The following is a 72,089-nucleotide window of genomic DNA, read 5'->3' as shown; positions in this document are numbered from 1 at the left end:
TAAAAAAATATATTTAACATGTTGGCACCAGACTAAATAGTCTTAAAAAAAAATTAGACTACAGTGGCTATTATTGTCAACTCTCAGTAAATCACTATTGCCTAATGAGTGATAAACGATTTATGGATTTAGCTATGAAAGAACAAATACAGCAGAACATAGCCATAGTAAGGCTCTTGCACTTAACTCTAAGTTAGGAAGGAAGAGATTCAACACCATGTGGTGCTTAGGCCTTACTCCTAGCTCTGTGCTCATGGATCCCTTCTGGTGGTGCTCACACTGTCAGAGACTGAATCAGAGTTGGGCATGTAAAGCAAGCACCTTAATTCCTGTCTTATTTCTTCAGTCCTGACTTTGCATTTTATTTTATTTCACTTAAAAAACCTAAAAGGGAACAGCATTAATATAGGACTTTCTTTTGTAAAAAAATTTATTTTGTTCATTTTCTGTTCTTCAGTATTAAGAATAAAAATAAAGGTGAGACCCTAACAAATTTCCCTAACATAAACACAACTAAAAATGTAAAGTAAAAATAAAATCTTAAGGAAATAGAACCATTTTACATCTAACTTGCTACATATTCTAAATCTCCCACATTCTTTCTCAAAATCCATTGACATTTCAAGGCTAAATTTTAATCCATATTTCACATCTTATTAGACTTCTACAGATCAATTTTGTTTCAGAAATCATTTGTATGCCACCTTAATATGCTTCAATCAGAGATGAATTATCAAGTCTAATGATAATCTATTTTTTAAATAAATTAAGCTAAAGACATAGGAAATAATGTATTCTTTGTTTTCCAAAAGGGATCAATCTGAGGTTTATTAAAGTTGATAATGAGCCCTTTATATAAAAAGGGCAAAATCAATTCTGAGCAGAAAAGTTAAGGTAAGCAATATTATATGAAATTCAAAACAAAGACTCCTTTTTTGTTAGTTTAATAAATACCATATGTCAATGCAAATATGCTATTGTCTTTTAATGAAGATGGTTTATATTGATTAATAAACTTTTGAGTTATCTGGATTTATGAGAAATTTCAAACTTACTCTCATTTAAATTGATGAAGAATTGCTTAATTTAATCTCAGAATGAAATTTCCCTTTAGGCTGTGAATTTCATCCAGTTTGGTTCAAGATAATGACATACTTTAAGCAATTACCATTCATCATGGAAACCAGAAGTATTTAATAGAAGACTTAAAGAAATATAGAGATGCAAAACCTTAACATAAACTAAATGATAACATTTATTAATTCTCATCCTCTGCAAATTACCAATTTTTACTTAATTCTATTCAGTTTGACAATGTCATAATCAATGCACTCATTATAGTATGATCACTTTCCTAAATAATCTGAAGATTAATGCCGAAGGATGAATTGATGTTGTGCTCCTTGGAATGTTTTACTCTGCTGAAATTTGAACTTTAATCTCTTCTCCCTAAAACTAACGAATATCACCACTCCACACTACCCCCAACTTGTATGAACAATTGTCTTTAAATTAGTAGTAAATAATCAAAGAAAAGATTGAAAATATATAGTATTCAAAAATTATAGTGATTTATTCCATCACATCAAATAAAGTATATTTTTCAGGGAGGGTGCATATTCAAAAAGCATTCTTCAAACAAGTAAGTTTGTTTGAAGAATGTTTAATTCTTTAATCTAGAGGGTTCAAATTCATTTTATCTAAAGGATTCCAATATGACCTAAAGTAATCTGATCATCTGTTCAAAAGAAGTCAAGAACTGGATTGTCTAACAATTAGAACTAGTAGTAGATTCTAGCTCAATAATAATCTTGTCCTAAACTATCAGGCAAATATGCTTTATAATATTACATAGAACCTTTAGGGTCCATTAAAGTAGATGTCTTACTACAGTTACAAAGGGAACTTTCTTTTCAAAGAGTCTTTAGAGGATTCCTTACAGCTATATAAATAGCTTTTGATAAACAACCCTGTTCAAGCCCCCTCTTGTACATTTTCTCGATAATTGTCCTCTACTTAACCATGTTCCTTTTCTCTAGTTCCTATATCAGAAGAACTAGGACGAAATACAGATCTTTTAGTTTGTGTGGTCTCTAATAGTTTTAGCAAGCAGGAATCAAAGGTCTATTGGTTTGAGAGAGCCAGTAAAATTAGGTTTACTGAGCTTCAAAAACAAAGATTATAGCCAAGATCAAGGTGTTATCACTAAGATATATTGTCTCATGAACCATAGTAAGTCTTCAACTTTAGTCAAAGAAATGTGCTCAAAATCAGACAAAATCATTTAATACCAACTCTCTTCTTCTTGATAGAAAAATGAGCTCAGAATTAAAATGTTATAATTAGTTCTTCAAAATAATTGTCACTTATTAAAATACGTTGCTACTTATATATGACCTTGGTCTTCCATTTCCAACTAGTCAGTGAAATAGAAACTAAAGCTGTCACAATTACAGCTGAGACATAACCAATAAGAATCACAGGAGAAATACTCACTTGACTCAACTATAAAGTATAATTAATTATTTTGTTACATATTATTTTTGTATCTTATTTCATTCACATTAACATTTTAGAATACAACGTATTCTTCTAGAAATTTTATTACGTCCTTTCGCATACCATCCATATGTGTTAAGATTTTGAGATAAATTGATTTTTAATATTTAACAAAATTGATGAGATTTGAATTTCTAGTAACAAAATATTTTATATTTAAAGGAATGCATAACTCATGAAGCATAGCTCATTTAGTTCAGTACTGATAGCATGGTTAGGCTTCAAATATTACTATTTTACCAGACTATTTGTTAAACAATTCAAGCTAAAATTATCAATATGGGTATAATAATCTGTGCTAACATTCTTACGCAATTCAGGTAAGAGATTCTATTAAGGAATAGTTGTCATAATTTCACATCCTGGATGCCTTCTAATATTTCTTTAAATACCTGAAAACTGCATATTGATTTCTCAAACATTAAATGTGATGGAAAAAGTGAACACTAAAGATAAAACTAAAACACTGTTTGGGAATGATTTTCCATTTAGACTATTTCCCCTAACTTTCTGAATGCCTCTGGGCATAATTGAAAGACCCTGTTACTTTTCCTGTACCATGTGTTAAAGTTTAAGTGTGTTACATAATTGAATTGATTAACAATTTTTAGAAGATTAATTAGCATCCCAACAGAAATTTAAAAGAACTTTTCATTAATACCTTAATCTTGATAGTACCAATTTCCCTCTCAGAGCACTTTGAATTCCCAGAGATGGCTTCTAAATACGGAGCCTCTATTTACTTAATGGAGCTTTGCGCCACTGAGAGTAGCTCTGTGGGGTGCTGGGGAACTCTGAGGAAATGTGAAATGGGCTGCTTACGAATAAGAATGCAAAGTAGGCCCTCTCAGCCTTGCAGGTTTCAAGCACTATATATCCCTTACCCTGATTGCAACTTCAGCAGAGTGGAGTGGTTTGTTTGTTGAAATAATGAATAGTAGATGGCATCCATTTTAGTGGAAAGTTTTAATTTGTGATTCCCTGAGGCTGTGTGAAATGAAACACCCTTATTTATTCCCGTAAATGAAGCCAAAGTGCTTCTGGAATTTCTTCTGAGAAAGAGCATCTAAGAACACTGAGTTGACATATTAGTCGGTGAAATAAAACACTGAATGAATGTGCTATTGTAGTGAAAAACTAATAAACAGTATAGCACTATTTTATAAAGATTATTTCCAGAATAATGTTCTTGTCTGTTTCAATCTCTGCTTTTAGAAACTCATGCAAAGGTCCTTCACATTTGAATTTGATCCAGTATCTCAGAAAACAAAACTCTATCTGATTTTACACCAATTTTTGTTAATAATATCAATTATTTCTGAAAGCAATCATTAATGCCATAATAGTAACTTGCAGCTTATTATTAATTTTCAATAACCAAATTATTCAAATTGCAGTGCTTATTTGGAAAGAAGGGAAATAAGTCTTATTCCTGCGAAACCTCAAAAATGAAATATACTAAAAATAAATCTTTAAGTTGGAAACTTAAATTAACCAGGACAATATACTTTCTTCAAACTTCTTAGGGCCACTAGAGAGACAACACAGTGGGTAAAGTACTTCCCTTGCGTGCAGCAGACCTGGGTTTGATCTTGAGCACTATATATTTGGTCCCCCAAGCACCACCAGGATGATTCCTCAGCACAGAGCTATACCCCCAAGCTCCCCCCAAAGAAAAAATAAATCTTGATGTTAGTTGATATATTATTAATGTATCAGTTCTTCTATTGCTTAAATTTTCCCTCACTATGTTATAGAAAATATTAACCTATATTAGAAAATATTAACATATTGCTTACACTCCAAATAAATTTAACCCATTCCTTACAGTCCAAATAAAAATTAACCCACTGCTTACACTTCAAATAAATTAAAGTGTTCCTCCATTCCCTCTCAGAAAGCCCGGCAAGCTACCTAGATTATCTTGCCCGCACGGCAGAGCCTGGCAAGCTACTTGTGGTATATTTGATATGCCAAAAACAGTAACAACACGTCTCACAATGGAGGCATTACTGGTGCCCACTTGAGCAAATGGATGAAAAACAGGACAACAGTGCAACAGTGCGACTTAGCATTGTAGATACTTATTTTCTAAAATATTATTTAGGGGGGGGCGGCGCAAAAAAAATACATAAAATAAAATAAAATATTATTTAAGTATCTACATTTTAGGTCCTGTTGCAAATCCTGAGGAAATGAACACAACATTTACTATCCCTATCCCAATAATAGTCAGGGTTGGAGGAGAGCATTGTCGTCCCATTGTTCATCAATTTGCTTGAGTGGGCACCAGTAACGTCTCCATTGTGAGACTTGTTATTACTGTTTTTGGCATATCGAATACGCCATGGGGAGCTTTCCAGGCTCTGCCGTGCAGGCGGGATACTCTCGGTAGATTGCCAGGCTCTCTGAGAGGGACAGAAGAATCAAACCCTGGTCGGCCATGTATAAGGCAAATGCCCTACCCGTTGTGCTATTGCTCCAGTTCATCATGAAAATAGGAAGCCCTAATTTCAAATTTTAGTAATAGCTGGATATAATAGAAAGCGAATGAATGTAATCACTTCTGTTCCAGAAACTATTTTCAATGCTGAGCAACAATTTAAAAATCAGTAGTTTTCTGAAAGGCAGAAAATAAGCAGAGAAGCAGTAATTAAATAAGACCATGTCAAATAGGCAACACACTAGAAGTAAAACATAACAGACTGCAGGTTTCCACCACTATCTGCAAGAACATTACTATTAGATACGATTTGGTAAATTTAGGGGAAGGAGAAGGGACTTGGGGTTGCTATTACCATTCATTGATATGGAAAAAAATTTAATATTTCCAGACCTGAAAAATAGCCTACCAAATCATCTCAAATAGGAACATTCACCCTTGAATAGCAGAGAAAGCTTGAAATAGAAATGGAAGGGTGGGAGACCAGAAGAAAGCTATCATAACCTCTGGGGTGGAGATTGAGCTGAGACCTAAGTCATTGTTAATTGCTTCCAACCCAAGTAACAGAGTCAGACATGTGTGGGAAATATTGGCAATTTTGAATACAGATGGGAACACCCTTGGACCACTACTAATACTTCACTGTATCACTGTATCACTGTCATCGCATTGCTCATCGATTTGCTCGAGCGGGCACCAGTAACATCTCCATTGTGAGACTTGTTGTTACTGTTTTTGACATGTTAAATATGCCACTGGTAGCTTGGCAGGCTTGCCTTGCAGGTGAAATACTCTCAGTCGCTTGCCGGGCTCTCCGAGAGGGGCATAGGAATCAAACCCGGGTAGATCTTGTGCAAGGCAAACATCCTACCCGCTGTGCTATTGCTCCAGCCACTACTAATACTTAGTAGTAGAAATCTAACCTGCAAAAAAAAAGAAAGTAAAAGTTTTATCCTAACATTTTCGAGGGCAAGAATATAAAAGGAAACTCATCTATTATATGTATAAATATTTGTATATATTCTAACTCAAATACTTAACTGGTAAAAGGAAATACATTCCATCTTCTTACCTTAATGTTTCTTCACTAGAATATAGTGGAATAAGCAAAGCTGCCCTCCAATTCCTGAGCTTTCCTCCTAATCTTTCCTCAACTTTATGATGCAGGAATTTTACACATGTAAGGTTAATCTCACACAATACGTAAATCTGTCTCTCCAAATACACTCACGCCTGCTTCTTACAAGAGACACTTCTTAGCTAGTTCTCAGTAGACAAGGCCCAAGCTCAATGTGTACTGTGGAGTTTTTCTTATACTTTAATTCTATGAAATACTCAGTACCGAAATACACCTTTGTTTTGGCTTTCTGTAATATCATAAACGTTAGTTTTCACAGACTTCTCTGGCAGTTCCTCTAATTCTACCTTTCTACTTATTTTATTACTTATATCTCTGTCTTAACTCCTATTCTTTCTCTACACATCTTCCCCAGATGAACTCTTATTACCATGGCAAATAAATTAACATCAGTAGGTCCAGATGTTCTTCTCTATCCTTATTTTTTGTCCCTAAGATTGCCAACATGCTAATTACAATTGGAAGATTCTCAAGTAGCTTTAGCTTAACATGTCTAAAACCAGTTTCTTTTTTATTTCCCCAACTTAATTCTAGTGTTCATTGCTCTAGTAAATGGTCCGATTTCTATGCTAAATTGCAGATGTAAGAAATCTTTCATATTACTCTTTTCTCAATCCCTCCCCTCTCCACATCTGGTCAATAACTAATCCTCCTATAGTATTTCTTTAATATCATTCAAATCTACTCAGTCATCTCTAACTCCTATGGCCACATCAAAGCAAAAAAGTAATATTGTATGATATTCTGCACATGGGACTGGAGCCATAGCACAGCGGTTGGGCATTCGCCTTTCACGCAGCAGACCTGAGTTCGATTCCTCCGCCCCTCTCGGAGAGCCCGGCAAGCTACCGAGAGTATGGAGCCTGCATGGCAGAGCCTGGCAAGCTACCCGTGTGTATTGGATATGCCAAAAACAGTAACAATAAGTATCCCAATGAGAGACGTTACTGGTGCCCACTCGAACAAATCTATGAGCAACGGGATGACAGTGACTTTATTCTGCACATGTAAAAATAGCAATATTATAAGAGAAGAATGAATAGAAAAGGAATTGAAGGTATCTGTTTGGGCTTAATTTTTTTATATCATTATGCTTTTTCATATTATGTAAGTTTGAAAAATAAATATGAAGTATTAGAAGCAATGCCTTTTTTAACTGACAAAAGATATTTGATTTCTGTTTGTCATTATGTCCTTGATTTAAAAGTTTTGTTCTCTCGGGCTGGAGCAATAGACAGCGGGTAGAGTATTTGCTTTGCATGTAGCAGACCCGGGTTCAATGCCCAGCATCCCATATGGTCCCCTGAGCACCACCAAGGGTAATTCCTGAGTGCAGAGCCAGGAATAACCCCTGTGCATTGCCAGGTGTTACCCAAAAAGAAAAAAACTGTTTTGTTCTCTTAGACAATGTTAGGCATTAAATTTGAATAATACAGTTTATCAAACATATGTATATAAACTAATATATTTTCTATATATACATAAAAATCACATCAAAAATAGTTTAAATAGAAATTCAATAATCTTTCTTTTCAAAACATCACTTTTTAATGGAACATTTTATACATTAAAATTCCTGTTCCTTGAAATTTCTATCATCAATTCCTGATCAAAACTTTTAAAATATGATCTCTTCAATTTTTTTAAAAAAATTATGTATTATTGGATATGCACATACAGTGGTGGTCAGGGAACCATGTGATGCCCAGTAACCGAGTGGTGCCAGGGATGGGAACTGATACTCCCACATGCAACATGTGTTTGTTTTTTTTTTTTTTTTACTTTTTGGGTCACACCTAGTGATGCACAGGGGTTAGTCCTGGCTCTGCACGTAGGAATTACTCCTGGCGGTGCTCAATGGACCACATGGGATGCTGGGAATCAAACCCGGGTTGGTTGAATGCAAGACAAACGCTCTACCCACTGTGCTATCGCTCCAGCCCCTATTCAACTCCTTAAAGCCATCTCTCTAGTCCCAGATCTCTTCAAATCATTGACAACCACCATTGAGGTGGCTTGATTCACCCAAGAAAAGGAAAAGAAGGGTCAAAATTTTTTATAAACATTCTAAAATTTATTAAGACTCTGTAGCTTTTTCTTTTTTAGTGTCAAATATCTTTTCTTTTTAATATTTTATTGATTTATCACTGGGATTAACAATAACTTTAGGGTTAGCTTCATACTTCTATATCTATAAAATACTCAGCACTCTTGCCACCAAAGTTGCAGGGCAGTTTCACCACAGAAATGTTCTCTCGAGTCATTCCTTCTGCCTACACTTGCCTTCCCCACTTACAAGCATCAGCGTTTTCACCAAATTGAGAAGATAATTTTTGCCTATAATGTTCAAATTTCTTGAGACAATATGGATTGTGAGACCAGTTGAAAATTTTCATATCAAGTATTTCAGGAATAATGGAGGGATGTACATGCAACACAACACAAAAACCAATTTGCACAACTGAGTTGATGAACAGGGTTTGGAACTGAGGGGCACTGGGACTCCTGGGAAATAAAGTGGGTAAGTGGTGATGGGTGTGGTATTGGAATTGTGCTCATGAGAAACCATTATTAACAGTATTGTAAACCACATAATTTCACTCAAGAGAAATTATGATTTTATCCGCAGTACACACCAAAGCCACTATTTTGCACCTGGCTTCATTGGGGAAAGGTAAGAAGACTAGCTACAAACAGAAAGTCAATTTATGTGATGTCAGAGAATGCCAGAAAATTCTATTCAACTTTTACACACACGCACATTAACAGCTACATTGGAACACACCTGAAACTATCCTTTTAGCACCTCTATGGGAAGCAAATGGTATGGAAAGAGCTTGTGGGGAGTACAAAGTATGGAAAAAAATTCAAATATTAAAGAAAAACATTAATTTAGAGCAGCATATTCTTGAGAATCTCTAGATTGCTAAGGGAGTGGCCGGCCATCTTCAGCATACTGCAGATTTGAATACAGTAGAGCAGAAAATTGTTTCTTAACTTCTTGGGGAAAGTAGTATTTGAATTATTTGAACTGAACTAGTTCAGCTCTGGAGACAGATAGTGAAGATAGATTTCTAGGTCTTTCTAGGTCTAAAGTTGAACCTCAATACACATATGAACATGAATATTTGTTGGTTTCATTCCCTGGTTTGTCTCTCTATGAGTTTTCAGACTTTCAGTTAGCAGAAAGTCTACTTCTTAAAGTTCCTGCTTTCCTAAGTACTAGACCTAAGTTAGACAAAAAAGTTTTCAACCTTAAGCCTCCTGTTCTCCATTCCTTAAGAGTAAATTGCCTGGGGGGTTGATAAAAGCTCCCTGCTCTGCCAAAATAACTATTAAAAAGTCTTGCTATGGTTCACTTTGTTATATGTCATATGGGAAAAGAAATTGCCAGAACATACATTCCCAGTAGGTGATATCCTCTAAGGAGGTGAAAATTCAAAGAAAAACGTATATATTTCTTTTCATGTGCATAAGGCATAGATATCCATACAGCTTTAGTATCATAAATCTCCTTTGAAAAATTATTAATAAAGTTTCCTTGGGGGGGGCAATAAATACTAAAAGGGCTAAGAAACTCAGTTCTAGTGGCAAAGAAAACTAACATGATGTGTACATCATCTCATCAAACATCTTATAGTGGGGCCAGAGTGATAGCACAGCAGGTAGGGCGTTTGCCTGGCACGTGACCGACCTGGGTTCGATTCCTCTTTCCTTCTCAGAGAGCCTGGCAAGCTACCGAGAGTATCCCTGCCATACAGCAGAGCCTGGAAAGCTACCCATGGCGTATACAATATGCCAAAAACAGTAACAAGTCTAACAATGGAGATGTTGTCTCTTAAATGGTGCCCGCTCAAGCAAATCAATGAACAAGGGGACGACAGACAGTGAAGTGGGGCCAGAGAGATAGTACAGTGGGTAAAGTGTTTGACGATGTAGTGGACACGGGTTTGATCCCCAGCATGCTATATGGTCCCCTGAGTTCATGAGTTAATTCCTGGATAAAGAGGCAGGAGTAAGCCCTGAGCACTGCCAGGTATGGTTGGAAAACAAAAATAACAACAAAAATCATCTAGTTTGAGTATAAATTTTTCCTGGAAATTTCTGGAAACCCACTGATGACTAAAATGACTTGACAGTGTAAGAATCAGGCTTTTGTCCTTAATATAAGAAAATTAAAGAAGTTAAAATACAAAGCGAAAACTGAGGTGAACTGTGGTTCAGCTCCTCCCTTTTTCCTTTGGGATTACATCTGTATACCTCAGAATTCTTTGGAGGTAAGAGAGAGAAAACTTAAAATGGCTTAAACGAAAAGGGAAATTTCAAATTCTTATTCACTGTTAGTAGGAATACAAATTAGTTGATATTCTGAAAAACAATATTAAGATTTATCAAACAATTAAAAATAGAACTACCAAATGATCCAGAAATTCCACTCACATTTACTCAAAGCACACAAAACACTATGTGCATACCTATGTTCATTGTAGTATTATTTACAATGATCAAGATCTGAAAACAAAGTGACCCATGACAGATCAGTGGAAAAAGATGAGGTAAATATACACAAAGAAATACTAAGTCATTAGAAAAGATGAAATCTTGCCTTTTACTCCAACCTGGATAGAACTGTTGGGTACTATGCCAAACAAAATAAGCCAAAAAAAGGTAAATACTGCGTGCTCTCACACATAAGAAGTATATAAAGAGTATGTACTTTATATGAGCCTATAAAGTAACAGTAAAGGAATAGACAGTGAAAACAAACATGATGACTGACTATAGAACTGAGGTTACAAATGGTGTTGAGAGAAGAGGGCAACTGGACTGAAAAATTCTGTCAACTGTGGCAAAAGGATATTGACTTTTGGTGATGTGGTGTGGGAACACTGTGCTCCTAAAAATATGAACAAATATTTACACGTTTGTAAATTAATGTTATCTCAATAAAAAACTCATATACATGGGGTTGAGAATATGACTCAAGCAGCAGAGCACATGTCTAGTATGTGTTAGGTTCTGGGTTCCTTGCACCTCATGACTAGAGTAACCTCTACCTCCCCCCACAAATGGTCTTCAAGCAAATACAACAAAAACATTTTCTAATAAAATTAATATCATAAGTTCAAATAAGTAGATAAAATAAGTACTTGGATAGATAATGTTCTAAAACATGTATAAAATTCACTTTGAATGACAGATATGTATGCATACATGGATACATGGATAGACATAATGTGAAGCAAAATGTTAACAGTAAATAAAACTTTTCTGTGTTTGAACAGTTTCTTAATTCAGCAGAATCTCATGACACTTAGTTGCTGAATTCAGGAACCAAGATCAAGTTCTTAAAGAGAAATCAGATACACACCTGCAGTGGTGACTATTTGGCTTTGGGAATAAAGAAGGTAAACATGGTAATTCCCTAAGCGTTGTTTACATGTTGAAAGGCTCCTAATTTCTGACTGAACAGAGGAGAGGGTGATGGAATCATTCATAAAGACAAAAAAAAAAAAAGCACACGGAAGAATCTATTTGTGGTGAGCAAAAACTTTCAAATTTCGTTCTGGAAATTTATGGTTTGTAGATTTATGGAAATCTTTGAAATTTAAAGATTTATGTCACATTTAAATAAAAGATCCAAAAGTTCCAGAAATTAGGAAAAGTCTGAGCACTGGGCAAGACTGGGTTATCTCACTCTAAGAATGTTTTATGTTGTGGAGACCCAGGTAAATTCATCTGGAGCCTGCCAAGAAGAAATGATTTAGAAGAAATTACTCCTTTCATTAGATTTTCTTTCTATTCACCAATCATTAAGCCTCACCAGAACCACAAATTTTAAAAGGACAGAATTCAAGAATTCATAACAATTTTTTAATTAACAATCCAACAACCAATTTGCAAACGTGTTTATTAACGTTTCTGTACAGCATTTGGTTTACTACTGCTTAACTGGAAATTTTGCCTCTGGACCACATTACTTTTTACTTTGCCCTTTATGACAGATTTTTCTTTCCTGAAATGCAATTTGACATTGAAATTGACCATTTGCTGAGTTCCGTTCCTAGTCCTTAAATCTTAATATTTTGTTATTTGGTGCCACACTGCTGGTATATGTGTGCTTGGGATGGAACCTTGGTCAGCCATTAGCAAGGCAAGTTGTATTATCTCACGGCTGTATTCTCTCTCCAACTCAAATCTTCATCTCAAACTCCACTTTTCCTCAGCAAGTATAAGCCAACCTGCCTAAACTCTATAGCAGCTCTCACTGTGTTGACGGTTCACGTGGGTAGCACTACCCTCCTTTGAGACCTAGAGGGCTGTCGTTTACATAGCTGTTTCATCTCTGAATGAGTCCCGAAAACGATAGCAAAAATATGTTTTGTTTGCAAGGCTGTTGCTGAAGATCAAATGAAAGATGTTTAGTATCTGGCGTCAAGTGTCTGCTCTGCATTTGCTCTGTGTACTAACAAATGCCGCAACTTGAGGGGGGGAAAAGAAGAAAAAAAAAAAAAACCGGGGAGAATGAAGTCCTCTGACAAACGATTCTGCAAGGTTACGTCAAAATAGTCATTACTCTTCACAGACATCGGCCGACAGAGGGTCGCTCCCTCCCGGCGCTGACTGGCTCTACCATCGTCTTCGAATCTGTCCGGCTGTTAGGCTCAGAGGAACGGCGGCAACGTCCCTAAACGCACTTCCTGGCTCCTGAGACCGTCCGGCCGGGCTGAGGCGGAGACGGAAAGGTGACAGAAATTCAGTTCCGCCCTCCCGCCGTCGTCTTCCAGTCTCTTAGAGACAGAGGAGCGCGGCCGGGAAGGACGCAGTCCGCCCAACCGAGGTGGACACCCAAGCGTTTATCTTTCCCGCCGCCGCCTCAAGAACCAACCGCAACGGATATTCCGTCAAGCTCCGCGCCGCTTCCGCTCGCTTTTTAATCACGTCAGCGCCCAGCTATCGCGGGATCCTCCGGCTGCGGCAGCGCTTCGCACAAAGATCTCGCGAAAGTTGTTCCAACATTTCCAACCCAGCCTCTTACCTTCCCTCACCCCGCCCCCAAATCCGTCCTTCCTTTCTCTGTCTCAGTTCCAAAAATTATCCCCTACCCAGTAACGCACCCCCCACCCCACCTCTTCCTAGGCGCTGCCACCGCCCGCCTCCGGGTTCCGAGTCCTGCCCGGAACCGGAAGCGCGGTGGGCGGGGCCCGGCGGCGGAAAACGCAGCGGAGCCGGAGCCGGGGACTCGGCTGTGGCCGCAGCCTCGGTCCCTTCCGCCGATCGCCGTGGCTCCAGGTTGAAGGTCGGTGCGGAGGCGGGTGGGCGCGGGTCTCCCCGGGAGCGTCGGGGCGGCAGCCTCCCCGGGCCTCCCGGGCTCCGCGAGAGATCATGTCTACAGCCTCCGCCGCCTCCTCTTCCTCCTCCTCTTCTGCGGGTGAGATGATCGAAGCCCCCTCCCAAGTGCTCAACTTTGAAGAGATCGACTACAAGGAGATCGAGGTGGAAGAGGTGAGAGCGACAGTCCCCGACTGTTTGCCGCCTCAGTGACTGACGGGGAATGTGTGTGTGTGTGTGTGTGTGTGTGTGTGTGTGTGTGTGTGTGTGTGTGTGTGTGTGTGTGTGTGTGTGTGTGTGTGTGTGTGTGTGTGGTGGTGGTGGTGGGGGTTCCCGGGGATCTCTTTTCCCCCACCCCCACCCCTCATACCCCCCACCTAGGTGTATCCCCCGCCACAGCGGCGCGGGAGACTCCCGACTCTGGAGTTTTGTCTCAAGTCGGGTGTCTGGGCTTGGCTCCCCAGCTCGCGCCGGAGGATGAGCCCGTGAGCCGGGGCGGTTCTCCCGCTTCTCACAGCGGCGGGCGGCAAAGTCATCCCCAGAGCCCTGGGCCGTCTCGGCGTTTCGGGCTCCCCGGGACTCCCGGTGTTGTGGTTCAGTGGCAGGTGTGGTGTTGGCTCCGGTCGCTGCTCCTCCTCCCCCCGCGAGTGCCTGGGGCTGGTCAAGTCCATCACTGGGTCGAACCGAGTCAGAGCGCTCCCCCCTGCCTCACCCCCGGCCCGGGTGGCATCGATCGCTGCCTGTGGTAGTGAGTGGGGCGTACCTGCGGTCGGGCAGGTTGAGGTGAATGAATGACACGCTTGGTGACCCACTGGGGTCTGTTAAGGAAAGGAGTTTCGGGTAGCATCTTCCCTGGAGATATGGTTAAGGATTTCGCTGAGAACCAGAGTATCATTTTAGAGCCAAATAAGCAAGGCTTCTTTTCCAAGTGTTACCAAGTAAGCTGACTCTAAGAATCCTAACAGTTTAAAAAGTAAAAAATTGTGTGTGTGTGTGTGTGTATGTGTATACATCTGTGTGTGTGCTTAACACTTGAGAAAGTGTTAAAGAAAGAATTTGGTTGAAAATGGCATTTTTGTTAACCATTTACCTGTTACCAATGGTGTATCATTTAAAAAAAAAGAAATAATAGCACTTGGCATATGTCAGTCTCTAATATGATCTATATTCTAGACTCAAAGAGATGTCTCTATAGAAACCCAAAATTGTTCTTAGTGGCAAGCTAAAAGTAGAGAACATTATCGATCGATAGATAAACTTTGGAAGAAAAACGGATTATCAGTTTATTTTTTACTGCATAAAATAATCTCTGAAGGCACTGAGAACCACCTCATTTTTTTCACCAGAGATTTAAGTGGGAAGAAGACCTTTGGTAATCCAAGGGTTCATCACATCAGCTGTGCCACTTCCAGGTGACTTCAAAGCACGTTTCCTTACCCCTTTGAACTGAGCTTCCCATAACTGCAATGGGGATATTCATTTTATTTCATCTTATCAGTATGATAGATCCTGTTAGACTCTACCTCGGTGCCTACACGTATTACTTGGAAACAGAGTTCCAGAGAGGAACAGTGACCTGCTCTAAGGTCACATGGTTAAAAGAAGTTCCAGAGTTTTGAAAAGGGGGGTGAAGGAGAAAGCAGAGAGATTGTGTGTTATGTTTTTTTCTATGTTAAATTCTCTTTGCAGAAGTGGGTAGTTGGTCCAACTTTCATGGGTAATTTTCTTATTTAAGAATAAAATTTCAGTGAGTCAGTTAGAAAGAATTGCAGTTTTTAAATAAATGTTTACGTCTACTTTGTGGAGAACTGCTATGCTTGTAGACTACAAATTGTTATATAGTGATAACTCGTATTCATGATCTACCAAATGTTTTTACCGACTTACATAATTTCATTCTTACCACTTGAGTTTCACATACTACTTTCTAAAACTTTCTGTAATTCTTGTAATTTCAGAGAACTGAAAGTTAGGCAGGAAACCTTTAATAGAGCTGCTCTTCTTCCACATCAATTTAATTTTTTTTAATTAGGTTATTGTTTCCAAAGATCTTTCCATTTATAGTGTTTCGTTCTTACTATATTTAAACTAGGTTTTGAATACAGTAAGTGTCATAGATGGGAAAAGGGCACTTAGATGATTTATCTTTGCAGTTGTATCTCTGCTTGAAGGCTCTTCTCACAGAACGTAACCTGGCTGGTACCTTTTTGCTCTTCAAGTACCACTTCAAGTGTCACTTTTATAGAGCTACTTCTGAGCAACCTTGATCTTGTCACTGCTATGAGCCCTTCAAGATACTTAGCAATAACTAAAATTGTATAGCCCCAGCAAAATTTGCTTTCTGCTCACCTGTAACTCCAGTACCTGGCACCTATTACTATTTAAAGCATTCTAGAAATATTTGCTCTCTGCATAAATGAAGTTATTATAGCATAAAATTGAGGATTTATTACCTGTCTGAGCCACTTATATTACATGTGATAATACTAGAGGTTAAAGTAATTTAGCTAAAGCAGTTACATTAGAAATAAATTATCTGCTTTCCAAAAGTTGTTAACCAGTAGACTCCAAGTACTTAACTAGCAAGTAGTTTTGTTCAGCAAAGGTGAAAGATTCTGTGAATCACATTTTTTTAACTTTTATATAACTGCAGCAAAACAAAAACCCCTTTCACACGGTTGCTTTTAATTTTTGAATTTACATAAACAATGGCAGTATCACTAGAGACAAAATGATTTTGTCTTAAAGAGAAAAATAGAAAAAATAGGCAGCTGTCCATATTTTATAGTTTAGGCTATACATTTATAAGCAGGTGGTAATAAAGAAAAACTAATTTGTGATGGTTTGAATAAACAGAAGTTACAGATTTTTTAGCCAGTAATTATGGAAACCCAAAACGATTAATGAGGTCTTCTCTGTGAAACTTAATGGCCATTGACTTTAGTAGAAATTTGGAATGGTTCTCACAATGAAGAGGTGAGATAACACCATAGAGATAACTTTATATTGTGTGTATGTGGCTTAAAAGGTGACATGGGCATATTATTTTAAAAAACATAGTTATTGGGACAGATGTCTTATGACGGCTTTAAAGGACTGCATGAAAATAATTTTTTCGAGTTTGAATAATCAAAACTTTACTTTCACGTCCTGAAGTCTGTCTTGTCAGCAGATGGCAGTTCTTCTCGGCCATAGTTTATTAATAGATACTGAAGTTCTGAAATAGTTGGAGGCTCAAAGTCATAACTAATAAATGTAAGATCTGTGCTTGTTTTGTCATGTTCCAATTTTTTTAGCAAGGGCTTTGGTAGCATAGCTAGGGTCCATTCACATGCTTCACGGAACAGGATCAAACCAAACTGACAGTTATAGCACCAAATTAAAAATAACACAAATTGGGGACGATTATGAATTTTGGGACTGGAAAGGGAACTTACTAGGCTGTGAGAGGATCTGGTTTGGTCCCTAGTTCCCTAGTGATCCCCCCAAAGCACAGAGCCTTTGAGCAGGGCTGGTGTGGTCCCCAAAACAAAACAACAACAAAAATTATTTCATAGTAAGCCAAAGCACATATGAGTATATCCTTTTCATTTCCATTTAACTATGTGTTTTCTTTTTTAAAGTAACTTGACATGGATGAAGAAATAGGAGTCTTTAATCCAAAGGAAATTCGTGTTTAAAGGAATTGCTTTCTTTAAAACACATCAAATTCTGGTTTTGGTTTTTGTGCCTTTCAACAGTAAACTCTGAAAATATTCTGTACACCATCTCATACTCTTGTTTTACATGTAATCGAGAAGCTAAATCTTTTACTATATAAAATTAAATTTATAGACCAAAAACTAAGAAGCCTAACCCATTGGGAAGGGAATGCATATCATAATAGAATTAATCTGGGAACATTTTAATTTAGAAAGCATTCACAAATTTAGATGTCAATATTTCTAAATTAACTTCCTTTTTAAAACCAAAGTCCTCTTTGCATTCCTCTCTTCTATTTTTATAGATAAGAGATTGTGAAAAATATCTGAAATATTTACTTCTAGTTTCCCATTTCGGTGGATATATGAGATGCTTATAATTTTGATACATAGTTTTGAATATGCTTTTGGTGAAAATGAACATGGGTAAAGCAGCCATTCCAAATAATTAGGATAATACTGTGTCAAAGAAACTTAACCCTATTCAGACATAAATGCAAGCCAAAAAGCATATTTCCTGTATGAACTTAGAAATTGATATAAGCAAATAGTGGCTTTCTTACAGTGATTCAGAGTTGGAACACTAGGTTTTTCGTTGTTTTCCTCAATTATTGGCATATCTAAGCTTGCCCTTTATGATGTTCTTTCCTACTGGCTTAGCCACATGTCAAGAAAAACATTGGCTAGCTCATAAGGATTATCCTTTCTCCTTGTCCTAGATGGTGCTCCGGAAAACTTCCACTAGTGTTAGTCACAGGGGAGGGCTCTTTGGTCAGAGGAAGGGCTGCTTAAACTTTTTCCACTCATGATCCCTTTTGCCAGAGAAATGCTCTCAGACAAGTAATGTCAAAAACACCTTAGTTTTATCACATGTTTGATTTTGAATCATTTTTGTTCGGTACACATTCAGAAACTTTGCTATTGCCAGATTTGTCGCCACCCACAGTTTAAGAAACTGGTCTTAAGTTTCCCTTAAGATAGGATTTCCTCTGAAAATACTATCTTACTATTTACTGTGTGTCTTTAATATTACCTAATACTGTCATTCTTAAACATCAAGAATCATTTGAAGATCTGTCTTGTTGAAACATTGCTATGCTCTCTGCTTTATTCTTGAAGTCTCTTCTTGGCTTCTAGTTTGTTTGCTACCTTACTGACTGTTCCCTGTCAGTTTTTGCCAGTTCCTTCTCTACTGCTAGCGTTCTGGGTGTTGAAGAGACTCACATTCCCTCCTGTATAAATAATCTTTGGTGGTCTCATCCAACTGATTGATTAGAAATACCAGTTAAATACTGTGACTCTCCCAAGTTTTTATCTCCTGCCTGACTTTCCCAGCCTCTCGTTTGGACTTAAAAAAATAAAAAACACTGCACTTAGATATCTATTTAGCATCTTGAACTTTGTATGACTAAAGTAGAATTTTTTGTTATTTATTAGGTGAGGGGTGTTGGTCTACACTTTCAGCCGTGCTCAGGGCTGTTGCTCTGTGCTCAGGAATAACCCCTGGTGATACTCAGGGTAACCCTAGCCATTTGTAGGTAAAGCAAGGGCCATAAGCCTGTATTGCAATCCAAGTCTTTATTATTTTTTTAACTGCTTGCTCCATTTTTTAATCTCTCATTATGCTGTTGTTCAATATAGACTTCATCTTTGATTCATATCTTTTCTTACCTTATTGTGACAGCATGCAGAACTTTAGTAGACTCTTTTAACTCTGAAACATATTAGATGTGCCCATTTGTCTATCCCACTATCAACCTTGTCCTCACCACTGTTTGCTCTATTTTGCTTGGGCTATTGTTAGAGTCAATGACATGTTTTCTCTATGTACTCTTAACTTCCCTACAATACATTCTTCACATAAGAGCTAGAATAATTTTTTATGTAAAGCATATCACATCTTTCTGCAAATGTCTCTGACTGCTTTTCACTGTACTTAGACTGAAATCTAAACTCCTTATGGTGCAGGGAGCCATTCAAGATTCAGTCTGTGCCTGTCTCTCTTCCCTTATCTTGCACTATTTTTCTATTCTCCCACTATGTACTGCCCACAGAACACTCTTAAGTATTTCTCTAGGTCACTGAAATGTCACCGTTCTGAACAATGCCTTTGCAGAACTATCCTATTTAAAATTTGGGAGAGGAGGTATGCATACATATTTGCAAACACACACAATACATGTCTTGACACACTTAAGTACTTAGTAAAATACGGTATCCTTTGTAAATTTATATTGCTTCTTTTTGTTTAAGATAATAGAGAACATACAGAGATATGTATTCCTAAAAAAATATTAGCAGTAAAAGGGTTTGGGCTTGATTGATTCATGATGTTATGATTGCCTAGGATGGTGCTATAGCCAAATATTAAATACCGAGTTCAAATATTGTTGTATTGGAGAGTCCTTTTTCCCCTCAGAGTGCCTTATTTAGTTGGTTCCTGTGTCATTCATATATCAGATTAGTAACTTTCTCAAATGCCCTTCTCATTTAATTTAGCTAGACTTGTCTACCAGAGTCTCTGTCATCTAATCTTAACTATTTTTCATGTGACTTTCATGTGTTATTATGGTGCTTGGGATTGAACCCATGGATTCACACTTGCAGGGCATGAGCTCTGCTGCTGAGTCATATCTCCAACCCTGCACATGGTTTTCTTTTAACATGTTTGTCTCCATTATCTTCTTTGCTCCCACCTGCCCCCTCACTAGAAAGTAGTTTTTATGTCAACCAAGGCTTTTGTCTTATTTATTGCTACAGCTCTCGTATCCCAAACAGTAGCTAAATATAGTAGACATTTGAGAAATACTCCTTTAAGGTGTAAACAAGTGGACGTCATTGTTTTCTTGGCATAAACCTCACTCTCATGTCTTGAAAGCAGGACACCTTCCCTGTTTCTCTCTGCTTCTGACTAGCTGTCCCCCCCCTTTGAGTGTCCTTGATCATCTGAAACTCAGATGGGCTCTGTTAGATCCCTCTATTGGATCTTCAACATAGGCTATAGCACTGCTCTTTAAAATGTTTTAATTCTTGAATTTTTTGTTTTCATTTCTGTTGGTGTTTGTATTACCATTTTCATGTCCCATTGGGGCTGTGGAAACCTCCAACTATCTCCGCTATCTCCAGTGCCACTATTTGTATTCGTTTATAGCTCCCTCTGTTTTATGAGCTGCCTCCTCAGCAGGGATCTCAGTGAAGAGTTCTTTCTGTGCTCAAGCCTATTCTTAAGCCTATCCTGGAAGGGAGAGATTTTGTGTCTTTAATTACTATTCCGAATTCTCATCTTTGGCCCTCTTCAGCTTATATATAAAAATTTGTTCAGGTATTGTTCAGTTTATTTTCTACCTCACTTTCATTTCAAGAAGACAAAGGAAAAATGTTTTGTCCTTTTTTTTTTTTGGTACCCTTAATTGCTCTAAATTTATACCATTTGAAAAAATTGATTACTTTTGGTTTTTTTTCGGGGGCCACATCCAGAGGTGTTAGGGCTTAGTTCTGGCTCTGTTCTCAGGAATTAAACCTGATCGGCCACATGCAAGATGAGCATCCTATCCATTGTACTATCATTATAGCCCCTGGGAATTCGGGTTTTGTTTGTTTGTTTGTAGTTTTGATACACAGAACTTTGTCCTTTAAACACTGATTCTGTTCTCATCCTTTTTTTTTTAAATTCATAGCAAGTATCCTATACATGTGTTTATTTATGTAACCATGGGCTCTTGGACTTTATTTGCATTTTAGACCCCTTGCTTTGTCATACATATGAGATGCCTAATAGCCCTAATTAGGTGTGGAAGCTTCTTAAGGCCATGAACTCCCATCTTACTAGAATGCATCTGTTTCATATTTCAGAATCTTCAACAAAACTTACTTTCTCAAGCAAAAGGAAAGTTTTTTTATATCCTCATTTGCCCATTATTTTGTTTCCCATGTTTTAAGTAAAAAAACTCAGAGTCAAGCATCATCTCATCACTAGGTGGCACTTGTGCATCACAATTAGTCATGTGCACCTAATACATTTTTTGTGGCAATGCATAATCCACAGAACAGATGTTTGGAATATCTATATGGATATTCCTTAAGATGAGAAAGTGAAACAAGAACACCATCTAAGTGCCAGTGCTTTTATGTATTTGTAAATACATGGTTACAAATAAATTACTTTGTTATTTATAGTAATTTCAATACGTAGGCTACTGTCCATCCATACTTAGCCTATAGTTGCCATAAAGTTGAAATTTGTTTTAGGGCCTGTTTGTTGTTCTTCATGGTTTTATGGTTGTATGAGGTGGGGGGGATGGGGGTGGGGAAAAGGGGGGCGGGAATAAATAGCACAGTTCCTTCTGCTGATTCATTACCAACTCCAGCCACTTACTCTTTTTATATTTAAGGAATGCCTGATTTTGACCTAAGAGCACATAGAGATGATTCACTGAAAAAATAGAAATATCTCCCTTTTACTATTGAGAGGACAAACTCAAAGGCATTAAGTTGCCCAGCATTGGTAGCTAATATCTAGACAGAAACTATACTCAAGGCTATTCAGAGCCTCATAGTGCTCCTATTATTTAATGGTGCTGGGTTTAGTTAGTGCTCTGTTCGTGGTAAACTAACTGGATGACAAAAAGCAAATGACTGATTATGGTTCTTTTCTTCCATAAGAGGTGTAAAGAAAAGTAAGAGCTTACACCACAGAAGGGTTCTGAGCACTCAGGACTAGGCAAGGCAAAAGGGAAAGTCACCAAAGGAATGATTAGCTATTAGAGCTGTTGACCTGCTGTTTGGCTAAGGGCATCTATTTCCCTTGAGATAATATTAGAAGCTGAATGTAGAGTGAATTGGTCATAATTCTAGGTTTCAAATCTTCCCTCTTTACTGACAGTGTGGTCTTGGTCGAGTTACTACCATGTGACTCAGTTTACTTAAAATGAAGGAAGATAACGTGTGAATGTTAATCATTTGGATAGTTTTATAAATTAAGCAACTTGAGAAATGTTCATACTGTTTTGCTTGATGTGTGTAGTAGAATTTGGCCTAAGGTTAAAATGGCTATATGTCCCAGTTTATAACTTCTGTCACAGTAGTTATTATTAGCACCCACTTTTGAGTCTACAGTGAAGATTATAAATTATTTGATTATCCTAGTTGTAGTCAACATTTATAGAGCTTTGTGCTCAGAAATTTGTTGATACAAGTTTGTCTAAAATAAAAACTTCTCTTCCAAAGTAAGATGTAACTGCTACTTTCTTGTATCGGTAGGGTTTATCGCTATATCACTGCATCACTGTCATCCCGTTGCTCATCAGTTTGCTCAAGTGGGCACCAGTAAACGTATTCATTGTGAGACTTGTTGTTACTGTTTTTGGCATATCAAATATGCCACAGATAGCTTTTCAGGCTTTCCTGTGCAGGGGAGATATTCTCGGTAGCTTGCTGGGCTCTCCGAGACAGACGGAGGAATCGAACCCGGGTCCAGTCCAGGCAAGCTTCCTGTTTTGTTCAAGTCTTTTAGGGGATCTGGAGATGCACCTAGTGGTGTTCCTAGCTTACTCTTGACTCTTTGCTGAGAAATCACTTTTGGCAGGGGGTACAACCCAGGGTGGCCTGTTCAAAGCAAGTACTAGTGCTTCAGCCCTACTGTTTATTGGTTTTTAAAGTATCAAACACTAGTCTTTGTTTTCTTTTTTTTTTCTTTTTTTCTTGTAAATTTCAAACATAAAAACACTATTGCGTGAGAGCAGTGAATCTTTTTTTTTTCTTCTTTTTGGGTCACACCTGGCTCTGCACAGGGGTTACTCCTGGCTCTGCACTCAGGAATTATCCCTGGCGGTGCTCAGGGGACCATATGGGATGCTGGGAATTGAACCCAGGTGGGTCAAGTGCAAGGCGAACGCCCTACCCACTATGCTATCGCTCCAGCCCCGAGAGCAGTGAATCTTTTGGTACTCATTAGTTAGCTTCAGCAATAACAGAATGTGGTTAGTCTTTTATTTTAAATAACTTGACAAAATTAGATCTGTTTTACACATAAATTTCACTCTTACCCAACTGTGCATCTGTCACTATAAGCCAGTTTTTCATCATGTTTATCACTTCTTTCATCATTCCTATTTACAGTCAGCTCCAGTTTTCACTCTCAGCCACAGGTAACTAATGATCAACCTTCTCTGTACATATTTGCATTTTCTGGACATACTAATATAAATGAATGATATAATATGTGGTTTCTGTGTCTGACTTCTTTTACTTAGCACACTTACTTGAGGTTCATCTATTCTGTAGCATCTATTACTAGATAAGTAATAATTCCCTTGTTTAAATAATGCCACACTTTGTTAATTTCACAGTAATCAGTATTTTCTCATCTATTTTTTATCCTTTCTATTCTCTATCCCTGATGAATTATAGGCAAAACCCTGTTTAATTGTGCTCCTTTTTATTGCTCTTAACAAATAATGCTTTTTTAAATAACTATAACAAACCTTCAAACAACTATTACGCAGGCCAGTTTTCTAACAACAGCATGTGCTCTCTTTGTTTTTTGCTAATTAGCAGTAAATTACTTTTTAAATTATGGTATTTCATTGCTTTCTAGATAATACTGTAGCACATTTAATAAAGTTAACTATATTGTAAATGTAACTCTGTTAGGTAATGTTCATAAGCTATGCTTTAGGGAAACAATTTTACAATTTTTCAAACTTTGTTACCATACCATACAACGCCCCCACCCCCACCTCTGCCCAAGAACCACTTGCTGTCCACCACAGTTCATTGACTATCTTAGCCTTTGCCCTTCTAGTCATCTCCTTTCTGAGTAGTTCTTAGGCTTGGGTAAACACTTAGATGTAATGAGAAACCAAAAATAATCATGACTTCATTTTGGGGAGGGCAGAAGGTGGGGGGCCACATCTTGTGGTGCTCAGTGACTGTTTCTGGCTCTGCTCTCAGGAGTGACTCCTGAGTGGTGCTCCAGGGGCTATATGTAGTTCTGGGATTTAAACCAGGGCTAGCTGCATGCGAGTCTTATGTCCTCTAGCCCCATGTATGGTTCATTTATTGAGTTACTCAGTTTATAAGTACATTCTGAAACTGAACCTGCATTATCTCTGAGGTATACTTTGATTCCAGTGTTTCCCCAAAATAGACAATACCTATGCATACCCTTCCACTCCCTGCCCCATCCAAGTTACTGGAATGACCCAGGGAGGCCATAGTATTTCAAGTTACTATTACCTTAGTGGGTACTTTGTATATGTTTGCTTAAGGAAGGTAGGTTTCTAGGGGAGCACTGAGCAGAGAGCAAGGCCAAATGAATTTGGAAACATCTGCTCCATTCAAAAAACCTATTTTTAATTTTATAACTAAGATAGCTTAATATATTTGTTAGCTATTCCTGCTTTTTGTTTTTCCAAACCTTTATTCATCTTGCTTGTTTTTACTTTCTGTTTCCAGAAGTCTTGATTTTGTTTTTGGTTTCATTTCAGAAAATTAAGTGTCTAAACCACCAATTTCTTTTTGTTGTTGTTGGGTCACACCTGGTGGTGCTAGAGTTTACTCCTGGCTCTTGCACTTATGATCAGTCCTGTGGACTTGAGAATATACAGGGTGCTGGGGATCAAACCCAATTCAACTGCGTGTAGAACAAGCACTCTACCGGCTCTACTGTCACTCTGTCCCATAAACCATAAATTTTGTAAGAAAGAGAAGAATGTTTTATTATCTGTTTACTATTTCTGCTTTGGGGCAGCACCTGGCTACTTAGTGATCACTGCTGGAGGGGCTATGGGAACCCTATGTGTGCCAGGGATGAAACTGAGGTTGGCCAGAGGTCACAAACCAAGTGCTTTACCCACTTTAATATATCTGCAGCCTAGTTTTCATCTCCTTTAATGAAAATATATACTTCTCAGGGGCAAGTGAAAATCCAAATAGTGATTTTTTTTTTAAATCTTTCAGATTGACTAATTGCTGTATGTACAGCTGGATCTAATTGTTTTATTTTTTTTTTTCTGCTTTTAACATAGGTTGTTGGAAGAGGAGCCTTTGGAGTTGTTTGCAAAGCTAAGTGGAGAGCAAAAGATGTTGCAATTAAGCAGATAGAAAGTGAATCTGAGAGGAAAGCTTTCATTGTAGAGGTAAGTTGTAATGTCATTTCTCACTTCAAGTGTTCTGTGAGTTGGGGGTAAGCGGGGGTTCCTGAATGTCATTCTTTATATACCTGAACACCAACAATCTTTTAAAACCAAATTTAATGACAGAAGAACAGTTTTCATTCACGCTCTTAAGAATTATGAAAAATTAGGATGGATGAGACTTAGCTATATAAAGGAATTCATTTCTGAATTAAAATGTAGTCTCATTCATAGTAATTCAGATCTATTTCAAGGCATAGAATTTAAAGTTTAAAATAGAAAAGAAATGGTATTCTCTTACAGTATCTAAAATTACAAGGGAGGATTTTATGCTTTGGTTTCTGACTTTTAAAACGATTGTTTAAATGAAGACTTTGTTGTTGTTTTATTTCCCCTGTTTTCGTTATTGTAGCTGTAGTGGAACACTGCCTGCATATTTGATCACATGGTGACCTGGCTCTTAGGTGAGCCAGGAGGTACTTGACAGTATGAAGTGGTGCTGGGGATCACACATACAGGGCAGATACTCTACCACAAAGCCACATTGTCAAGCTCCAAATGTGGTTATTTTAAAGAAAAATTATTTGTTTTTCTCTTTCAGTTTGAGCTTCTTCACTTGTTTTTTCACTCATTTAATAAAGAATTCAGTTACTACCAAGTTACTGTAGTTTTAGATTTATTTTAAATACCTTTATGCTGGCTTGTATATTAGATCACAGTATTTCATTAAATTAAAAAAAAATTGAGTCACATGTTAACCTCACTGACCAGTGAGTAAGAAAACTCTTTAAGTGTTCTGAATTTATTTCTGACTTTTTAAAATCACAATTTCAAAATATATACCATGATACCTTAAAATATCACTGTATCACTGTCATCCATTTGCTCATCGATTTACTCGAGCAGGCACCAGTAATGTCTCCATTGTGAGACTTGTTGTTACCGTTTTTGGCATATCCAATACGCCATAGGTAGCTTTCCAGGCTTTGCTGTGAGGGCGGGATACTCTCAGTAGCTTGCCAGGATCTCCGAGAGGGACAGAGGAATCGAACCCGGGTCGGCCACGTGTGTAACATGGAAAAATAGCTTAATTGTGATATGTAGATTTTGTGATTAAGTGGGTGGATTTAGAAGTCTGAGCAGTGTCTTGATATCATCATGAAGAAAGATAACTAGTAATATATATATATACATCTATATGAATATATACATACATACTTTAGTAATCTGACCTCCTTATTGCCTTACTCATGATTTTTGTACATAGATTTGATGTAGTCATATTCCTTTATAATGGTAGTTTTAAAAAAAATTCAAAAATATGTGTTAAATGTTAGGAATAAAAGAGCTCCAAAAAGATTAGAGAGGAAAAAAAATAACCAGTTTTATCCATACATGTAATTTAAAGAGCTTCCTATCAAATTTTTGTTTCCCAGAGATAACTGCTTTTATCTCATCTCTAAGTTGTATCTGGTATTCTCCAGTCCTGAGACTGTTTACCTTCCTTATAGAGTCAGCCTCTAATTTTTGGGATGAAAAAGAGATAGTTACTGAACTGTTTGAAGTCAGGGAAGGGATCTTTGTTCTTAACTTTAATCCATACTCAGTCTTTTTTAGCTTCCTTGCATAGGTTCTACCACTACTTCCCAGTCTTCTGGAGCTTCTGTAAGATAAACCAGGTTGCTCTTCCATTTTTGTCATTTCCACTTTAGGAATTGGCTTTTTTCAATCTGTTGTGTCAGGTTTTTGCTTTCTTTTAATATACTGTTTTCTCATTTTATATTCTCTTCATCCTTTCTAAAATTCCCCTACTCTATTAGTGAGGTTTTTGGAGGGAGCAGGAAGAATACTTCAGTAATATGCTCCCTGAAGTTTTATTTGATAAAAGTTATAATAAGATGAAATATAATAAAAACTTATATGTAATACATGAGTATAATAGCAATGTCCTTTTGTTAAGAGCAAGATTTCAAATGTTGAGTGCAGAGAGACAAAGCTTTCTGGTAGCCGTAGATAATATGAGCTGGCAATACAGCTTAAGTAATAGAAAAAAGTGAGGAAGGAGGTGGGGGTAGAGGGCAGAAAAGAAAGGAGTGGGTTGAGCAGAAAGAAAGCAAAGAGCAGTTTGGGGCAGGAAAGGGGGGTACCTTAACAGATGTTTGAGATATTGTGTAAGAGAAAACCCAGTTCCTTCACAAAACTCAGTACAAATCATTAGATGAAGAACAATTGAAGTTGGAAGTGGAGAAACCATTGAAGAGAAGGCTATTCTATTCTTAGAACAGTGACTTTGGTCAGACTTACCAAATTCAAGAGATGGAAGTAGGGAGTAGGGAAGAGAGTACAAGTGAATAGGAAATGTGCCGACAGTAAGTCAGACAGGCCACAATTCAGACCCTGGCTGCAGCATGTATCTTCTAAGTGCCAGGACCTAATACAGAATAAATAGATTAAACCATCATTATGCAGATGATGATGGCAACAAATAGCTTCTTTGGGCATGATACAGCTCAGTCCACCCCTGGTACAGTTTGAACTTGACTAGCAAAGTTAATTTATTTTTTGTGTTTTCTATTGTGTGTTGTTCATAAATCCTGTTCTAGCTCTCTGCCCATGGTTTTATTTATTTGCTGATGTTTCTGTCACCCAACTAAACTATGAGAACTGGAAGTCAAGTTGCTGTTTTGGCTAGCGCTTAAGGCAAAAGAGCCTATCTGATAGTAAACTAGGGATTCTTTGTTGAATATCAAACTAATGCTTGGTACAACCTAAAGATTTTAATATGCTGTGAAATCAGTTCCTTGAAAATTAGCTTTTTTTCAAAGAAACCTTCATTTGTTACAGCTCCGGCAGTTATCCCGTGTGAACCATCCTAATATTGTAAAGCTATATGGAGCCTGCTTGAATCCAGTAAGTTTGTTGTTTTTTTTCATTGTCATCTTTCAATAAAAAATGACATAAAAGGTGTATGGTTTATGATGCTGTCTTGATCTGTTATTTAATATATATTGCTAAAAAAAACATAGTACTTTGCATAAAGTTAACATAATGTTTAAGGTATGGGTCTTCTAGCAATACTATATAAAAGAGTTATTAGGGTTCTTTTTTTTTGTGTGTGTGGGGGGGTGTTTGGACCACACCTGGTAGCATGCAAGGCAAGCACTTGACACAACCCTCTATTATCTCTCTGGCACTTCTCTGGAGGTATTTGATATCATGTGACTATGCCTACTCTTGTGCCTATAGAAAGAAAGTCCCCAAAACATGTGGATCTTGTTTTTTCTGTGCCTTTACTCTATGGGAGAAGTTACATTCTCTAAGAGAATTTTCTTAGTGAACTCCCAATAAACAGGTTGTAGATCGAGAGATATCCTTTTTCCCTATATTTCATTTCACATAATAGATGTTCAAATTATTTTTAGTGCATTTAATACATCAGCGGTTGATTTTATAAAATCAAAGGTTGAACTTGGTCTCCCCTAAGATCCTATATCACTGTGGTTAATTATTCTGTCATATATTTCCTTTAGGTGTGCCTTGTGATGGAATATGCAGAAGGAGGCTCTTTGTATAATGGTGAGTGTCATTAGACCTGTCTTTAGTAGAGTAAAATAATTGAGAAGCTTTTAATATAAACTCTAGGTTACTTAATGTTCTCCACAATTCACCCTTAGAATCCCAGTGGAGCTAATTAAAAAGAGATAACTGTTAAAGATCAAAAGTGAAAAGATAAGAATGCTGCATTAGGATGTAAAACTTAGAAATCTAAATATATCGGCCTTTTAAATTGATGAAGCGTCTCATAATATTAAATGCATTTAAGTAAATTTGCTTTTCAAATAGATTCTTAAACCTCTTCAGAGTTCTAATTTTTTTGTCCACTTTTAGCTGAGCCTTCTTACCTCAAAACTCTTAACCTTATCGGGGCTGGAGCAATAGCACAGTGCGTAGGGCATTCGCCTTGCATGCGGCCAACCAGGGTTCGATTCCCAGCATCCCATATGGTCCCCCAAGCACCGCCAAGAGTAATTCCTGAGTGCAGAGCCAGGAGTAACCCCTGAGTATCACCGGGTGTGACCCAAAATGATGAAAACTTACTTTAAACATTTTTTGTAATAATGAAAGAAACTGATCACTTAGTTAATTTTTATAGAACAAAGAGCAAAGCTAACTCCCTAACAAACACCAGCCCTACATGCAAATGTGTTCTGTTGCACCAATTTTATTTACAATTTTTATTGCTGCTCATAATTGTTAATGGGTATCTAATACTCATGTTTTGACTGAACTATTTCCAGTTTTTAGCTAATAAAGTATAATTAAAAGCATCTTGATGCACATGGGTATGTTTCCTTTTGTACTGTTGCTCTTGCTCCTGATATTGTACCATCTCCTTTGTAACTTACATTGTATAAAAAACTATCAATCTGAAAAGGTGCTGTCATCTACATAAATTTAACTTTAAGTATAATATTTAAGGCCTACTATTAAATGTTAAATATGAGACAGTTATCCACTTGAGACTTTCAGATCTTTTTATTTAGAAAAGAATACAGGGCACATTGATAAAGCGTATGTGTAGACGTGAGCCCAGCCGTGTGCTCTGATCGTGTTGCAGTCACCTTGTGTCTCCTTTTGTTATAAGCAATAAAGTTCTTTTTAGTTTGTGCCTTTCTTTTGCAGTGCTGCATGGTGCTGAACCATTGCCATACTACACTGCTGCGCACGCAATGAGTTGGTGTTTACAGTGTTCCCAAGGAGTGGCTTATCTTCACAGCATGCAACCCAAAGCTCTAATTCACAGGGACCTGAAGCCACCAAAGTGAGTCCTAAATAATATGATACCCACCTCTCTCTTCACTTTCCCTCATTCACTCCCACTCCCTCTTTCTTGCACTGTCTTCATTCCCTCCCTTAACACCCCACTTGCCATTTAAGCTGAAAGTTGCAAATACGTTTCCCGTTTGGCTTGGGCCAAGCATGGTAGGGTTGGAAAGGGAGCATTGGGGGACGTGTTTAATTTTGGCAGGAAATGGTTGGTTGTTGATTTTTAATTTTTTTTTAACTTTTGTGGTACTAGCTACTAAGCCCAGCCCTCATATATACAAGGCAGGAACTCTATTTCTCAGCGTCATCTCTGGTCCCAGGAGCTTGTTTTTGTTTCAGCCTTCATTTTTTTTTTTAGTCAGTTATCTAATCTTACATTTTAAAGTGTTCTCTTTAAATATTTATTAATCATAGATAATCATAATTTTATATATAACCATAATTTATGTTTTTGTATAATTTATTTGTAATAATTCCCTAGATTGACTTCTGGTCACTGTTAGCTTATAATCTTATTTTGAGCTGCATTATATGTATTGCTACTCCTAGACCATTCTATCAGGATAGAGACAAATCTGTCTTGTTCCCTGCAGTGTTCCTCACAGCTAACATAATATCCGCACATAGTAGACATTCTACAGGAATTTACCGAGTGGTTATTATTTGCTCCTTCAGAGAAAGGCAAAAGGCATTTCTGGCATCTTGATAGGAATTGAAACTATTCTGGATTTTTCCATATTGAGAATTCTAGGACTTTGAAAGAATCCAAATTCCCTAAATAAGTACTTTAAGTGACAGAAACTTTGGGATAGGGGTTTGTTCTTATGGACAGTCGAAAAAGGAAACACGTGGTACTTATTGTACTTATTCTCTCATTTTTTCCCATTTGTGACAATTTTTTTTTTTAAGTCCTCCCTCCATCCACTACATCAATCCTCACAAAAGAGCTTTGCCCCTAGGAAATCAGTCCCAGTATAGATTCAGGTACTCCATTTTCTTAGTACTAGTTTAAAACATTAAAGTATTCCTCTTGGTTATAACTTCTCACTTTCCTGTTTAATCTGATACACTCTTGTAATCAGTGTTCTCACTCATGTGCCTTATTTCTACTCCCAGATTGAGACCTTTATACCTCTTACTAACACAGAGTTATCAGAACAAATCAGAACAGACTCCTAAGAACTGCAAAAAACAAACTCCTAAGAACTCAGGAACAAATTGATTTATAATTCAGAGGATACTGGTGAGTGTCAGGCACCAGTATCCTTTTCTCCCAAGGAGCCAGCAGCCCATAGAAGCAGCTCCCCAGAATATCTTTTCAGCATTGGATACATACATGGGAAAAAGAAAAGGAGTGTCATATGGGAGATTGTTATGGGTCAGGCTTAGGATTGGCTCCCACCCATAAGTCATTGGTCAGACAGTGATATAGCCACATCTAATTGTTCGGAAGCTGAGAAATACACAATCTCCTAAGCCAGGAGGAGAGGAAATAGGGCATTGACCAGTTCATGTACTAGGCTAAAGACTCATGTTTTTGGTTTACTACAAGAACAGTAAGACCAAAGCAGGTTTGTAAACCTTAAAGTGGAGTATTTTACAATCTAGGATATGTATGCATATTCATGCACATAGAACTACAACATTTTTTTCTATCATTTTTTTATATTGTCATTTGTGATTTAAGTTTCTAGATCAGTGATCTTGATTTTGTGGTCTAAATTTAATGACTAGGTTTTTGCATTCAATTTGTCAGACCTTGATCAGTAGACTAAATACAGGGGATAATTTGGGAAGGTATTTGGTATTTGATGTCCATCCACTCTCAGGACACCATAAAATCAGTCTGTAGAGATTGTATAAACCTGTGTTTATTTTAGTCCAAAAAGATAAAAGCATTTATGAAAGTTTGGAGAGAGAGTACAGTGCATAAGGCCTTGCAGTGACTGACCTGGATTAGATCCCTTGCATTCCATCTGGTCCCCTGAGCACCAACAGGAGATGGTCCCAGCATGATCCCTTAGTGAAGAGCCAGGAGTAAGAACTAAGTACTGCTAGATTTGACCCAAAAAACCAAAAATAAATAAGGTAAATACATTTAGGAAAAATTTAGGAATTTGTAGCAGGAGACAGAAACCTTAGAATCAGGTAAAAGTTTCAAGAAAGTTGCATAGAAACTTTGCTCAAGTGTTTCTATTCCTTTGTATATCTTTGATTATGAATATGATAATGCTCTTAAAGTCCTTTTTTTTCTTCTTTTTTTTAAACAGCTTACTGCTTGTTGCAGGGGGTACAGTTTTAAAAATCTGTGATTTTGGTACAGCCTGTGATATTCAGACACACATGACCAATAACAAAGGAAGCGCTGCTTGGATGGCTCCAGAAGTATTTGAAGGTAAATGGCACAAGCGTCGCTGATAATCTGCCTTGCCTCCATGGAAACCCATTATATATTTGTGATGTTGCCATATTGTCAAGCTTTCCTATCTGTAAAGTACTAAATTTAGATCTTAATTTGAGCACAAAATTTAAGTTGTCTACTACATTCTGTGCAAGTTCAAGCATATGTTACAGTTGAGCTTTGTATCTCTTACATTTACCTTAATTGCAGTCACATTTTTATAACATCTAAATCAATACCTGTGGAGTTCTCATGATTGTTTGCAGGCATTTATACAGATTGGGGGGGGGGGCAGAGTGGGAGTGGAACACAACTCTTGAATCAGCCATCATACATGTCCCACTGTTCTGAATTCTTATGTCAACTCTCCTATAATGTACTTTTGTCATCATTTAATTCTACATTTTTCACATTTTTGTTGGCTACTTCATTGCTTAAAATTACTTTCAAATATAGTATTGAAGTGCCTTCTAGAAAGTATTACTAAGAATAAGAAGATTTAATGATGTTTCTTAGAGAAAATATATGCTACTTTATGTTCATTGAGGTATAAGTTACAGTTGCCCATGAATTTAATATTAGTGAGTCAAGACTATGTTTTATACAGAAATGCATAAATTTTGGTTATTGGTCAGTTGACAAAAATGTTAATGAAGATACTCAAGGCAGACTAGCTGTGAATTTTTGCTAGGAGCAAATGATTCAGTATTCACAGTCAGCATTCACAAAATTAGAGATTAACTGCCAGGAATAACAAGAATCAGTTTTGCTTTTTTTATTGGTTTCCCAGTGATTAAAATTGATATTCTAACATTTAAATGAGAATGCATTAGTATAAATACAAGTGATTGGGCAGAGTTTGTTACTAAGAAGAACAAATAAATGAAAAGCTGATATTTACTTTCTTTTCCAGTTCCATATGTCTGATGTTCTAAAAAATACAAATTTTCATACTACATATTTATATAAATGAACCAGGTTATCTTTGAAATGAGAAAAATTGAAGATGTGTGATATACATACATATATATATGCATATATATATATATATGTTAGTAAGAATACCCATAACATTCAGATGTGTTCAATAATCAGATTCTGGTTATAGCAATTTCTTTCATTTTTTGATGAATTAAAAATTTTTTGTTTCTTTGCTTTTAGCCACCCCAGAGAGAGAGAAATTTGCTATGCATCTGGTCACTTGAATGGAGCTTTTTGCAATAAAATTTATTTATAAAGTTAGTGGACAAGTGAGTGTTAAATTATACAAAATTGGAAAATGCTTTCAAGTATACATAGAACATATATAGTGGCATTGTTTTAAAATTATTTCTATGCCTTTATGTGAGTTGAAATGACACAGTATTACAATAGAATGGAAAGAGTAAAAGATTTTTTTATTTAAAAGAAGCCAGAAATAAGAGTTACTGTTACTTATTCATAACAACAAGGCTTTCACAATTAGGTGGCATACCAAATATCTGCACCTGTAGTCCAGTTTAGATGTGAGGTGACTATAATGCTACGTTATAATACACTGCTGAATGCACTTTTAGTACTCTGACTAATAATACATCAGGATCAGACACTATAATAAGTGTTCATTCTTATAGAGGGTTATTTAAGGAGAGTATGTATTGTGCCTATTACCTGCTGTTTTACTAATCATAGATCTTATTATTTCATCTGTATGCTGTAAATTTTTCCCCCACAATTTTTATTGCTTACAGCTTATTTTTAAGTTTGCAAATTAAGAATTTTAATTCACCAGATACTGAAAAATCTTTGTACTAAATCAGAAATTTCTTGTGCTTTGATAGAGTAGTGCTATTTATCAAGAAAATGAGGGGAGTAAAAGTAAGAAATTACAGAAAGAGCTATACTAGTTTTTGATATTCTGCCCACAGGAAAAGTATTAAAAAGGTAAAAAATGTCTGGCTAATGGGCTGCAGAGTTAGCGCAACAGCTGGAGCAAATGCTTTACATTGCAGGAGGCTTAGGTTCCCTGATTCCTGGCTCTACAGAAACAATCTAGAGCACTGAGCTTGAAGTAGCTCCTGAGTACCATTAAGTGTAGCCCAAAGACCAACTTTCTAAAATAGATTCTTAGTACTTAATTAACACTGCATTCTTTTTAGATTTTACTTAAAAACTTAATAGTAATATAGAGATAGTAATTATCCAGCTACATATATTTTGTACAAGATAATTGTTTTTAAAATTTATGAAGCTGTTTCTATAAATCACACAAAAGTATAAATCTTAACATTGTGCCTCTTTTTCTTTAGGTAGCAATTATAGTGAAAAATGTGATGTCTTCAGCTGGGGTATTATCCTTTGGGAAGTAATAACACGACGGAAACCCTTTGATGAGATTGGTGGCCCAGCCTTCCGTATCATGTGGGCCGTTCATAATGGTTTGTGAAAGTTTTTCATACATTTTGTGTATTTTCTATTTGAAAAAATTATATTTATCCCTAATATTAACCCCTCTTGAAATTAGGAACCTTCCTACTAATGTCACCATCTGAGTAATTGCATAAAACTGACAGTTCTTGGGTGGTGAATGTTTGGTTTATGGATACCAAAGATCTGCTTCTCATAAGAAGTGGTGCATCTACGGACATTTGTCGTGAAGCATTGGAGATAGGCTGTTGGCATGATTGCAGCTGTGGGATGTGGGTGCAGTTGCTGGGACTACAGCAGGCCAGGGACTCTGCCCACCCACCCCCCATTCCAGAGTTTTTAGCTGGGAGAACAGTGTAACTGTGAAATTAGTCAAGAATCTGGAAGGCTGGGCCTATGAGATGACATGGCAGAGGCTGTGAAATCCCATCACTCACATTCTTCTTAATAAGAATGTGAGTGAGGTTAATAACCATTAAGCCCTTATTGTTAAAATGGTACAGCAAATGAATTAATCTCAGCCTGTCACCATACTACAATTAGAATTGTAAGTTGATATTTAAAAGTTAATATTTAACAACCCAAGTTCCCGAGAACAGATGACTGGTTAAAGAAGCTTTGGTACATCTACACAATGGAATACTATGCAGCTGTTAGGATTGATGAAGTCATGAAATTTGCTTTTAAGTTGATGGTCATGGACAGTTTCATGCCAAGTGAAATGAGTCAGAAAGAGAGGGACAGACAGAGTGACTGTACTCATTTGTGGAATAGGAAGTAATATGAGACGAACACCCATGGACAGTAGACACAAGGGACAGGAATATTGCTCCATAGTTGGAAGCCTGCCTCATGAGCTGGGGGAGAAGGCAGCTGGGAGAGAAAGGGAACACTAAGTCAATGACGGAGAGATCGTTCTGGATGGGAGATGTGTTCTGAAAGTAGATAAAGGACCAAATCTAATAGCCTCTCAGTATCTATCTATCTATAGTGCAAACCATAATGCCCCAAAGCAGAGAGAGAGTATAGGGGAAATTGTCTGCCATAGAGGCAGGGGGAGGGTTGGGAAGGGGGCAGATATTGGGGACATTGGTGGTGGAAAATGTGCACTGGTGGAGGGATGTGTTTGATCATTGTATGACTGAAACTTAAACATGAAAGCTTTGTAACTGTATCTCACGGTGATTCAATTTAAGAAAAAAAAAAGTAATGTGGATTGGATGTGAGGAATTCAGCACCAAAGAAAAACTGCACTTGCAGAAGTCAAAAAATAGATAAAGGGGCTGGAGTGATAGCACAGCCGGTAGGGCATTTGCCTTGCATGCGGCTGATCCGGATGTAATTCCCAGCATCCCATATGGTCCCCTGAGCACCGCAAGGGGTAATTCCTGAGTGCAGAGCCAGGAGTGACCCCTGTGCATTGCCAGGTGTGATCCAAAAAGCAAAAAAATAAATAAAATAAAGTAAAATAAAAAATAATATTTATAAAGCATTTCCTTTATGGGAAGGTAATATACCTAGTTAACATCATAGATGATGTCATAAAGGATGAAATATGTTGTTTTTTATTGCTCTTCAAAATCTTAAATTACATTATTTATAAAATAGACCCATTTTTTGAAATATTGATGTTAAAAGAACACAAATTTGTGGGACCATTGAGATGGCTCAAAGAGCTGGGATACATATCCTTTCTTTTATCCCTGGCACCACAAGGTTTCACCACCACTACCAGCACTCTGGGTGTGGCCCAGAAATCAAACCAAACAAAAAGTATACACTATCTTTAGATTACATTCTGCCCTCCCTCTCTAATTTCCAATTATAGGTACTCGACCACCATTGATCAGAAATCTACCTAAACCCATCGAGAGCCTAATGACTCGTTGTTGGTCCAAAGATCCTTCTCAGCGTCCTTCAATGGAGGAAATTGTGAAAATAATGACTCATTTAATGCGGGTATAATCCTTCTTTTGAGGGGTTTGGGATTAATGGGAATTTGTTTTAGGTTATGTTTTAATGAGGTATCAAAGCAATAGGGATATTTTCCTATTTTCTACTGAAGATTTTTTGGTATTTTCTGAATTAGAATGGTGTTTATTATTCATATGATCAGAGAAAAAAAATTTCAGAAGAAAAATCTGGTTTTCTGAACTGGAAAGCCCCCCTCCCCCCAGACACCACCAATATCCTTTACATAGTGAACATGTATTTGTTTCTTGGCTAATGCCTCATGTGCAGTGTGGGAAAAGTTAAATTATCATCGCTAATGTGACTGTCATGCTTGCTAATATTTTTTTCCTTTAGCACTTGAAGTAGTCATGTATGTAGGGTAATAGAGAAGTTGTATTCTTGAGCATATTTAAATGATTTTTATCTTTTGCTTTTCCTTGAATATGTTAACCTTTTAATTTGCTAATTAAACCGTTAAAACTTTGTCCTAGGACTTAAGGTTTTTTAAATTTAGAAGAACCTTTTTTAAATGATTATTAAAATAAGTCGAACACTTTTAGAATTATATGATAAATTTGGGGCATCTAACTTTTACCAAACTACAGACTTATCAATTAATACCTTGTTTTATATTGGAAGGTGCCTGAATTTCAAAATCATTCGCTCACTAGAAAAATCTTTAAACTTCTTAGGTATAGACTAAGTAGTTTCTTAGATCGCCAAAGATTTAGTTTATTCATTCTATTCATAATAGCTTATACAAACCAGCTTGAATTAATCTGGCTAAAGTTTGCCAGCAAAGTTTGGGTACCAGCTATTGTAGAGTCTTAGGTCCTGAAAATAACTACTGAGTGTTGGAAGATAGTTTTGCATTGGGTTCTATAAATTGTTCAAATTATAATTGTGCTATTATATGCTCTAATTTGAGAAAAGCAGCTCTTTGCTTTTCCTTCCTTATTTTCTTTGTCCAGCAGTTATTTTCAAAATTATGTCTCCCAAGTTAGAGGGAAAGCCATGTCAGTCCTCTTAATACTTAAAATATTAGAGCTGGGATTATCTCAGAGATACCTGATTAGTTTTTCCAAATCATTATTTCAACAATATAGAAATTGACACCACTGCTAGGAGAACATAAGTAAGTTTAATGTAATGATAATGTATTATACCATTTCATCCACATTCTGTAGAAAAATATTTGCTTCAAAACTCTCCAGGCCCTGTGTAAACAGGATATTGAATTTGCATAACATACATTAGTCATAGTTGAAATTCTGAAGAGAGCACATTTTTGTCATCTGAGTAAAATTTTTAAAATGAGGTTTTTATTAATGTAGTATCCCTTAGGGAAAATAAAGCAGCAGTTTCTAATGTCCTTTGCAAGTTAATTTTCACATAATTTTTGTGTATCAAATAAATTTTAAATTATGATTTTTTTTATATATATAGTACTTTCCAGGAGCAGATGAGCCATTACAATATCCTTGTCAGTTTTCAGATGAAGGCCAGAGCAACTCTGCCACCAGTACAGGTAAATAATTTGAAAGATTTTTATTTTGTTGTTGTCGTTCTCTCCAGTCCTATAAAATTGCAATCAAGAAGCAATGAATGATAACCTCATTTGCATTTTAATTTCTTCATTTCATATGATTGACTGCAATTTTAGTTTCCAGGTGCATCATTCTCCATGACGGTACTCAGATTAAGGAGTTAGTGAGGACATGTTTCTAGGTCTTTGAATTTCTGCATTGTTGGATATTAAAACATTGTATATAATAAGAGTGTCATTCTTTATTTGAAAAATAACTTTACACAGATAATGCTTGATCTAAATTTATTCAAAATTGGTATATTATATATGTATTTCATAAACTTACCATGAATACCCTGTTTGGGGGAGTTTATAGAAAAATCTACAGAGTCTTATGTAAGTAGCTCTCAGAGTTCTTAGTTTCGGAAGTAAATGGTAATGAGATTTGTAATTTCCACCATTAAAAAAAGATTATAGAAATAATACTTAGAAAAAGGTGTACTTCTTAAAAATACATTGTATTTTATTCTAAGAAATTGAAAAGGTATATGTGTGCATACACATATACTCTTTGCTTAAAAGGAATTACATTATTAGCTGTTTTACTGTTCAGTTATGTGGTCCCAATTTCAAACTTAAATTAAAAATATAAAGACTTCCTCTGAAATTTAGAAATTAAATTTCTAAAGTACATTTCTGTAAAATTTTTATTACTTGCTTCTAATCATCTTTAAAATCTTTAATCATCTTTAAAATCTCTCTTCATACTGTGACCTCTGTTGTTTTATTCTTGCTGCCTTTTCATTCAGCTTGAGTTCTTAGATTCTTCCCTCATCCTCCCATGCTCTACTGGTCTCAGCAGTTTTCCCTCTATCTCTTGAAACATCAGGTTGATTTTTGTTTCATTTGGGTTTGGGGGCCACACCCTGCAGTGCTCAGGGCTTACTCCTCCTTGCTATGCAGTCAGGGGTAATTCCTGGCAGGGTTTGTAGGACTCCATGGCGTGCTGGAGATCAAATTGAGGTTGGGTATTTGAAAGGCAAATGTTTTACCTGCTATACTATCTCTCTGGCCCCTTGAATCATCAATTTTATTCTAGCTTCTCCCTTTTGGCATCATCCCCAGAGCATATGTAGTCAATATCTGCATTCTTTAGCTTTTCTCATTCCATTCTCTTGTGCCAGTCCACTGTGACTTTTACCACAATTCTAGCATTGCTCTATTTTAAAAAGAGAGAAAGAGGTGGATGGGAGTGTGGGGGAGGTGGAGGCAGTTGACACTCAGGACATGATTTCCCGAGGGGTGTTATGAGCCACCAGGATACATCCTGGTACTTGAGGGTTGTGTGCTGCTGGGATCCAACGCAGGGCCTTTGACAAGCAAAGCAGTGCTCCACCACCTTGAGGTATTTTCCCAGACTCAGAATTGCTCTATCGAGGTCACCAAGACCTCCTCTTTACTAAATAAATAAAAACAAGTGGTTGTTCAGTTCCCCTCTGTTCTGGCTCTCAGTAGCCTTTGACAAATTTGTTACCCTCTCAACAGTGCTTTTGTATAATGTATCCTAAGAAATAATCATTTTTGACTCTTAGAAGAGTACTTAGACATTTTGGTTCCTTGGGGGCAGCGAAGGGGACTCTTTAATTTAAAATGCATTTATTTGAATAAGTTAATTTAAAGTCAAATCTATTCTTGTCTTGCTAGATTATAAAATGTATAATGTATAATGTATAAATGTATAATGTATAATGTATAAAATGTAAAATGTATAAGTTGCATGTTTTTGGTTAAATTAATTCTAAGTTTATAGACATAAATATTTTTACTTTCTAGGTTCATTCATGGACATCACGTCTACAAATACCAGTAATAAAAGTGACACTAATATGGAACAAGTTCCTGCGACAAATGATACTATCAAACGCTTAGAATCAAAATTATTAAAAAACCAGGCAAAGCAACAGGTTTGTTTTGTTATTTAAATGAAAAGTTGTATGTCCTCAGTGCTCATAATATTAGTAACTGAAATTATTACCCTCTTTTATATACAAATTTTGAATCTTCTCCCTGAAGCATACAGAAAAATTTTAATAAATGCAATAAGATGTCTCTTGCCTTTGATACCAGATTGTTTTCTCTTCCAATGATTGTTGGCTTTGATGTTAAACTTATGCAAAGTTGGTGGTTTTTTAACCATACTACCCAGTTAAAGGGCTTTTCCTAAATATGTTATTTTATGCAGTTCAGTTTATTATATTTTCTCTATTATTGGTTTAAAAGTATCCTGTGGAGTGTTTCATTCACTTGGCCAGAGTTAATAAAAAATCACTATTAATTTGGACATATAACTCCTAACTCCAGTAATCAACCTTCCCTAAAAACCATTCCCTAAAAAAGATATGAAACTTGCTCTACCATCCCGCTCTGAATGAAAGTTCCCTCATGCAGCATAGAACAGAATCAGTAAGAATCCCAGTTGGTATTTCCCTCGTAAGCTACTCAGGACTTTTCAATTTAAGGAAATTCAGTAATTCAGATTGACCTGTAATTTTAACAGAGTGAATCTGGACGTTTAAGCTTGGGAGCTTCCCGTGGGAGCAGCATAGAGAGTTTGCCCCCAACCTCCGAGGGCAAGAGGATGAGTGCTGACATGTCTGAAATAGAAGCCAGGATCGCTGCGACAGCAGGTAAAGAGGAACTGAAAATCTAAGAGAGTGAAAATGGTAATATCAGAATTTGGGTTTTGGGTTTTTTTTGTTGTTGTTTCAATTTTGTTGCCAGGCTTGGCAGTACTCAGGGCTTACTCCTGGCTTTGTGCTCAAGGATTGTTCTGGGCGCATATGAGGTGCAGGAATCGAAATGGGGTCAGCCACATACAGGCAAATTCCTTAAGCCCTGTTCTCTTTGGCCCCTCTGTATTAAGACTTTTTAAGGGGCAAAGTAGACTTAAGACATATTTTTCATGTTTTAAGAATTGGTAAATTTCAAATGCCATATAAGGAAAATATGTCATAAAAAGTTTTGGATTGGGACCAGAGCTATAGATAGTTCAAAGGATTGGAGCACATGTTTTACATGCAGGAGCTTCAGGATTGATCCCTGGTACCACATGTCTCATGAGGACTACCAGATTTGGTCCAAAGAGAAAACATGAAAAATTATTTAGATCAGAAAATATACTTTTCTAATTACAGATCTTATCAAATAGAATTTTATTAAGCAAGAACTGGAAATCCAAGTGAGAAATTAAAATTTGGCAAACCTGGAATGTTTTGGAGGATTTTGAATGACTCTCCTAGAATCTTTAGCTAGACTCAAATATTAGCAAATATTTTTTTTTTGAGGTTAGCAGAAAAGTGTTTATACCCAAATATGATTAGACCTTACTCTATTTCTTCCTTTCAACAGCAAAAGTAACTGAGTTGATTGTAGTTAATTCTTTAAAACATAAGATAAAAGAGCATAGGTATGTTATTCCGTCTTGGAAAAGGCTAGCATTTAAATTTAGTTTGTCACTTCATTGAATGTTCATTATGTAGGAACAGATTAGCACAAGAGTTGCATACTTTATTACTTGAGCAAAGTGACAACCTTTCCTAACTAGATTTTATTGTTATAATGCTAGTTTAATTTTTTTTTATGGTTTCTCCAGAAGTGGAAGGAGCTGATTATAAAAATAAATGTGTTTCTGTGTTTAAAAATTGGGAATATAAATAGACCTCTGGAAAACAGTCTCCTGTAATTACCCCACTCAGAGATACACAGTTAACATGTTATGTGTGTGGTCTTTAATTATATGTGTGTACACTTGTATATTTCCGTTTATATTTTTTTTAACTTAGCTAACCAATTGTCTTAAAGAGACTTTTTTTGTTATTTATGTTTTCTCCTAAATAGAACATTCTCTTTTGTGTGAAGTTCTTTTCAGGAACACATTGTCCAAAGGATAGGACTTCATACTGTACTTGGTTCCAACTAGTCATAATCACTGATATTTACCAGTTGGCATTAGAACCAGTTAAATACAACAGGATCCCAGTTTATAACACATAAATTTTATTCTTTACTCAAACAGATCTCGAGGCTTAGACGTGTGCTCCAACTTGGTTTTTATAAGTCTTCATCATCATATTCACAGTTGGGCAGCCAGAGGGAAGAATTAGGATATATATATTCAAGCTCTTTTGACAAGCTCTCCCAGGTGTCACTCCTAACAACAGTGCTTTGATGTCGTTGACCATTATAGTATTATGGTCATATGACTCTTAAGATGAGGAAGAATCTCTTGTCTTTTTATCTGGGAGGACTGCTTTTCCCAGTAAAAGAGGAAGAATCAAGATTGGCAAGGTTCTAGCAGTCTTTGCCAGATAGATTTTTAGGAACGATCAATTTAAACTGTCACCCACCTTCAAGCTCTTCTTATCAGTGGTCTTTCATGCTTCTGTGCATTGAGGGTATCTCAGTGAACTTTCAGATGAATAATGCATAAAAGACAATCCTTTACCCTTTTAAATTTAGGGATATTATTCAGAATAATCCTGCCATACACTGAATGCTCCTCTAAAACAGAAAGTAGTATAATTTTGTCTTTGCTGGTATTGATTTTCTAATCAAGCAGTGATCCATGATTATTTAGAGAAATATTTCCTTAGGTTAAAGAAACGAAACACATTAAATTATCCTATTTTTATGTTTATATGTAGGACAAATGTTTTTTAACACCCTTTGAACTCTACACAATTCACATATTTAGTGAACTGTCTCACTTAAAAGGTTCATATTATGCATGTTTAGTACTATTCACGGTTAACAGAATATATCCTAAGCTTTGGAAGTTATAGTAAATAAAGTCTACTGGAACTATGTATAAATATAATTGTATGCATTGCATATTTTGATTCATTATTAATCAATGAATTTTACTTTATAGCACACTTCAGGAAACATCTAATTTGAACACGTTACACTATGTTTGTGTAATTTTTTAAAATTACGGCAGCTTTTTTCTTATTAACTCATCATCCTTGCCACTTTTACCACCCCCATTGCACATCACTGGTTACACTTACATAGATGGTTTCTATGAAGATGTTTGAACTTTACTTTCTTCATCACTCTGCAGCTTTGTGTGTGTCTGTCTGATTTTCTTTCCTGCTAATTAAAGCCAGTATGTGAAACATTGTGTGTTGGTAGTTTGCTCTTTAATCATGCCTGTCCTAAGCATGGATGAAAAGTTAGATTGTTCTGCATGTCATTCTGCATGAAGTGTTATTAACATAACTATTTGAAAATTATTCTGTTTTCATAATCGTTTTCTGTGTTACTATTTGTGGTTGTTTGCATGTATACTGTATATATGTGTTTTTGCAGCCTATTCCAAGCCTAAACGGGGCCACCGTAAAACCGCTTCATTTGGCAACATTCTGGATGTCCCTGAGATCGTCATATCAGGTATCATAGACCACCTGAGTTGGTCTAGTAGCTGCGGAACCGGAGTAATGATCCCTGGTACTTGCAAAATGCTTCTTGCTCCAATTTTTTAGGATATGAAAATAGATACCTTGCATGCAGTAACATGGGAGACAGATTACGTTTCAGGTCTCCAGTGAAAATAAAGTAGAAGGCAAAATAAACCTTTCCACAGAACAAACATCAAACGTCATCCCAGAAATCTGATAGAACCTCCTCTCATCTTTAAGTGAGCAGGATACAGATTTTTTTTTCTATCCAGCAGAAAGAGGAAACACTATTAAAACTGTATGTTGTCTTTGGTTCTTTTCCTTCCTTGTTAATACTTTCTGGGCTCTGTCTAGGCTTTCAGCCCAGCCTCTTTCTGTTGGTAGCAAGTAAAATACAAACCTGAAAAGAGTTGCTTAATACACTTGGCTTCACCTAGAAAATAGAACAGTGAAACTGGTAATATTCAGTATTTGCTGTTTTGCATGGTATCTTGTCAAGAAAATATAGTCAATTCTGATTCTTCTGTAAATATGAGATCGTCTGTAAATATAAGTCTTTTTATACCTCACAGTATTTAGTATCTCAAATTGGCAAATTGCTTATATTTCTTATGGTGATCATTTTATAGGTGACTCTAAGTTACCACTATTTGATCAGAACTGAATGTCATATGTGACCTTCAGATATTTATCAAAATGATCATTTATTCCTTTCTCCCAAATTTTGACATGGAAGTACACTATTTTTCCCACATAAATTAATTGGTATGGTTTGTGACTTCTTCAGCACTCTGTATTCTGCGTACAGTTGTGCTTTTGGCAGAATATTGTTTGTAGTTAAATACCTAATGGTTCTCTTAGTAAAATGAAAACTGCAGATAAAAACCAAACATATTTTTGTTAATAGGGATTTTATCAGCAGTGTTTGAGTGCTTTACACATAGTATTTAATAAATCTGCTTTATATTAAATGAATAAAGTGGTAATTGAGGTGTAGTAACCAGGATATAAAATAAAAAAATATAATATACACTATACTAGTCTTAGGATCTATTGTATTGATCAATTTATTTTATATTAGTAATTTTTGTCCCTCATCAGAGTAGTTTACTTTATGGCATTGTCATTATTGCTACTCAGTACAGTTGATCTATTTCTCACATAATTATTTATTTTATTGAATTATAGCAATTATTGTAATTTTTTAAAGTCTGTGATCATTCTACCACTAAGGTTGAATGGTACAGAGTTTAAAGGAACAATAAAAGTAAAGAAGTAGTAACATTAAGTTTATACTGTTGAGGGTCAGAAAGAGTACAGCAAGTAGGTTGCTTGCCTTACATGCAGCCGACCTGGGTTTGATCTCTGTCACCCCTGACATGTTCCCCCAAGCCCTACCAGGAATGATCCCTGAATTTGGAGCCAGGAGTAAGCCCTAAATACTTCTCAGTGTGGCCATAAAGAACAAAACAAAGGTAGCATTGTAGCACTGTAGTACTGTTGTCCCGTTGTTCATCAGTGTGCCCCAGGAGGCACTAGTAACGTCTCCATTGTGAGATTTGTTACTGTTTTTGCGATATCAAATATGCCACGGGTAGCTTGCCAGGCTCTGCCGTGTGGATGGGATACTCTCGGTAGCTTGCTGGGCTCTCTGAGAGGGAAGGAGGAATTGAACCCAGGTCGGCTGCGTGCAAGGCAAACAAACGCCCTACCCACTATGCTGTTGCTTCAGCCCAAAACAAAGGTACATACTGTTAAATTATTATTACCTTAAATACTTAAGGGAGTCAAGAAAATTTAGTAAATATCTGCACACTCTCAATCTAGTTCCCATTGTTCATGGATTTACTCGAGCGGGCGCCAGTAACATCTCCATTCATCCCAATCCTGAGATTTTAGCAGCCTCTCTTTGCTCATCTTTTCCAACAGTTGGAGGCTCTTTCAGTGTTAGGGGAATGAGACCTGTTATTGTTACTGTTTTTGGCATATCAAATACGCCATGGGGAGCTTGCCAGGCTCTGCCATAAAGATAGTCTCTTTAACAAATAATACTGGGAAAACTGGATAACTACATTTAAAAAATAAATGAGATTGCATTCGCATCTCACACCTTGTACAAAAATCAATTCAAAAATGGATCAAGACCCTTGAGATCAGACCAGAATCCATAAAATACATTGCAGAAGATATAGGCAGAATGTCCCAAGATTTGAATCTCCACAGTGTTTTCAGTGCTATGATTCTATTGGCAAAAGCAACAGAAAAAAAAGCACATACTAAATATCAGTGCTGTAGAAGATGAGGGAGAGAGAAGACGAAAAAGGATAATTGGTTCTCAGCAGCATGAATTTGAAAAGGATAATTGGTTCTCAGCAGAATGAATTTGTGTCCCCCGGCCAAATATTTGGAATCCTTTTTGTTTGTTACCATCTCCAGGCACCATTACCTGCAGTGGGCTACAGTCAAGGATGCTGCCAGACTTGCTACAATGTTCCTGCTGTATCCCACGATCATTACTTACCAACCCCAAATATCAACAGTGCAGATACTGAGAAACTACTGAGAAACTGTGATTAGTTATATCATCCTGATTGGCCTTTATAAGTATTTTAGCTAATTATCAGCAAGCACTTTATCACTGAACCACATCCCAGCTTTAGGCATTTTATAGATAGGTGTTTATACCTAATGACAGTCAATGGTTTTTCCAAAGTCACATAGCCAGGATCCCAGCTTAGTTCTTCTGACTCCAAATCAAATCCGTTTCCTCCTGTTCTGTTTGAGTTAGAGAAGTGAAGAAAATTTCTCAGTGCTCCCAGTTAGGAGAGCTCTATTACAATTTTAGGTACATATGGTGTCAGTGAACTCTCATTTTGTACTTAAATGCCTGAGGAACATTGCTCAAGTGTATATAGTATTCAGTAATTTATAAAATGTTCTTGTTGGACTGTTTTGTAGAAACAATCTAGAAAGATATCCAAATAGTAACTTAATCAATCTTGCTCTAATAAAGGATTGCAACAGAAATTGAAAAGAACACAAACAATAGATAATTAATGACTTGTTATGTCAAATTAAATATTTCTGGGAATATTTCATGTCGTATGTGGCCATCTTAATTACAAAGAATAACATTTAGTACTTTTCTAGAATTTTTTTCAAAGTAGATTTCTAAAGTCTGTAGTACTAGGCAATATTTCTAAACTCAGACTGGTATAATTAGCAGTTGATTCCAGTTGCAAATATTTTCCAAGATATGTTGAGAATAACTAATTTTAATGACACTTTCACCAGTAATAATATACTGAGCACTTTAAGCAGAAGTCTTTTTTTTTTTTTTGGGTTACTCCTGGCTCTTCACTCAGGAATTACCCCTGGCAGTGCTCAGGGGACCATATGGGATGCTGGGATTAGAACCCGGGTCGGCCGCGTGCAAGGCAAACGCCCTACCCGCTGTGCTATTGCTCCAGCCCCGCAGAAGTCTTTATAATGACTAAAATGCCTAGCTTAATCCTTGATTGCCAAATTCAAATCCTGTTTCATTTTTGCTCTTCAGCACTATTGTACACTAAATATAATTCAGATGAATAAGAGCAAGAAGTCTATGTATGGCCAACAGTATTCATCAATTTAATATTCTCTTGGGTCATTAAGAAATTAACCCTAAATTAGACCTGGTTTTCCTATGTTTTAAACTACATAGTTTCTTATACTTCTTCTGCATTAACCCTGACATGGAAGAATAGTTAGATTTTAGTATGAAGATGACCCTTCCTTCTCCTTTCTCTGTCAGCTGGCTCTTAGAGAGTGAACTATGTAGTCTGACTTGTTCTTATCAGTCAAAACACAGTTAAGAGCAATTTACAGTATATCTCTTTTAACTGCTTTAGAGAAACTGCTTTTTCACAAACTGGAAGTTTTTGATAACTCCATGACAGCAGTTCTTTCGGAACCATTTTTTCAGCAGCAGCATGTTTTCTTTGTTTTTTTATTTTTTAACAAGTATTCCTTATTGGGATGGAAAGGAGGCTGGTGTCACACCTGGCAGTGTTCAAGGCTTACTCCTGACTCTGCTCAGGGATCATTACTCATGGTGCTTGGGGAACCATATGCAGTACTGGGGATTGAGCTGGAGTTGGTCACATGCAAGGAGATGCCTAAACACTTGCTGCCAAGTTGAAGACCTAATTTTCTGAATGGCCGTTTGGGGTATATTTTTTATTTTTTTACTACCAAAGGAAAGCAATTATTATTGATAAGTCTAGCCTATTTATTGAAGTCCAGTTGTTTAAAATGACTGAAGGAAGCTATACTTAGAGTATTTTTGAAAAGGCACTTTGTCCTTCTGACATTGAAAAACAGCTGTATTCATCCTTTTTTGGTGATGTGATATTTATTGCTATTACTGTTTTTATTGCTATTACTTTCAAAGTTATTTTAAAAATTACAGTTTTGTTTTAATTCATAAAACTTGTAGAGTTTATTACAGAATAAAATATTCAGAACACCATTTGCAGGTTTCATATTCTTTGATCAGACATTAGGTATATTGCCTTCTTGTTTTTTTTTAATGCTACCATGTATATACATAGGTATATACATACCAAAAACCCACAAAAATGTAAAATAAATGAGTTTCAAAATTAGCATTCAGTTGCAGGAAAAATTCAGAATCAATCTAAATTTGCTGAGAACACACCCAGTAATTATCATTTGCAATAATAGGAGTTTGATGTATTTTTACATTCATATTTCTAAATGATGACTAAAACTTAATATTGGAGCAACAAGTATTTGTTGATTGCAGTCCTTTTTCGGCTTTGTCTGAACTGTTTGCCAGATGGTTTCTGTGATGGTTATGCTAATTATAATGCATTGCTTAATACTGCTTGCTTTAACTCATGCTGTAGCTTGAATATTTCTTTTCATTTTACGGCATTTGTTAACTGTCAGTTCTTCTTTGCTTCCTTAAGGTTTTACTCTTTTTCCCTCCTATACCACCTAGATTTGAATTTTTTGTTGTTGTTATTGCAATGGTGATGTCATGATTTCTAGACATGTACCGGATGGTTCCCTGGATTCACAAATGTTGCTAATCTGAAAAGAGAATTCCAACCACTTTACAAGTCTGTCTCATCTAAACTAATTTTAGAATGATTGTGTTAAATGAAATGTGCCTCAAATTGCTTATTAGTCATGGTTGGTGGGTCTCTGCTCTTTTTTGTCCTCCAGAAACAGTTAAAAGTATTCACAAGACTATCTTCGTGTTCCTAGTTCAGTAGTACATAGTTTGCTATTAGTTTACTTGTAGTGGAAAGTTGGAATTTGAAATAAAATAAAATGTGGATTAAGAGTATGCTCAAAATTAAAAATCATAGCCTAAAATGGAAAAAAGGAGATGGATATGCAGCACTTTCAAGCATGGTCATAAATTTGAATTTTTATATTTACTGCATTAAATATTATTCTGTTGCAAATTCTTTGTGGTTTACATGAAAATAATAATGAAGAGCACGTGATTTTAGGTAGTAAACTATGTTACTGATTGACTTAAAATAATCAGAATTGGGAAAATATAAAAGGTTTTTTGATATTTTCAGGAATCAAACTCTGGACATGAGCATGTACTTTGGACTCAGACAAACTCTGGACTCAGAACATGTACTTTGCTGTTGAACCTCAGACCCTGAAAATAGAAATTTTTAAGGATGAATTCTTTCTGCTCATCATTCCACAGCCATTTAGAGTACATAGTCTGAATGCTGACTAGTAATTGACAAATTACATAATTCAGCCTTCAAAGCCAAAAGAATTTTGAGTATTGTGTCAGCTGTTACTCAAAGTATTGTGGTGTTTCCTCTTGACACAGCTGGTCTTAGAAGATAGTATATAAGCAGCCCTCTCTATTCCCACATAAAAGTACTGAGTTGAAGTTGTTATTTAATTCATTTTGCTAGGGTTACATTTGTAGAGTTTTTTCATAAACAATATTTAAATACTACCAACACAGAAGCATCTAAAAGAAGGAGAACTAACAGTAGTTCCTTTCAACAAGTTACCTATTTGTTGGCAAAATCATTCGTCTGATGTAGAATATCAAGTGTTGTTCAAATAAAATCAGCAATAGTTAAATAAAATTAGCAGATTCTGACAGCATTTTAATGGGATTAAGTGTGACTTGGTTTTTAAATTAAAACCTAAGCATCCTTTTAGGCCCTGAAAAGAATAAGGTGTTGCTGTTGGTTAGTCAGTCATGTCTCACAACCTGTTAGCTGTCTTGATGTAGCAGCTGTAACGTAAGGACCTTGAAATAGATGCCGTCATCACCCCACCCCCCCAAGCATTCATCTATTTAAATACATGACAGAAGATGGTGGAAGAGCGTTCAGCAGCTATTTGTGTGATAGGAGTGGTTATTGTATTAGGACATATTTTGTTGTAGGCCAGCAACTTTTGAGTTAAACCGCTGCAGCTGTTTCTTTCCTTTTCTTACATCTCTCTTTCTCTCTATCCTTTTTTTTTCTTTTAACAATAAACTCACTTTTTTTCCCCCACAAATATTTTGTACACAAGCAGGGAGCAACAAATTCCAACTTCCTACTGTAGCCATGCTACCTTTTATAGACTATTAAACTATGTTTCACTATTTCACATTTTTTATTTTTTAAAAGGCAATGGGCAGCCTAGACGTAGATCCATCCAAGACTTGACGATTACTGGAACAGAATCTGGTCAGGTAAGTCTTAACATTTGAATTCTTGTAAATGTTATTTAGAAATAATGAGCAGAAAGCCAGTAATTTGCTATGTTTTGTCCTTCACAAAAATAATTTTATGAGTTAACATTGTAATAGAGGATTATTAGCACTTGAAATTGAATAGTAGAGAAAATTTAAATGTCTATATATTATTTAAATTAAAAAATTCTGAAAGTAGGTTGAATAACTCGTGTTCTGTCTATGATTTTTACACATGCTTCAATAAGGAAGTTTTCAGTTATGTGATACAACAATCTATCATTGTCAACCAAAGTGAATCATTATTAGTATCAGTTGTTAAACTTATTAAGGAGTAGATACTTCCCAAAAAGAGATTACTCCTCTAGAATCTAAGGCACCCACATATTTGGAGGATTCTGACATCTTTAAACTTGTCATTCCACTAGATTTTGTATTCACTGGATTTTTATTCTTATGAAATAATCTTAATATTTACTAAGCAGATGAATAAACTCTGAAACGGTTTCTATCCTGGTTGCTAAGGGTTTTTTTTATTTTTCATTTTCTATTTCTGGATGCCTTTTATTTTTGCTGTTTTGTAGATTGCTTAGGCAGTACCAAATTTAAGCCTTTTCTTACTAGTACTGTTTTAAATAACTTTATAAAAATCAGTGGGTTTTTTTGTTATTGAAATTAATTACCTTGATAACTATCATTTATATCACTTAAAATGAATATGAACTAATTACAATGTAGATTTTGTTATTAATCTGTTTTCAGATAAACTGAAATGAAATGCATTAATTTTGTGTGTAGCATACTGCATCTGGCATAAAAAAATCACCATAGTTCATTTTCATGTAACATTACAGTGTTGAGTATTATTAGCAATGTGATTTAACTTGTGGCAAATGTATTAATGATTTTTATCCCAGAAAAGTTTTTTATTATTTTATTTTTATAACAAAATTTTAAAGATTCTTTGTAGTCAGTAAAATTTGAGAGCTCTTGATAAGTCATCAAACTAACTTAATAAAAGCCACTTAAATATCCTTGCTCTTCATTTATGTCTGAAAACATTTTTCTTACAGTGCATATGTACAATATACGAACACATACATATGCACACACATGCATAAAATAGATATTATATAATTCATGTTACTAAGTTACCCCTAAATCTTGATTTGGCTTATTAAAGTAATTCTTCATACGTGTTTTTATGAGATCCTGGAAATTCTGAATGGAGGTTCCCACTTCCTCCTCCTCAGATACTTATTTTTAATTATGGTACTTAATAACAGTTTGACATCTGGTATTTGCTTTGGTTCCTTAGAGGCTTCATGGGCTCAGCCTTCTTGATTCTTTATTATCACTACATTGATATTTGCAGTTATGAGAAGCACTTGTCAAGTGTTTTCCCTTTGACTCAGAATGAGAAGCTTGCTATTAGACAATTCAGGAGCATCTACTAGTTGGAGTGCTTTTCTCTGTACTCCAGAATAAAGCATTGCTTTAATTCAGCATTCACCTCCTCATACCACATCTTCCTTATTTCATCACAAGTTCAGTAGTGAGATTGTTATTGTCATTTTCGTTTATTTTAAATGGTTGTGGGACACCAGAAGTAAGGCAGTCTAGGTTGTGGACACTCATTTGTTTATGTTCTCAATTACTATTCAAAAACTCTTGGAGTAAGGGTTAGTTTGATATGGAAGTAAAACCTAAGACAGGTGATGTATAAATTTTGTATGACTAAGTTTTAGCATTGATGTAATGAAAATTACTTAAGTATTATAAAATTTAAAATGTAAAGCATCTAGTTTGGGGAAAGAATATTCTTAATGCACTATGGAAATACTTACGAAAATTTTATAAGTAACTAGTAAGTGTTTTAAATTACTCATGAAAAAATATAAACAATGAGTAACCAGATGTATGGGGGTTGTTTATTTAGTCCATGAAGACTGAAAAAAGACCATGACGAAAAGAATTTGTTCACCTAGACAGACATCAGAGGGAGAGAGAATTTACTTATGAAGCTGAACATTTTATCTTTTAGAAGAAAGTAAACTGACTGAAGCTTGTACTTTGATGTTCACATTGAGCCAAAACAAAAGCTCATAAGATTTTCCATCTATAAACTAAAATTAGATTTGTTGTTTTTTATCTCCCATTTCTTTGTGAGTAATGACCAAAGCAAACTTCTTTAAAAGTAGTTATAAGGATATAGTAAGAGATTGTATCCTCGATACATGAAAATCACTTTTTTTCCTGAGGTTTTAACTCAGGAAACTTATTTGGCATTCACAGTACATCTGGCCTCCTGATACTTGGAAAAGCCACTGAGGGCCATATATACACCACATGAGCACCACCAGGAGTAACCTTTGAGCATGCTAGGTTTGACCCAAAAAAACAAAAAAAGAAATGCTACTGAGAAAGGAAAGACAGCCCCTGCTATCCAATAATTGATCCCACAGTGAGTGTTCAAAGCTGGATGTAGACCCAGAGACAGAGTACAACAGGTTAAGGCACTTGCATGAAGTCAACCCAGGTTCAATCCCTGGCACCGTACCTTGTCCTGAAGCACCACCAAGAATGATCTCTGAGCAGAGCCGAGTGTCTCCCCTTTCTTCCACCAAAAGAAGCTGGACATAAACATCCTCTTAGAACACCAGCAGATAAGATTAGACTGAGACGAAGATAAAATGAGTTTGTTGTGCTACCCACAGAAAAACATTGCCTTCTGTTTGCTTTTGGAGTGACTGTTTCAGCTTTACAAAGCTCCATCCTCATTCCAGTATAGGAGGGTTCCTAAAGGTCCTTGATTGGCCCAAGAAGGACTAGTCAGTCCCATGGTGCTTATCTGGACAGATAAGCCCAAATCAGTTAGAGAACTACAGTAATAACTGCAGCCTTATTTTCAGTGTGTACCAACTCTGCCAAGCCTTATTAATATGCATTAATTTAATCTGAACACTATAAATTTGATACACTTATTTGATGGATAAACTGAGCATTAGGGAAACCTCCCTAAACCTTCTAATTTTCTTACGCTCTAGGCAGTTATTACAACCAAGTTTCAAATCCAGATCTGATTCCAGAGATCGCAGACCGTACTCTTGCCTTTTCATCTTGCATATAAGCTATATAAACTTAGAAAACTAAATGTAGTGCTTGCTTATATAATCATAGATCACAGTTTTAAGTGTTTTCACTTCTCTAACTTTGCATTGCTGTTTACTACTTTTCAGTCAGTGACAATGAGTTTTACCTGTGTCATATTGTTAATAAACAAAGCCAACGCAACTTGATAGTAAATTTCTACAAATGATAGTGCAGATAAACTTTTCACATTATGCTACTTTTGTTTCACTCATATTATACTCATGGGGTGCCTACAATATTAAGAATTTTCTTCACTGTAGACTTTTTTTTAAGGATCTCTCATGGCGAGGGAATGTAGCCTAAAGATCACAACAAGGTGACAGAATTATTTAAAGAAGTACACATGTATTATTTCTAAATGGAATTGAAAATTGACTTTCACTAGTCAGATATGTGCCTTTGGGCATGTATCTTAACTTCCGTGGGCTTCAGCTCCTTATCTGCTATGGGGACCCCAGTATCTATCTCTGAATGTTCTTATAACATATGCAAGTTTCAGATACACAGTAGATAATTAATACTTGCTATGTGCATATGCAAATACTTGCATATTGAGTGTCTCCAGACTCTTACCACTCTTTAACTACTATAGTATATTACTAAACAGAAATAAAAGGAAAATAGCAATTGGAACGATCCCATTGTCATTCTAGTCTTTTGGCGGGGTAGGGGGGGCAAGAGGGATCCACACCTGGCTTTGCACAGAGGACCATAGGCAGGGCCACAACTCAATCCAGGGTTGCGGACATAGAGAGCTGCAGTGCCTACCCAAGGCCCTGCATTTGATCCCCAGAGCAATGCGTGGCTGAAATACCAAACTCTCACAACCACACTGGGAATTGTGCCCCAGGCCTCCAAACACCTCCATGGGAAACCCCAACCAAAAAACTAACAGGATGGAAATGGGGGCGACACCTGAGTACCAGACTAGGATTAGTAATCAGACACCCCCAGTATGGCCCCAAATTCCAAAAAAACAAAAGGAGTGGCCAGGGGCTTTGTCAGAGCTCCTAGAACATAATTGCCTTAAAAGCCTTGAATCAGTCATCAGAAGATGTGTCCTAGCATGGTTATTTACTTAAGGGACATAATTTTTTTTCACACTTTCATTTTCAGTTTTCACCTTTGTAATTTTCTGTTAAAGCTTTTTATCAGAAGTTTACAAGAGTTTTAAATAATTGTGGCTCAGAGTATACCTCTCTCTTGGAAAACTGAAAGATGATATAAGATGATAAGACTGCAAAATTTCCTTGTGGTGATCTACATAGTATAGCTGGACTTAGATTAAATTTGTACTTTAAGACTATTAAAATGTCTTCAGTAGTCATGTGTAGATTTAATTATCTATGGCTATCATAATGCAGAAAGCACCCTGGTAAATCCACCTGACACTCATTTGAATATTTATAGTATTCAAATGTTACTTCAGCAAAAATATAAATCAACATTTCATCTCAGTGTTTTGTCCTGTGTAATTTTAGCAACTAAGATTTCCAAGTGTTTTAAATAGCATTTAAATGTCAGGCTAAAGTAACACTCACCATAAATTCTTGACTTATGAAAATATTTTCCCAGTCTTTCAGGTGAGACATGAAAGGCAAACCTTTAAACCTTTATTTTTGTCTGTAAAATAACTCCCAGTTTCTTTCTCTAAATATAGAGATAAAAGTTCTGGTCAAAATTCTGTCCTGGTTCAGGTCTGCTTTGCAAGTATGGGTTATGCCTGGCCTAGAATTCTTTTGCTACCTTAGAATACTGTTGCATTGTTTTTGTACTCTCTTGACCACTTTTACCCAAACCTAATGCTAAGTCAATTTTCTGTGTATCTTAGATGTTGCAATTTATGTGAATGGGGAAAAATGATAATTTGACTGTCTGGAAGGAGTGTATTAATTTGAGAGCATATATTACCTTCAGAATTCTATTATTGATTTTTTAAATAGCAAATATAAAAGTTTTTCCTTATAGGTTGGTTGCAAATAGTAACATAAACAAAGAGGTTTTCTTTAATAAAGTTTTGTGTATCATTAAGCAAATAATTTTTTAATTCAATCACTATGAATTACAGAGTTACAAAGAACACCATGAAGTTTCAAGTATATAGGTTTCCAACACTAATACTTCACCATTGTCTGCCTCCCTCCACCAATGTCCCCAGTTTCCTTCCTGCCCCCTAGCCTGCCTCAATGGCAGATATTTTTCCCTTCACCATTGTCCTAGTGCTCCCTTTCATAACTTATACCCCCCCATACCCCAAACTCTCACCCCAGTTGCAGGCTTCCTACTGAAGACCAGTTCTCCTGCTCTTCGTTTCTCCTGCCTTTGGGAATTTGATATTTCCTTACAAAGTTCCTTTACATCCCACACATGGCAGAGATCATTCTGAGTCTGATCCTTTCCCTAACTGACTTCACTCAGCATGATACTCTTTATTTTTCTACTTAGACATGTTAAAGTATCATGTTACTCGCTGCTTGGAATATAAAATTTATAGACTTAAATCTTTTTTTCCCTTTTTTAAAAAAAATTTTATTGAATCACTGAGATAGTTACAAGCTTTCATGTTTGGGTTACAGTCACACAATGATCAAACACCCATCCCTCCACCAGTGCGCATTCCCCACCACCAATATTCTGGGTATACCCCCACTTTCCCACCCTCCCTCTGCCTCCATAGCAGACAATATTCCCCATACTCTGTCTACTTTGGGGCATTATGGCTTGCAACACAGACACTAAGAGGTCATTATGTTTGGTCCATTATCTACTTTCGGCACACATCTCCCATCCGGACTGTTTCCTCCATCCATCATTTTCTTAGTGATCCCTTCTCTATTCCATCTGCCTTCTCCCCTCCACTCATGAAGCAGGCTTCCAGCTATGGAGCAATCCTCCTGGCCCTTGTATCTATCTCCTGTCCTTGGGTGTCAGCCGCGTGTTAAAGACTTAAATCTTATAACTTTTTTTGTGACTTTAAAGAAAAAACTCTTTTAGCTTTTTTGTTTGTATCTTGTTTTGTCCTTCAGTCATGGATGTAGTGTACTGCACTGCACTAGAGGTCACATAGATTTTTGTAACAACAGGATACCAATGGCAGTGCCATGGGGATCTCATTCGGCACGTGGGTCTTGCTATGAATTAAATTCATTGCCTCACAACTGATGCCAAGGCAGGTAATTGCCCTGCCGCGGAGACACATCCCCAGGAGCCAGGACCAGTTTTGAAACTTGATTTTGTTAACCTTCTCATTTGTTTTATTGCTACAGTAAAATCTCACATATGAGCACAAGAAATACTATCTAGGAATATCTTGGAAGGTAGAAGATGAAAAGAAACAAGGAAGATTTAAACTGAAGGAGTACTATAATTCATACCATACCTAAAAACTGTTACTCTAATAAGTGTCAGTGACCTTTTTTTTATTCTTTTTTTTTTTCTGCGAAGCAAGATAGTTTTTATTGGACAAAACTTAGAGATGGGGTAAAGAAGGAAAGGAGTACGTGTTCACAAGAGAGCACGAGCTTGCCAGAGCAAGCAGACAGCGTCATAGGGACAAGTAAGCTAGATAATGTGGTCAAGGGAGAACTTGGGCTTGAAGAGCCCATATACAAAATTTTTTTTTTCATATACAAAATTTGTTTCCATGTGTTGTCAACCTAATTCTTATGTGTTTTAAATCTTGTTTTATTTCTTATTAATGATACTGTTTCACATGTCACAAAGACATTTCTTTCTTAAATATTGAAATAAGGATAGCACTGCACTGTAGCATTGTCATCCGGTTGTTCATCTCCATTGTGAGACTTTTGGCATATTGAATACACTACAGGTAGCTTGCCAGGCTCTGCTGTGCAGGCTGGATACTCTCAGTAGCTTGCCGGGCTCTAATCAGCATAAAAGTCGACTGACACAGGGCTGGAGCAATAGTACAGCAGGTAGGGCTTTTGCCTTGCATGTAATTGACTTGGGTTTGATTCCCAGCGTCCCATGTGGTCCCCTTAGCACTGCCAGGAGTAATTCCTGAGTGCAAATCCAGGAGTAACACCCGAGCATTGCTGGGTGTGACCCAGAAAGCCAAAACAAATTTTCACCTGACACTAGAACTCTCTTCTTGCCAGCAGAAAAACTGCTCCTGATTTCCACAGAAACTATAACTGTGAAGCCAGAGATGTAGCCCAAATAGTAGAGCAGATGCCTTGCATGTGTAAGGCTTTAGATTTGATCCCCAGCACCTTACTCCTCCCAAGTACTGTTGGGTGTGACCTGGCCCCCCAAGCATACTGCCATAGCAACAACAAAAGAAATTACACCTGTGGTTTAATCAGTGTTTGCTTCTTAAATTGAGACTTGTTTTCAGTCAGGAAGGATTTAAAGGACTCAGGATATCAAAATAGCTGTACTTACTTTACCAAGGGCAACAATATCCTAAAAGAATTACACGTTTCTGTCATTTCTTCTTTTTACTGTATTGTATCTTTACATGTTATGGGTAATTAAACCTAAGCATCCAGCCTTACATGAAATTAACCTAAGCACTCAGCCTTATCATATGTTGTCATTTTATTCAAGGAATGTTGTGTAGTTATGTATATTGATGTCCAGTATTAAAGTATACATCATCTCTGTCCTTGATACTTTAACATTGATGCCCAACACAAAATCAAACCTGTATCCTTCAAGGGTTTTATTTTTCTTTATTTTTTTTGCTTTGTTTTGGTTTGGTTTGGGGGCCACACCCAGGGGTGCTCAGAGCTTATGGCTCTGAGCTCAGGCATCACTTCTGGCAGAGCTGCAGGGATCATGTGGGGTGCCAGCAATCAAACCCCAGTTGGCTGCTAGCAAGGCAAACTCCCTACCTACCACACTGTCACTCCGGTCCTACTTCAAGGGTTTTTAAATGTGTTCTCATCTTAAAATCTAATAGTAATGCTGTTGTTACTCAGATTTTTATACCTTAATTATAATTCTGTAAATTTGGCATTTTTTTCTTTTAGTACTTTATATAGATTCATCCTTATATTTACTAGTATTCTAAATGCAGTTTTGCTCTTCCATCAGCGAAAATGTGTTCTTCTCCCTAAATTACATGGTTTAGTGACTCTTACAGTAGAAGTCTATGGATTGTAAACTTAGATTTTGCTTATCTGAGTTATTTTTGACCTCGTTCTTCACATTTTTGTTGGTTAAACAATTTTAGGCTGGAAATGATTTTAAGCAGTTTGATGATACTCATTTTCTTTTGTCTTCTGTTGTTAGGCTATGACAAGTATTTTGTATATGACTTTTCTCTCTGCAAAATTCATTTACAGAATTTTACTCAGCATATAGATTTTGTTCTCCTCCTACTACTACTCCCCTCCCTTCTTCTCCTCCCCCTCTTCCTCTTCCTCCTCCCCTCCCCCTCTTCCTCTTCCTCCCCCTCTCCTCCCCATCCTCCTGCTCCCCCTTTTCCTCCTCCTCCCCCTCTCCTCCCCATCCTCCTGCTCCCCCTGTCCTCTCTCTTCCTCTTCTCCTCCTTCTCTTACTCCTCCTCCTCTTTTCCCTCCCCTCCCCCTCCCCCTCCTTCTCCTCCCTTTTGTATTTGGGATATGTTGATTTATTCCAGCCATTCTGGCAATTTTTTTTTTCCTGCATTCAGTGCATCCACATTCTTTCCACCAAGAACCACCATCCCATAACAGACAAATTTACTCTTCAACTACTTTTGTCGATCTTTTTTTTCCAAGTTTACTCTTTCCCATGGGAATGAAACCTTCCTTGAATTTTACTTTGAAGCAGGGGATTCCTCCTTTTTACAGTTGCCCAAGACTATTTTCTTATTTTCTGGCCCACTGCCTGAGTATAGCAGGCCGTCAGAACTAAAGCTCTAGAGCAGACTAGGTCATTTCATTGATATTCCCAGACTTAACAGATGTCTACTTCCCATTCTATTTTATTTCTGACTTCAGAGCATTTTTCTTTCTTGCAGATTCATCAGTTTTGAAATTTACCATTTATTTGTACATATAGGCTTTCAAATATATTTACATTACTATTCCTAGAGGACTTATTTGGATGCAGTTGTTTTTAATCAAAAATTACCTTTCTTTTTCCTGTTACTTGTCTCTCCAGGTGAGCAGTAGGTCTTCCAGTCCTAGTGTCAGAATGATCACTACCTCAGGACCAACGTCAGAAAAGCCAGCTCGAAGTCACCCTTGGACCCCTGATGATGCCACAGGTGACCATTATATTTCCTTGTTATAATTATGCAGTTGAGTTCATCATATGTGTTTTGGTTTCATTTGTGACATTATATCTTTTAAAATGCAGGCAATTAACAGTAACCTTTAAAATGCCTTTTTAAAGGTTAAAAGTGGAGAAGTGGAGACCAGTTGTACTCCATGCTTTTCCTCATATACATCCACATATTTTTTGGGGGGGAGAGGGATGCCAAACTATTTATTTTTACTCAATATTGAGTAATAGGCTAAAACCCAAGATGTTCAGTTAGTTAAGAAATATTATTTTGATGAAAGGTATAATTACCATCATACCTTCTTTTCCATAACTTTAGGTTTGGGATTAAATAAACCTTCCAGTTTCAATATCCATCAACCAGCTATGGTGTTTATAATCATGTTCAGCCTTATTTACCTAAGGCCTTAGTTACGCCATGATAAGATGGAAATAACACCTTCCTCTTAGGAGACTGAAAGATTAAAGGGAGAACAGGTACAAAGTATGACCAATGTAGTTATAATCAGGTAGTGATTTCCCACTACATTATATCCACATATTTTGAAGATTTATTTTTTAAAAATCTATTTCCAGGTAAGAAATTAGCATATTCTTGATACTTCAGTCTGTGATTGTCCATTAAATGATTAATCCTACCAGGTAGCAGTAGTAAAATAATTACTTTTTATTTTGTTTTTGGACAATACTTAGGGCTTACTCCTGGCTCTGGGATCACTCCAGGCAGGCTTATGGCCAAGGGTAAAACCTTGGTTGACTGCATACAAAGCAAATGCCCTACCCACTGTCCTACCTCTCCAGCCCCAAATAAATAACCTTTTAAATAACTAAAACCTGCACAATAGTAAAAATAGTCTTTTTTTAAAATCTCAGTCTTTTGTTTTAAACGTACAAAGTATTATAGAGAAAAAATTTCTAACCACTGATGTTTTGAATAATTTTTAACTGATAAGGAGACTTCATTTCAGTTATGCAAATATTCTGCTCAATACGTTAGAGAGCCTGCTCACCATTATTAAAACTCTCAGCTTGAATCAGCTTTCTAGTGAAAATACTAATATTGAACTCTGCTAGTCTAAAGGTTTCACCATGGGTCAGGAGGAAATTATGTCCCTGGACAATATATAAATACTCAGAATTATACTTCTATAAAAATTATTCATGTGTTATTATAGAGAGAAAGATGATCTCTTAGACCTTGGAAAATTAAACCATTTGGGATTGTATACAAAAATCAATCATATTAATGTGGAAATTCAAAGAAACAATCCAGCTTTCCAAACTAAAATACTTGCTTACAAATATTTAAAGATATTTGGCATGATTTAGTCAATTTCATAATTTAAAAAAATTAACTGAGTCTTGGGTGGTTTTACTCTGTGTCATGTAAGAACTATGTTTAGCCGGGGCTTGTACTCACTAGCTTTAGTAAGTTTAAATTTAGTGATGGCAAAAATTCCTCCCAGTTTCATCCCTAGTGCAGCAATCCTAGTACCGCCCAGAACAGCTCACTGTTGTTAGTCTTAATGTTTCTCTGACTGTGGCCCCCTTCAGCCTTGTTCTTTTCTTGTGTTCCCCCTCTCTCTCTGGCATAATCCTGCTACTGAGCCCTTAATATCATACCTTGGCCTTCCTATTATTCATTTTTTTCACTGTGTTCTCTTTGAGATATCCTGGGGGCTCTATGACTGCTGGTTAAGAAATGCTGTACTAGAACATTCACCATAAATCAGTACATGTGCAGAATACGTTATAATGTTTCTTCATTAGTCTTCAGGTAGTATCAGCTTTTTTGTGTGTGTGAGTTTCTAAACTATTCAGAGACACAATACTCTGACATGGTACCATTTGCCAGACCACAAGTACTTAATGTGGCAAGACCTTTTAGCTTCTTCTTAGACACATCTATACATTTTGTTAACATACTGTTCACATTTACTTGCTGTGTTTTGCTTTCATGTATTCACCCCCTTTTCAACCTGTCTCGTTTTGGTTACCTAAAATACCACACAGTGCCAGTAACTTAAAAATCATACAAGGACTAGGTTGTAATAACAACTAAATATTATCCTTTCCTTGAAATCTGTTATAGATATATAGTCATTTTAAAATAATATGGATTACCACTTAGAAGCTGAGATTGTTATTTATCATTATCATGTTCAGCTTTATACTTTTTCTGAGAAAAGCTGATAGAATAAATTGCAGAAAAAGAAAATGTTTTTGTTTTAGTCTGCTCAAGGAGCAGACTAAAAGTACATGCATCTAGTTAGGACTAGAGAGATAAATCAGTGGGGTAAAGCACATGTTGTATATACAGGATTCAGTCACCAATACCACTTGGTTCCTCTGAGCATCACCAGGAGGAACCCCCAAGCACAGAATTGGGAGTAGCCCCTGAGCGCTGTTGGGTTTTGGTTAATAATCAAAATCTGATTTAAAAAGAGGGAACAGTTCCTGTTTATTTTCTGAGAAAAATACAACCACTGTACATAAAATGTACTCTTATACTTTTATTTATAATGTTGTGGAAATGAAGGAAGACATATACAGAAAAGATACATAGGCCTAGTATAGGGAAAGCAAAGGAGCCAGAAGTCACTGAAGAGTTTCTCCTTTGCAAGTACGTTAGAAATATAAAGTAACTAGGAATAGAAGATATTACTAGTAACTGATTATTCATAAAGTTGGCACATTAAATATAGCAAAATGCTATATAAATTACTTATTATGCAACTTTATTATTAGTTGAAAGAGATCAGTTAGGTAAAATTAGGCACAGTCCTTGATATTTTTGCGAAATAATGAGACTTGGTCTTTCAAATAGCAGAAAAAAGATAGCATGCCATATCAAGGAAACTCAGGGTGAATGAGGTGGTTTTGTAAGTATTATCTGTGCCTGTCCCTCACACACAAAAAAATATCTCACCATTGAGGTGCCTTAATTATTTGAGTAACATAATCCTTGGACTTTTTTCTCCAGAATACTGTAAAACTTGTATTTTTACAATTCTGAAATACATATCAGATAAAGGAAGTATTTTAATAAATTATATATAATATAAAATATTTAAGAAATAGGAGTGGAAATGTTAAATTGAAGAAAAGAATTTAAGTTTCCTAAATTTTCTGCTAAAGTCACACCCCTGTGTGACACCTATCATTTTTAATCTATTTCAGTTTTGTGGAAAGCAAATGATCTTTGAAGTATGGTTTGAAACTGCTTGTTGAGGATAGGGAGATGGCTGATTAGAGTGAGCGAGTGTATTTCTTATTCAGCCTTTTTAGAAGAACTTTGATTTCAAAGCGAAAATAAAACTCTACTAGACAGTACTCTGTTACTTTTTCCATGTTTTTGGTTTTGGGTTTTGTTTCATTTTGGGTTTTTTGACTTTCTGGGTCACACCCAGTGATATTCAGGGGTTGCTTCTGGCTATGCTCTTAGGAATTACTCCTCTTGGTGCTTCGGAGACCTTATGGGATGCTGGGGGTCAAACCTCGTTGGCCTCATGCAAGGCAAACACCCTACCCACTCCACTCTCACTCCTATCCTGTTACTCTTTCTTTATTGTAGCCCAGTGTTTAGTAAACCTGAAATATCAGCGTGACTATTTAATATTAGCCTTTCTTTCTGCTTTTCCATTTGATATTATGATAGTAGTAGTATTAATAGTAATCACCGTTATTATGAACATGTGCCAGCATTATGTTGTTACTTGCAAGCACATTCTCAGTTGCTTTAGAAAGAAGGAAAAAATATCATTCAGCAATAAATTAAGATGACTGCGCCATCAAAATTTTTTTTTATTAGATTGGTTGCAGTGTCTTGTTTTCATGATCTTATTCCTACCACTCTTTTATGGAATTGTTTGTCAAAGAAACAGCTCACTTTGTTTGACTCCTTTATTCAGGAGCAGTGAAAAAACAGGTATGTCCGAAATAGAAAAATTCGTATTCACAGTTGTTTTTTGGAACTATAGTACATAATGTTAATGCTAGAAAGATACCATCTTATGCTCCTCATGAAAGTTTTTATGCTAGTTTTACTTCTGAAATACAAACAAAGCTGAGTAGTTTGATCAAATCAGCCTAATCCACTGACGAGGACATGACATTGAACCACAAATTGCCATTCTGCTCATATGTGTAATATACTCCCATCACTAATATTTTTAATTTTTTGCCATGATTCCCTATTAAAGGGGCAACCTGAGGGCTCCCATTAAAATCCATACAAATTGTAGGTGACCCCTGGAAAAGAATGCCTTTCCTCTTTTTCCTGCTAAAGTATATTGCCAGAACTGACAAAGCCTTGAGAAAAGAAAGATGCGGTAACTGTGGTAATAGTTAAGACTGAATCTAAATTATGAAGGTCCTGTATTTCTGGTTTTTTTGTAATTAAATAATGCCAATGGCAATACTTTTTTTTAATGTGTTTTTACTGTATGGGAGAAAAATGATGCATTTTTTTCTTGCTTTTTTTATAATTATGACATAAAATACATGTTTTAATTCCAGATACCAATGGCTCAGACAACTCTATCCCAATGGCCTATCTAACACTGGATCACCAATTACAGGTAAAGTAGTGCTTTCTCAGTGAATATTTGCTTTTTTTCCTTTTAGAGAATTTAAAGTTTCATTGTGTTCCTATCTGTTACAATATGTATTTATTTTTAATTAAATATAATTAAGTATGCTTTTAATTGGCATTAAATCTCTTATATACTTACCTACTTTTTATTTCTGGGTCACACTTCACTCTGCTCAGGGCTTAGTCCTGGCTCTGTGCTCAGAAGTCACTTCTGGTGGCACTTATGGAACTAGACGAATGTGTTGTTAGGATTGAATCTGGACTGACCACATTCAAGGCAAGTGCCCTACCTACTGTACTCTTTGGCCCAGCCTCTTAAACTTAGAAGTAAATGATTCTTTAATCAGATTTTAAATTGTCAAAATCCAATGTTCTTTCTCTAGCAGTCATTGTAAAATACATCTTTGTTCAAGGCTGCCAAAAATATTTCTGCTCTTTCATGTCAGTACATTTAAGTGTAAAACTCAATACAAACTTAATAGATTTTTCACTTAAACACCATGATTTACAAAGTTGCTCATCATACAGTTTTCGGGGATTCAGTGTTCCAAAACCAATCCCACCACAGTGTGACCTCTCTACTAATGTCCCCAGTTTCTCCGCCTGCCCCCTTAGCAGGCACAAACAAATTTGCTTCATATTTAAGCTTAATAAAGATATTTTTAACACATTGTCATGTAACTGAAAATAGAACTAATACGCTTCAGTGTTTCCTCCAAATATGAAAATATCTTTTGGTATGCTATAGTTTGGCAACGTGAAGTGTAGAACCAGAAGCAAAGAGTACTATAGTCATTGTTCTTTATTACAACAGAAGTGTCAGAACATTAAGTATAAATTTAAGTTTTTTACTGACCTGGACAAAAAAACACTGAAGCTTTCCTTTTTTTTTTTTTTTTTTTTTGCTTTCTGGGTCACACCCAGCGATGCTCAGGGGTTACTCCTGGCTTTGCACTCAGGAGTTACTCCTGGCAGTGCTTGGGGGACCATATGGGATGCCGGGGATCGAACCCGGGTCGGCCGCATGCAAGGCAAACGCCCTACCCGCTGTGCTATCGCTCCGGCCCCTGAAGCTTTCTTGATTTATGATATAGCACTTATAAAATATTCTTGCTATAATGCTTTAATAGTATATCACGATCTGTTTTAACTATTAACTAGGTATTAAAATTATATTTAATTATGTTTGACATTCCTCATTTATTTTCAGCCTCTAGCACCATGCCCAAACTCCAAAGAATCTATGGCAGTGTTTGAACAGCATTGTAAAATGGCACAAGAATACATGAAAGTTCAGACAGAAATTGCTTTGTTATTGCAAAGAAAGTAAGTTATATTTTATGAATAAGGACACAAATATCATTATTTTGAGAGTGAAATATGTTAAGGTACTATATTGTTTGTAGGTATAAAAATGTTATAATATCTAGAATTACTAAGCACTTCCAACTTAGGGATTTGATTTATGTTCACATTTGTTATTAAGCATCTGTAGGCTATTTTTCAGGAAAAACTCAGTTCCTCTACATATTAAATATTAGTACTAAGGAAAATAAAATGTTGCTATATAACCATGTGGTTTCTGCTGTTGGGAATTTTTTCCCTCCCTGGTAGGGAAGGGCGGTGCAGGTGGTGCATACCCGGCAGTTACTCCTGGCTCCGCCCTGTCAGTGCTTGCTGGAATATCTGTGGTACCAGGAATTGAACCCAGATCAGCCACATGCAAGGAAGGCACTCTAACCACTGTACTGTTGCTAGGCTCCATAAACATGTGTTTTATGTTCTCAGAAGTTTTTAATTTAAAAGCTGCTTATATTTTATTTTTTGGTTTTGTTTGGGGCCACACCTTGCAGTGCCCAGGGGTTACTCCTGGCTCTGCAATCAGGCATTACTCTTGGCAGTATTCAGGAGAACATATGGGATGCCGGGATAGAACCCAGGTCGGCTGTGAGTAAGGCAAGCACCCTATCTGCTGTATTGCTCCAGCTCCTATATGTTATTATATTTTTTCCTTTATCATCAATAAAATCATTTAATATACTAATCATTAGTATCTTAGAAATAGTTTCTAAGGTATATTCTTTTTAGGTTTGGATTTAGCAGAATTGGTATTATTAGCGTATTATTGGTATTGGTATTATTATTATTATATTTTGATTCATACTTATTAATGTTTAATGGTTTTGAGAAATTTATACTCAGGTGTTTTTCAAAAAATTATATAGACTGCCTTGATCTCTTTTCTAAAGAAATATAATCCAATTTCCATAATTGATTTTTGCAGTTCTTTTAGCTTTCTTAAGCATGCTCCACATGGAACTTTATACCTATGAAACTGATTTATAATAGTAGTAGAATTCTTTCTGTCAATTTTAATCTACATAAATGCAATTTTTACTTTCCTGAGCAATTTAAAAAGAGTTTCTGAAAAGGGGCTGAGGATGATTTTGTTACAATTTGCTGATAGAATGATTTAAGCAAATTCAGCTTAGTATCTTAAGGTTAAAATAGATAGAAAATTAAATATTGGTGTCTGTAAATTTTAGAACTAATTATGAGGTTTCTAGTGCTTTATATTTTTAAAATACTATTTCTCATTTTACATATTTAATATATCTTTATACTATTATAAAAGAGGAGTTAGTTCTTTACTGCAAAAAATTACAAATTTGGGGAGAGATGAAATTTCTTGACAGTTCTAATGAATCTTAAATATTTTTTTTTCTTTTGGGGTCACACCCAGCAATACACAGGGGTTACTCCTGGCTCATGCACTCAGGAGTTACTCCCGGCGGTGCTCAGGGGACCATATGGGATGCTGGGAATCTATGTTGGATCTATGTCTAAGTTGCCTAACTACAAACCCTGAGTGAAAAATCTATTGTGTATCCATCATCAGCTAGTAAGCCATGAATTCTTCCATCAAGTCTAATACTTTATTGTATGGTATTTGTTTTTAGGCAAGAACTAGTTGCAGAACTGGACCAGGATGAAAAGGACCAGCAGAATACATCTCGTCTGGTACAGGAACATAAAAAGCTTTTAGATGAAAACAAAAGCCTTTCTACTTACTACCAGCAGTGCAAAAAACAACTAGAGGTCATCAGAAGTCAGCAACAGAAACGACAAGGCACTTCATGATTCTCTGGAACTGATGAATTTTGAAATATGCAAAGACTTTTTTTTTAAGAAAAAAACTCTTATATTGACAATTAATGAGTGTTAGCTTTTTGGCGTGTTCTGAATGCCAATTGCCTATATTTGCTGCGTTTGTTTCATCATTTATTTTCCTTTCTTCTGGTGGAAATGCAGTTCACCTGTCTCCTTGCATAACATGGGGGCATCTGTGACTTGAATGAGCAGCAGTTCTCAACTTCAAAACAGACGCAATGAACCATGGTTATATATGCATGCTCATTGTGTGGAGGCTAGTCTAAAATAACAAGGGGTATCAAACTAGCTGCTATGTGCAAACATTGCCTTTTTCTGAGGTGGAACCTCAAGAATTATTTGTTCTTGTATCTCATCTCAAAATAATAATTTTTTTTCTAAAAGATGGTCTATGCCAAGTAAAAAACAGGGTATTATAAATCTAGAATAATTGGTGGTACATTATATAAATGCACGACCTGTAGGGATAGTTCAGAGTGAGGGCTTTGATGCTAACATCCTTGGATCAGTACTGAACTTAGTTCCATTCATAAAATATTTAAAGGTAAGTGATGGCTGCTGTATTTAATGAAAGCATATTTCATTAGATTAAAAGTTGACTGGTAGCATTGAACAAAGTGGAACTCTTTATGGTATAAAGATTTTTAATTCTGTGATTGTGTGTGTGTTAACTCTGTAAAGCTTTTATGACTCAAATATTAATATCTCTTAAATGAAATTAAAAGGTAAATGAGTACGATCCACCTTAATTGATCCTTCCTGTATTGATTATTGGATTTAGTCAATATTTGGAAAACTAAGAAGTATTGGGGTATGGAAATAATTGCGCCAGCTAAAAGACTTGGCCTTAGGTTTTTTTTTTTTAATGTAATATTTTAATATCAAATGACTAAAAGCCTGACAGATCAGAAGTTAGGAAGTTGAATAAGTAAATATAAACTCATCAAGTTGGTAATAGAGTAAATGGTTTTCTTTGCAAGCCCCATCCCAGAATGCCTGCGGCCTTTCAACTCTTTTAAGGGAATTTTAACACTTAAATAGAGAACATTTATATTGTAAACAGTATCTTTGCTACCAACTTTGAAAATAAAAGTAGTGATAAAATTTCATTGAAATAATAGACTATATAAGCTCTATTTTTTCAGTTGGTATTAAACCACATTTTGATACCAGTACAGGTTGACTTTTAAATAAAGATTTCATCAACCTCATTTTTATAGCATTAATATTTTATGAAGAGAAATTTTAAATGAAAGCATTATTGCTGTGACTATTAGAATTATATCGTGATTGTATTGTAGTTTTGCTCTATTTCAGATAAGTAAGTTGATCTAAGAAGTTTATCAAAACTATTCTTAAATTGCTAAAGCAGGTAATTTTTTTCTTCCACTTTCCCTCTTTCCACTGAGTTTTAGAATATGTCCCTTGTATACAAGCAATAAACATAAAATGAACTCAGTCATTTTTAGAATCCTTTGTTAGAAAGTTTGGAGAATAAAATGTCTGCCATCACTTCGCATTTAAAGTAAAAGGAGAATTATCCTTCCCACGTAATTTGATTACTTATCTGAAATTATATTGGTTTAATAGTAAATTAAAATGACACAGCAAAAGTTAGTCTGTACTAAGGAAAAGCAGAACTCATTCAGAGTACCACTGCTTGTTTGTACACCCGTTACTCCAGAGGAGGGACTTAGTGTTTCTAGAGACTTTTCTAGTTTCCCCAAAATATACCTAAGCATGGAAGCTAAGAGTTGACTTCTCCAGTAGGATTTAGAATGATAGATCTCAGACTTTATTCCTAGTTGATAATGTGGCTTTGCTATATCATTATGTAAAGCAAAGTGGTTTTAAAAAAAAAATTGTTATTGTTACTTGTAATCGTGTCATAAAAATATCTAAATAGGTAAATGGAAGAAAATGGTAGTTTTAAGTCACGGTACCAAATGCAAAAGAAAAAAGAAAGAAAGTTCATGAACAGTTGCTTATTTACAATAAATTTTTTTGGAATTTTTAGTATTTCATTTGCCCAGGACACAAGTACAGTTCAGCCATACTTGGTTTTTAAATAATTGCATTGCCAACTCATACTTTTTAAGACCTGATTATTCTTTGTGATGAGCAAGAATAACTAAAATCCACTTGCATCAATGTTTTCACTTACCAAACCTTTAAATAGTTGTTTAAGGGGAGCCAATTTTTTTTATTCTGATTTTACTGTTTATTCGAACTCTTGGTTTTTTGAGTAGAAATTGTAAACAAATTGGTTAAAAGCCCCAGTCCAAAAAATTCAAACACAATCCTGAAAAAAGCCCTAATTGCAATTCTTTTTTTGCCTACAGGGAAAGAAAATAAAGCTATTATCTAATCTAGAGGGAAGTACTCCCCAGCAGTAAAAACAGCATTTTTGAGTCAAATAAAGATCAGTTAAGAATTATTTACCTTATAGCAGCACAACATATTGAAAAGAAATGTTTTAAAGTTGTTTACAAATGTTTGATCTTTTTTTTTTTTTTGCTGAAGTATTATAGAGTTTTGAATGTCTTTTTTCCTCCAAGTTTCTTTCTATTCCTAACTTCACCCTGCCTGTAGCCAGAGACCATAGGCCTTTCCTGTGAAACAATAGTTTCTTTCTGTAAGTGTATGTGTTTTCCACCTTCTCTCTTAAGATAGTAGGAAGCTCTGCTTCTCCCTCTGTTATTGGAACATTTTATGTAAGATGATGCAGAAATCCTTGTGCATACTGTATAATTAAAGGGAGCTTTTTAGATTTATTTTTGTTTGTAATAAAAACCAGATTGTTATTCTAAACTTGTTTACAAAAATGGTGAATGATTTATATCAACAAATGAGCTGTGAGGTGTTCTACTCCTGCAGTGCGCTTGCTTTACACAAACTCTGGATAAAACTGGAAAACTCAGTATTACAATATTCCACACTATTGTAAGAGTGTCAGGGATTTATATATTTATTTATTTAGAGGCTGGGTAATTAACCACTTCACACCTCAGTACCAGTTCAAATCTTTAGTTAAAAATTTGACTTGGGGCACAGAGGGTAGGGTGTTTGCCTTGCACGCAGCCAACCCAGGTTCAATTCCCATCATCCCATGTGGTCTCCTGAGCACCGCCAGGAGTAATTCCTGACTGCAAAGCCAGGAGTAACCCCTGTGCATTGCCAGGTGTGACCCAAAAAGAAAAAAAAAATTTTTTTTGACATATGGTCACTCTCTGTACCACCACGAGTGATCCCTGAGCACAGAGCCAGGAGTAAGCCCTGAACACTGCTGGGTGTGACCCCCCAAAAAAATTTGATTTCACAATTTTACGGGGTCCTCATTTGTTTGAAGTGTCATGTGGTATACGTTTCTAAGTGATATTTTTCATTCACAAACTGCTTGTAGGGCTTTAGAATTATATTTAATAATTCATTCCTTTATCCAACATCTTAACTCCCTAACCTATAAATAATGCACACGCATTCAGAATGCCATTCATTTTAGTAAGTCTTTCCACTGATGTTTCCCTTAAGAAAATATTTATGGGGGCCGGAGCGATAGCACAGCAGGTAGGGCGTTTGCCTTGTACGCGGCCAACCCGGGTTCGATCCCCAGCATCCCATATAGTCCCCCAAGTATCGCCAGGAGTAATTCCTGAGTGCAAAGCCAGGAGTAACCCCTGAGTATCTCTGGGTGTGACCCAAAAAGCAAAAAAAAAAAAAAAGAAAAGAAAATATTTATGGAAGACTTTATTTTAAACTAAGGTGCTATGGCTGATAGCAAATAGCAGCTCCATTTCAGTCACAGTGTTTGATGGTTTTCCCGTGTTCACAATAAAAAAAAATAGATTCCTAACCATCATCATCTGTTTCGTTCTGTGTGTGTATGCTCACACATGCACACACCTGGGATCAAACACAGGGTCTCACTCACCATATAAGACGTGTGCTCTTCCTCTGAACCACATCCCCATCTGTCATCTTTTTAAGCGGAATCTTATGCAAGAAGCCTCCATTTCCGTGCCAGCCTTCCATCTAAAGAGCTCAGAAACATTTTTAACTGGCAACAAAGGAAGGGCAGCATGAGGTGACTTCAGACTTAGAGGCACAGCGTCTGTGCTCTGTCCACCATCTCTTATGTAGCAGCAGAGCTGCTGGCTAGACTTTGCAGAGCCACCAGGGATTGAACCTGGAGCTTCTGCAAACAAAGCATCACTCACCGGGCTTTCGGCTCTTTTTCCCCAGCCCTGAACTCAAACTTCTTAAACTGGACTGTGACCACCCCATAGGGATTTGTGAATGGGGAAGGGGTGTTAGGGGAA

The 72,089-nt window shown here is 36.3% G+C and overlaps 1 protein-coding gene across 2 annotated transcripts; it reads left to right on the top strand.

Moving 5' to 3' along the window:
- Nucleotides 1-12,078: 12,078 nt before the first annotated feature.
- On the top strand, nucleotides 12,079-70,655 carry MAP3K7 (mitogen-activated protein kinase kinase kinase 7). 2 transcript variants are annotated; one of them, XM_004605670.2, is made up of 17 exons: nucleotides 12,079-13,646; nucleotides 25,201-25,311; nucleotides 28,153-28,218; nucleotides 28,839-28,884; nucleotides 29,992-30,130; nucleotides 32,406-32,530; nucleotides 34,825-34,953; nucleotides 36,771-36,901; nucleotides 38,342-38,423; nucleotides 40,257-40,387; nucleotides 40,981-41,110; nucleotides 43,794-43,874; nucleotides 50,554-50,618; nucleotides 59,883-59,988; nucleotides 64,524-64,585; nucleotides 65,810-65,925; nucleotides 67,560-70,655. In XM_004605670.2, exons 1-17 carry the CDS (start codon nucleotides 13,527-13,529, stop codon nucleotides 67,738-67,740), a joined length of 1,821 nt encoding a protein of 606 aa, XP_004605727.1. In that variant the 5' UTR covers nucleotides 12,079-13,526; the 3' UTR covers nucleotides 67,741-70,655. The 2 variants fall into 2 exon arrangements, with proteins under 2 accessions (XP_004605727.1, XP_004605728.1); XM_004605671.3 differs by lacking the exon at nucleotides 43,794-43,874 and having other exon boundaries at nucleotides 12,080-13,646; nucleotides 67,560-70,654.
- The last annotated feature ends 1,434 nt before the right edge of the window (nucleotides 70,656-72,089 follow it).

Source organism: Sorex araneus, chromosome 4 (genome assembly GCF_027595985.1).
Source record: "Sorex araneus isolate mSorAra2 chromosome 4, mSorAra2.pri, whole genome shotgun sequence".
NCBI classification, from domain to species: domain Eukaryota; kingdom Metazoa; phylum Chordata; class Mammalia; order Eulipotyphla; family Soricidae; genus Sorex; species Sorex araneus.
Note: the sequence above shows the minus strand (reverse complement) of the source record. Positions and strands in the feature narration are given on the sequence as shown.

Coding starts and splice junctions, on each gene's coding strand:
- MAP3K7 (XM_004605670.2), top strand. CDS start 13,527: ATGTCTACAGCCTCCGCCGCCTCCTCTTCCTCCTCCTCTTCTGCGGGT. Junction 43,875..50,553: donor CCCTGAGATCGTCATATCAG/GTATCATAGACC, acceptor ATTTTTTAAAAG/GCAATGGGCAGCCTAGACGT. Junction 59,989..64,523: donor GACCCCTGATGATGCCACAG/GTGACCATTATA, acceptor TTTTAATTCCAG/ATACCAATGGCTCAGACAAC.